This window comes from Gossypium raimondii, chromosome 1 (assembly GCF_025698545.1).
Source record: "Gossypium raimondii isolate GPD5lz chromosome 1, ASM2569854v1, whole genome shotgun sequence".
In the NCBI taxonomy this organism is placed as follows: Eukaryota; Viridiplantae; Streptophyta; class Magnoliopsida; order Malvales; family Malvaceae; genus Gossypium; species Gossypium raimondii.
The window spans coordinates 51,098,533-51,170,142 of NC_068565.1; the positions used below are offsets into that span (position 1 = coordinate 51,098,533).

At 31.6% G+C, this 71,610-nt stretch overlaps 6 protein-coding genes, 1 long non-coding RNA gene and 1 pseudogene across 7 annotated transcripts; 1 reads left to right on the forward strand and 7 right to left on the reverse strand.

Annotated features, from left to right (window-relative positions):
- Positions 1-6,317: 6,317 nt before the first annotated feature.
- On the reverse strand, positions 6,318-8,914 carry LOC105786443 (beta-glucosidase 44). The gene is made up of 9 exons (XM_052626137.1): positions 8,668-8,914; positions 8,519-8,577; positions 8,319-8,394; positions 8,148-8,219; positions 7,904-7,991; positions 7,550-7,802; positions 7,347-7,462; positions 6,933-7,146; positions 6,318-6,323 (listed from the first exon to the last, which is right to left on the reverse strand). The coding sequence occupies exons 1-9, from the start codon at positions 8,885-8,887 to the stop codon at positions 6,318-6,320; spliced, it is 1,104 nt and encodes a 367-aa protein (XP_052482097.1). The 5' UTR covers positions 8,888-8,914.
- Positions 8,915-25,800: 16,886 nt separating this feature from the next.
- LOC128035945 (beta-glucosidase 43-like) lies at positions 25,801-26,845 on the reverse strand. Its single transcript, XM_052626182.1, has 3 exons — positions 26,657-26,845; positions 26,190-26,292; positions 25,801-26,078 (listed from the first exon to the last, which is right to left on the reverse strand). The coding sequence occupies exons 1-3, from the start codon at positions 26,843-26,845 to the stop codon at positions 25,801-25,803; spliced, it is 570 nt and encodes a 189-aa protein (XP_052482142.1).
- A 58-nt stretch (positions 26,846-26,903) lies between these two features.
- On the reverse strand, positions 26,904-28,199 carry LOC105787365 (beta-glucosidase 44). The gene is made up of 5 exons (XM_012613718.2): positions 28,011-28,199; positions 27,808-27,923; positions 27,390-27,607; positions 27,275-27,306; positions 26,904-27,059 (listed from the first exon to the last, which is right to left on the reverse strand). Exons 1-5 carry the CDS (start codon positions 28,197-28,199, stop codon positions 26,925-26,927), a joined length of 690 nt encoding a protein of 229 aa, XP_012469172.2. The 3' UTR covers positions 26,904-26,924.
- Positions 28,200-33,768: 5,569 nt separating this feature from the next.
- Positions 33,769-34,762, reverse strand: LOC105786444 (geranylgeranyl pyrophosphate synthase, chloroplastic). Its single transcript, XM_052626214.1, has 2 exons — positions 34,749-34,762; positions 33,769-34,687 (listed from the first exon to the last, which is right to left on the reverse strand). Exons 1-2 carry the CDS (start codon positions 34,760-34,762, stop codon positions 33,769-33,771), a joined length of 933 nt encoding a protein of 310 aa, XP_052482174.1.
- A 6,351-nt stretch (positions 34,763-41,113) lies between these two features.
- On the forward strand, positions 41,114-43,726 carry LOC128035970 (uncharacterized). Its single transcript, XM_052626238.1, has 3 exons — positions 41,114-41,684; positions 41,799-42,844; positions 43,124-43,726. The coding sequence occupies exons 1-3, from the start codon at positions 41,114-41,116 to the stop codon at positions 43,724-43,726; spliced, it is 2,220 nt and encodes a 739-aa protein (XP_052482198.1).
- Positions 43,727-48,022: 4,296 nt separating this feature from the next.
- On the reverse strand, positions 48,023-49,210 carry LOC105786445 (uncharacterized). Its single transcript, XR_001131374.2, has 3 exons — positions 48,680-49,210; positions 48,485-48,552; positions 48,023-48,334 (listed from the first exon to the last, which is right to left on the reverse strand). It is a non-coding gene; the product is annotated as an uncharacterized LOC105786445 (long non-coding RNA).
- Positions 49,211-51,356: 2,146 nt separating this feature from the next.
- LOC128039787 (geranylgeranyl pyrophosphate synthase, chloroplastic/chromoplastic-like) lies at positions 51,357-52,310 on the reverse strand (annotated as a pseudogene).
- Positions 52,311-62,212: 9,902 nt separating this feature from the next.
- LOC105786446 (APETALA2-like protein 3) lies at positions 62,213-65,356 on the reverse strand. Its single transcript, XM_012612887.2, has 10 exons — positions 64,606-65,356; positions 64,428-64,453; positions 64,275-64,305; positions 64,103-64,190; positions 63,863-64,008; positions 63,411-63,455; positions 63,219-63,322; positions 62,989-63,125; positions 62,790-62,906; positions 62,213-62,682 (listed from the first exon to the last, which is right to left on the reverse strand). The coding sequence occupies exons 1-10, from the start codon at positions 65,103-65,105 to the stop codon at positions 62,431-62,433; spliced, it is 1,446 nt and encodes a 481-aa protein (XP_012468341.1). The 5' UTR covers positions 65,106-65,356; the 3' UTR covers positions 62,213-62,430.
- Between the last annotated feature and the right edge of the window lie 6,254 nt (positions 65,357-71,610).

Sequence of the window (71,610 nt, forward strand, 5' to 3'; positions counted from 1 at the left end):
AATTTCAAATCTTTTTTATTTTTCCGAAAATAAAGGGCTTGGGGAAATTTTCTTTTATAAAATTTAAGATCTCAAATAAAATGATAAAAAAAGTTTTTTTCCCCCCTTTCTTTACCTTTTTCCAAACATAAAGGGGTTAAAGGAAAAAAAAGATTTGCCTTTCTTTGTTTAAGCTTTTAAAATGGGTTTTAAACCCTTTTTTTTGAAATTCCCTAATCCCTTTCCGGTCAAATTTTACTAAAAAATTTTGCCCCAATCAAAACTTGGCCCTTTCGAACAAATTTAAAACTTTTAAAATTCTATTTAAATTAAAAAAAAGTGCAAAAATTTTTTTTTAAAACAATTTTAAAACCTTTATAAAGTTGAAAATTTTTTAAAATAAAACCCGGGAAAATTTTTTTCAAATTAAGGGTTTTTCCTTAAACCCTCCAATAAAACCCCAAAACCTTTAAAAAAAATTTTGGTTTTTCCCCAAATTTAGGTTTCCCTTTTAAAACTTAAAATTTCCCTTTTTTAAAATTGTTTAAATTTTGGTAAAAAAACCCTCTTTGAATTAATTTCCAAAATTAATTTTCCCTTAAAAAAGGGGATAAACCCCTTTTCATCCAAATTAAAGGAAAGTTTAAAATTTTTTCCCTTTTTCATTCCCCTTTTTTTCCCCATTTTAAGAAATTAGACAAAATTTTAAGAAAAAACAAAAAAGGAAAAAATTTTTTTTAAAAGCCTTTAAATTTAAAATTTAAAAATTTTGGGAAACTTTTTAAAAATCCCTAACTTTTAAAAATTAAAACCCAAAACCCATTTTAGACCAATAAAAGGAAAAATTTTACTAAAAAATTTTTTTAAATGCCACCCAAAAAAGGAAAATTTTAAAACCCAAAAAAACCCAAAAAAATTAAAAAAAAAAAAAAAAAAAATTTTTTTAAAAAAAAAAAATTTTTTCCCAAATTTTAAAAGGCTAAATTTCCAAAAAAATTTTAATTTTAAAAATAAAAAAAAAAAATAAAAAATTTTTAAAAAATAATTAAAAAACTTTTTTCCCTTTTTTTTCCTTTAAAAAAACAAATTGGAAAAAATCAAAAAAGGCTGATTAGAACCAAAACAAAATTAAAAAAGATTTATTTAAAATTTAAAATTTAAAAAAATAAATTGCATTCCCTTGTTAACTTTTAAAAAAAGGGAAATGATTTAAAAACCCCTAAACAAAAAGAAATTTGAAAATTTTTTAATAAAAAGGAAAGAACATCAAATTCAAAATTTCTCAAAAAAAACAAATTTCTTTTTTCCCCAAGTTTAAATCCCAAAGGGATCCGTTTAAAATTAAAAAATTTTTCTTTTAAAAATTTTTAAAAATTTAGGTTTAAAAGAGTTTAAAAAAAAATTTTTATTTTATTTAAAAACACCACCCATTTATTCCCAAAATTTTTTTTTTTCCCAAAATTTTAAAATTTTTTTTCCCCCCAAAACTTTCAAAGATTTTAAAATTTTCCCTTGGGTTTTTATTTTAAAGGTTTAGGAAAAAACCCAAAGTTTCACCTAATTTAAACAAAAATTGTTTTCCTTTTTAATCCAAAACCACCCTTTAACCCAAATTTTCTTTGGGGTTTTGTGTAATTTTCCCCAATTTTTTTTTCTAAAACCCTTAAAACCCCTTTTAATATTTTTTCCCCCTTTTAATTAAAAAAAATTTAAAATTTAAATTTTTTTCTTTAAAAGAAAAGGGAAACCTTTTTAAATTTTTCTTTCCAATAAAATAAAATGGAAAAAAAAAAAATTTTTTTGTTTGTTTAAAACCCGGTAAAATATTTAAAGTTTTAAAAAACACCCCCAAAAAAATTTTATCTTTAAACTTTCCCAAAAAAAACCAAGATTTTTGGGAATTTTCAAATAACCCCTTTAAAAGGCTTTAAAGGGCCCAATTTTTTCATTTTTTAAAAAAAACCAAAATTTTCCCTTTTTTTTTTTAATGGGAAAGGTGGCCAAATAAAAAACCCCAAAAAAAATTTAATTTTTTAAAAACCCCTTTTTTAAAAGTTTAAATTTTTTAAAAAGGGTTTTAAAAATCATATTCCAAAAATTTTAAAAGATAAATGAAAAATTTTAAGGGGAAAGGTTTTAAATTTTTTTAATTCAAAAAAAAGGGAAAAAAACCAAAGGGAAAAAAGGAACCAAAAAACCCCCTTCGGCAAAAAAAATTAAAAATTTTTTTCAAAAAAAAAAAGGAAAATTTGAAAATTTTTTAAAAAAAAAAACTTTAAAATAAATAAAAAATAAAAAAAATTTGGAAAAAGGTTTAAAAGGACCCCCTTTTTTCCCTTTTCTAACAAAAATTTTTTCCCAAAAAATATTGAAAAACCCACATTTTTTTTTTAAAATTTTTTTAATTAAAATTTAAAAAAAAATTTAAAAATTTTTTAATTTGCTTTAAAAATTTTCTTTTGGGGAATCAAAAAAATTTTTAAATTTTAAAAATTTAATAAAAATACTTTAAAAGAAAAAATATTTTAAAATTTTCCCAAAAAAAAAAAATTTTTTTTTATCCCAAATTGGGTAAAAAATCAAAAGAAAGGCCCTTTAAAAAAATTATAAAAAAAAATTTTCAAAAAAAATTTTTTAAATTTTAATGTTTTAAAAAATTTTAAATAAAATTTAAAAAATTAACCCAAAAACCAAAAAAATTTTTAAAATTTTTTAAAACAAAATTTTTTCAAAGCCAAAAAAGCCACTTTTTTTTAATCGGAATTAAACCGAAAAAAATTTTTTTTTAAAAAAGGCTCAACCTTTTATTTTAATTCCTTTAAAAGCCCAAATTCAAAAACGGTTTTTTTAACCCATTTTTAAATTTTATTTATAAACTTGAAAAATTTTTAAAAAATTATTTAAAATTAAATTTTTGGGAAAAATTTTGTATAAAATTCTTTTTTTTAAAATCCCGGAAAATTTCTTTTGGGTTTGAATTTCCCTTTTTAAAAACAATTTGGAAAAAGGAATGTTTTAAAATTTTTAAATTAAAATTTTTTTGGGAAACTTGGGGAAAACCTAAAAAACCCCAAAAAAAGGAAAAAAAAAAAATTTAAAAAAACCTTTATTTAAAAGAATTTTAAAAAATTAAAATTTAAATATTTTAAAAAATTTTTTTTAAACATTTTAAAAAAATTTAAAAAATTTGGAATTCAAAGCCAAATTTAAATTAAAATTTTAAAGGCCTTAATAAAATTTTTTTAAAAAACCCAAAAAAAAAGTTAACCAAAAACTTAAAAAATTAAAATTTAAACTTATAAAAAATTTTATTTAAAAGAAAGAAATTGAATCACCTAAATTTTTTAAAAAAAAAAAAAAATTGTTTTTTTTAAAAAAATTTAAAAAAAAATTTTTTAAAAAAAAAAAGAAAAATTTTTTGGAAAAAAAAAAAATAAAATTTAAAAATAATAGGACCCAAAATTAAAATTTTAAAACAATTTTTTCTTTAAAATTTTTCCCAAAATAATAAACCTTATTAAATTTAAAAATTGAAAATCCAAACCAAAAACCATTTTTAAAAAAACAAAAATTTTAAAAAATTTTTAAAATAATAATTTTAAAATAAAAAAAATAAAGTTTTGAAAAGTTAATTTAAAAAAATAATTTACTTTAAAATAAGGGAAAACCTTTTCCACCTTTAAAAAAAAATTTAAATTTTAATAAATAAAAAAAAAAAATAAATAAAAGGGAAAAAAAAAAAATCCAATTTTTGAAAAACAAAGGAAAAAACAAATTTAATTTTAATGGTTCCCAAAAGGGAAAAAAGAAAATTTCAAAATTTATTTTGAATTTTTTAAAAAAACCAAAAAAATTTTAAAAATTTTAAAAATTTTCAAATAAATTAAAACAAAAAACCAAAAAAAAAAAATTTAAAAATAAAAAATTAAAATAAAATATTTTTTAAAAAATTTTTAATTTGGGCAAAAAGGGATTGGGTTTTTGATTGAAAATTAAAATTTTTAACCTATAACATTTTTTAAATTTGAAAAAAGTTAAAACCCTTTTTTCATCCCAAATTTTAAAATTTTTCTTCCTTTAAAAATTCCAAAAACCCTTTTATTTTTAAAAAACCGAAAAAATAAAATCCTTTTTTTGGGGTCTAATTTTAAAAAATTAAACTCCAAATTTTTAAAATTTTTTTTAGCATTATTATTTTCCATTTTATTTCATTTTTAAAATAAAAATTTTAATTAAGAAATTAAAGTTTATAAATTTCATTTTTAAAAATTTTAAATTTAGGAAAATTAAAAATTTAAAAAAAAAAAAAGAAATTTTAAATAAAAAGTTAAAAATTTAAAAAAAAACTTAAATTTAAAAATTTAAAAAATTTCCTTTTAAAACCTAAAATTAAATTTAAAAATATTTTTAAAAATTTTAAATTAGCCCTTTTTTTAAAAAAAAAACCCCAAATTTTCCCAAAATAAAAAATTTTTCCCAAACCCAAAATTTCAATAAATTTTAAAAAACCCTTTATAAATTTTCCCAAATGTAAATTTACCCTTTTCCCAAATTTAAACAAAATAAATTTGCCTTGTTTTTTTATAAAAAAAAATTAATTTTTTGGGACTTTTTAGAATTAAAGTAAACCTTTTTTAGGGTTGTTTGATAAATTTAAACCAACCCGTTTTGAGGGATTTTAAAATTTTAAAAATTAAAATTTCCAACAATTTTCTTTTGGGATAAAAAAAATTTGAAAACAAATTTTTAATTTTTTTAAAATTTAAAGGTTTTAATTTAAAATTTAAAAAAATTTTTTGGGGAAAAACTTTTTTTTTTTTAAATTTTTGATAAAAAAATGGGGAAAGGAAAAAACAAGTTAAATTTGGGAAAAATTAATTTTCCAAATTAAAAAAAAAAAAAAAATTTTTTCCCCACTTTTCCTTTTTAAAATTAAAACCCTTTAAATTTTCATTTTGGTAAAAACAAGGGGAAAACCAAACATAAATAATTTGGGTTAAATAAAAAGGATAAAATTTTAAAAAATTTTTTTATAAAAGCCTTTAAAAATTTAAATTTATTTTCCAAAAATAAACCCAAATAGTTTAAAAATTTTTTATTAAAATTTTAAACCAATTAAAGTTTTTTCAAAAGGAAAATTTTATAATTTTAAAGCCCAAAAAAAAAAACCCCCAAATTTTTTCCCAAAAGGATTAAAAAATTTTAAATAAAATTAATAAAATTGAAAATTAAAAAAAATTTCTTAAGGCTAAAATATTTTAAAATTTTAATTTTATATTAAAACAAAAAAAAAAAAATTAAAAAGGGTTTTTTTTAAAATTTTGTTTTTTTTAAACAAAAAACCCTTTTTTAAAAAATTTTTTAAAAATTTAAAAAAAAAACAAAATTGTTTAAAAAATTTAAATTTTTCTTTAAAAATTTAAGGTTTTTAATTTTGGGGAAAAATTTTTTCCTACACCAAAAATTAAAAAAAAAGAAAAAAGAAAAGGCTTTAAAAAATTTTAAAATTTTTAAAAATTTTTTTTACCCAAAAAATTAAAAATCCTTAAAAAGAAAAAAAAAAAAAAAAAAAAACCAAAAAACTTTAACCCCCAAGGAAAAACCTTCCGGGAAATGCAAAAGGGGAAGGATTCAATTTTTCCTTTCCCATCCCGTTTTAATTTTTTTAAAAAAACAAACAAATTTTTAAAAAAGGGGTTTTTCGTTGCCCTTCTTATTTTTTCAAAAAAAAAATTTTATAAAATTTTTTAAATAAAATTCACAAAATTTCCGAGTTTTCCTTTTCCCATAAAAAATTAAATTTGAATTGGAAAAAGTAAAAATGGGAAAAAAAATTTTTTAAAAGTTAAATTTTAAAATTTTTCCACCATAAAGGAAAATTTTTGTTAATTTTTTCATGAAAATTTGTCCCATTAATTCATTTAAACAATCTTTAATAAAATTTTTTAAATTTTAAATACTTTTCAAGATAAAATTTAAAATTTCCCAAAACTTTTTTTAAAATAAAATCCCCTTTTTTGCCCCCAAAAATTTTTAATTTCTTTAAAAATTTAATTCCCCTTTTTAATTTTTCTTTAAAATTTTCTTAAAAAAATTTAAAAAAAGAAAAATTTAAAGCAAAACCAAAGGGTAAATTCTTAAAATTTTAAAATTCTTTTTAATTGCGACCAATATCCCAGTAATTTTTAAATTATTTAAAACAAAAAAAAACTTTAATATTAAATTTTTTTTCAAAAAAATTTTTTAAAACCAAAAACCAAGAATTTAAAATTCTCCCATGTTTTAATCCCAAGGGGCCTTTTTGCTTTTAAAATTTTTAAACCTAAATTTTCCCATCCCTATTCCTTTAAAATCACAAAAAAAAAAATTTTTTAAAAAAAAAAACAAAAATTTTTAAAAATAAATTTTTTAAACCAAATTTTCCCCAAAAAAATTTCAAAAATTTTAAAATGGCCTAAAAAAATGGTTTTAACCATTGGGAAACATTTTTGAAATTTAAATTAAAATTATTAATTTTTAAAATTATTTCCACTTTTCATTTTAAAAATTTAAATTTTTAAAATTTAAAAAAACCCTTTAATATAATATTTTGTAAATTTAAAAATTGGGAAAAATTTTTCTTTTAAACCCCCCAAAAGAAATTTAAACCCTTGCCCACCCTTTTTCTAAAAAATTTCATTTTAAACAAAGTTAATTTAAGAATTAAAAAGGCCCAAACCAAGATTCAATCAAAAAATCTTTTAAAAGATTATTCAAATTTTAAGTTTTGGTTTTTTAAAAAGTTTAAATATTTTCTTTTTTTAAACATTTGGGAAAAAGGGAAAAACCCTTATTTTTAAAATTTTTTAAATTTTTTCCCATAAATTTTAAAAAAAATTTAAATTCCAAATTTGGTTTTTTTAAACCCCTTTTTTAAAATAAATTTTGGAAAAAATTTTAAGGGTAAAATGGGCAAACCCAGCATTCCAATCTTGTTGATAACCAGTCACATTAGATGGAGGTTGATGCGGTTCGTATATGTAGTACGAAGTATAATGGTTCAGACAAAGAACATCAAATGAGTTTTTCACTTTCTCCACTTCACTTTTGGTGAATTTTGGAAGCCTTTCTCTTACAATTTTCTGCATTGTCCTTGGATATTTTCCATAAACTAGAGGGTGCAAAAACCTACAAAATCAAATTCACAATAATTTGGAGACTATACTTCAATAACAATATGTTTTGGATATGAAATTTTGAAAGAAAATGAAGTCAATGTTGGTATATTTTCGGTCTTTTGGATGAGAAATGTTTCATTCATTATATTTTCTAAAGCATATAAGCATTTCTATAGGATGATTAATTTGTCTATTCATCAGAGATTTTACCATCCAATATGAAAGTCTCTTGCTCGCTGTGCAGCATAATTGTCAGCTTTAGATCTTGTTAGAGGTTCGTACCAAACAAAATCCAAGAAAATTCCTATTCTTCCATTTTGTTTAGCCTGAAAAGAGACCTCATCAAATTCATTCAAATAAGTATATTAAACATCTACGTAAAAATATAAAAACAATAATTTCTAGACAATTACTTGATATTTTTCACGATATCTTTTAACGGCTTCAGCATGACTTAAAATCAAATGATGTGCTGCAATATAAGGCTCGATGGCAGAGTTTCCATCAGTGCAATTTCCAAATTTCTTTGAACATCTATTAGGAGGGTTGATGCCATTGTCAAAACCAAGAGCAGCAACCACTCTCGGTTCATTGAAAGTCATCCAAGTCTTTACTCTATCACCAAATGTCTTGAAACAAAACTCTGCATAATCAGCAAAATCCTGGCTACAAAATTCAAATCATAGTAAAATTATTTTCCAATTTAAGCAAAATTTCTCGAATATTAGCTTTTCTCTTTGAAAAATATTGATTGTTTTTGGACTTACATAACTTGTCTGTCCAGCAAACCTAAATATTTTTCCTGAAGTGCTAGTGGCAAATCGTAGTGATACAAATTCACATGTGGAGTGATTCCTGCGTTCATGCCACATGTTACAAATTTCATGCGTGCATAATTATAATTCTTTTATATATCATTTGTTTGGTCCAATTTCGTATTTTCTTTTATCAAGCCATTGAAAATATTATATTAACTATGCTCAACATATGTATTTATCTGTATATACGTACCTTTTTCTAGCAAATAGTCAATCAATCTATTATAGTAGTCAACTCCTTTCCAGTTTACCTCTCCTGTCCCATCTACAAGTATGATTTTTTAATATTTAGTCTTAAAATGTATATGATAATTATTTCAAATTAGTTGATTATTGATATAATCGAAACAAATAGCTTATATACTTGGAAAAATTCTAGACCACGAGATCGAAAATCGATAGGCGTCAAAATTCAACATCTGCATCAAATCAACATCTTCCTACAAACAAGAAGGAAAGACAATAGGTAGTGATAAAATTGGGAACATGGGGAGCTTCACACAGGAATAAGAAAGTGAATGCTTTTCTTGTAATGTAATGTGAAATAAAAAAGGAAAAGGATACCTTATAGCGATGGTATTGATCAATAGAAACTTCACCAGTCTCATTATTTGCAATATGTCCTGTTTTAAGTCATATCGCATCATTTAGCATTAGAATAAAAAAAATAGCCACAAAGAAGAAAAAGAAAAAGAGAAACCATTTCATTTAACCTGGAGTTTTAACAAATGCATCCCATATGCTAGGCCCTCTACCATCTTCGCTAGCCATTCCTTCCACTTGGTATGCTGATGCTGCTGTTCCAAATAAGAATCCCTCTGGAAAACTTTCTCTACTCAAGCCTCCAGTGTCAAAATGTTGCTGTAAATTGGAATTTGCATATAAAGTTGTGCTAAAAAAAGTGAAAGATAGTAAAATCACTAAAGGGTTCATGGTGGTTAGGGCTTGGTTTTCTTAATGAATTAAAAACCTTGTTATCCATCCCTATTTATAGAGAGGTGAGGCATGAAAATTTTGATGCCAAATGATTTTTTTATAATATAATATTTTGAAATCAAATAAAAAAAATCAAATCTTTTAAACAATATTTTATTAGTTAAGAGAATCTATATGAAATTTGAATCAGATGAAATAGTAAAATAAATTCCAATGAATAATGAAAACAGAAAAAAATTATGGTAACCACTAATAACTGAGGTTTGGGATGTGTCGGCGTACTGCCATGGCAGAAGGGATTCCACCTGAAGTTTTAGCGGTGATGTCCCTGCTGCTCTTGGTGATGGTGTTGAGGGCCATGACTTACGAGCATAGCAGGCAAGGGAGATGATTGATGAAACCTTCTTTGTGGTTGAAGATTTTGGAGTTTCCTTGTATTAGCAGGTTGAGAAAGATTCGTAAGTAGCTTTTTGGGAATTCTTAACAGATTTTTTGGTTTTTGTTGGACGATCCTTTTGACAAAAATCTTCACATCTATGGAAGCTATTTATGCCTTCCCCTCATTAAGAATGTGTCTGCATTGCTCTAATTTTCTTCTTTTCAGCAGACATTCCAGCATTATTGCGTCAGTTTTTGATTCCTCTACTCCTTATTATGGTCATAAAATCCACCTCTGCTCTTGTGATGGATTTTGTATGTCTTCAGTTTGAGGCTTCCTACAGCTAACAGACTAATTTTCCATCATCTCTCTGGATATCTGTTTCAACTCTGTTGACTCTATTCAGCTGAGCTTTTCGACCTTCCATTAGCTTCCTCTACATCAAATTTATCTGTGACATCTTGAACATCTACTGCACGGCATGAACTGTCTTCCGGTTTTCACTAGTCATTGATATTTTCTGCTCCATTAGTAGTGTCAGATTCCAATTTAACTTCTGCCGACCTCCTTGCAATGTCACTATTAGTGACACTCTCAGGAAGCTCTGCAACAAGATCATACCAGCACCGATCTTCTCAATTCAGACATCCTGCTCATTCCTATCAATAATTTTATCAAAAATCACTTAAAGTTTATCAATTACAAAATAATAACTACTGTTGTTGTCTTTTTCTTCTTCTTCTTCTTCTTTTTGCTGAGTTGATGTGCATTTATTAATATTAGAAAGACGTTGGAAGCACCAACCTCATCCCTAGTCAAAATTACAAAACATCCGTCATCTGACCAAACTACTAATAAATAATCAAGAATATATCACCACTAAGCTTTAAATATCGTTGGTCTTCTTACCCCAGCAATAGCCAAAGCTGTAGCCATACCATTACCTTGCATATAAACCAGTGCGAATTTAACACTCACCAGTTGGTTAATATAACGATCATTACCTATAAGAAGATTCCTTAATGACCACAGTTTAGCTTTACCATTCAACAACCATTCCAAAACAACACTTGAACTAAATTCAATAACAAGAGGTGTTTTCACATGCCATCCCAAGCCAATATATATTTCCAAGGCAGTTTTAATAGCCCATACCTCTACTATTTCAGACTCACCAGCGATTATCGGCCCGAAAAATAAAGAATGAGCCACACCTTCCTCGTCTCTTAACACCCCACTGCATTCAGCTTCGTCCTCCTTAACTACACCTGCCACGTTGAATGTCGCCCACCCGGGTGGAGGTGGAGTCCAGTGCATAACAACCTCATGGACTTTATTCCTCGAAGGTCTACATTTTGAATGGCAAAGCCACCATGAACCCTCCTAAATTTGCTAGCTATGTAGGCTTTTCGAATAAGCATTAGTTAGCTTTCCATTAGCTCTCAACATGTTTTAATGATTGATATCATAGGCAGTTACATGTGCAAGCAATTATATATATTTCATTATACCAAAATTTTGATATATGGCATGGAAAATATAATAAAATATTAAGTAATAAAAAGGAATATGGACAATATAAAATAATAAGTGTAATAATGTAACTGTGTAATCTATAATTTTCTTTCATGATTTTGATCGAATTGGTGCCATGAGTTAAATGACACTAACTCAATTTTTGAGTTTACAAAAGTAGATGTAATAAAATTATTTTGGTTGAAGGATTGAAAAAAGCCCTTGGATTTTTTCAAAAAATCAATAGAAGCCATTTGCGAAGTACAAACCTAATTGAGCCCTCAAACTTGAAAATTGCATCAATTAAACACTTTGACTAACAAAAACCGTATTGGACTGTTACTGTGCTGACATGGTCATTAAAAACAATTGATGTAGCCATTATAATGCTGACAATCAAATGTCAGCATTGTGTTTGAATATCGATTTACTCTCCAATCAAATAGCCTTGTGGACAATATTAGTTGAGAATTCAAGCTAAAAACTTTGTGGATAGTGTTGTGATAAAGTGAGACACCGCTCAAGAGCCCCGTGGACAGTGCTGAGTGTATATATAAATCCAACTTTCGAGTGTGTGCGATTAATAATTCCCAACAATCTTCTGGTTGAATGTATCCTATATATATTGTTCTACATTCCATTATATCTTACTAAGGGCTATGATTGAAATAAAGTCTGATACTCAAATCGAATTGGGTTTTAATTAATTAAAAAGCTATAAATGAATATTGCTTTGATAGTGAGCTAAGAGCTTTATATTTTATTTGTATAGAGTCGTGAATTTAGACTATAAACAAATGGATAAGTGATCTTGTTAATTTAACCTACGTTAGTGGGGCATTGCCCAAAAAGATAATCCACTATCTTTCAACTTCCACAACAAGTTATTTAAGTCTTAACACAAACCGATTTAGCAACATCACATTTGCACTTAAAGAATTAGACCATGATCTCCTCCAAATATTCTCAACTTAATTAGGTTGTAAAGTAAGTTGAACACTAGCTTTACACTCCCACGCACTCATAATGAAGGCTATAACTCTAATTACATACTAGATCAATTAAAACCAATCTCTTCTATTAAAATGCAACTAAAACAACTATACAATATAATATTGTCCAAGATAATGTATAGATATTCCAAATCTCGTAATTTTAGAAATCCGATTGTTTGATCTAATACAATCCAATATCCAATATATGTTACTTCAAATAGATGGGTCTTCAAAGATGGAATATCATATGTCCAAGATATCAAAAAGGAATACAACCCAAGCATTTTGTTCCAAAAGATTACTAACAACAAATAAGGTCATGTGGCTTTGCACAGTGCAAAAAGTAATGGGCACTACTTCAGACATTGTGGAAACACATCTCACATTAAGTGCCTCAATAATATTGAATATAAATATATAATTTAATTAATTAACAAATAAAAAATAAAAAATGCAAATAAAATGGGTTGAAGTTTATGCTTTAAAAAATATCTATGATTTTCTTAGGAACTATTATCAAGAAAGTTCATTCTCTTATATAAAACATTATATGTTTATATATAATAATAGGCACTACACTAAAACAGACTTTTAGCGGCATATTTTGTGGCGTTTGGACGGAAAATGCCGCTAAAAATCGAGCATTAGCGGCGCAAAAAATAAAACGCCACTAAATATCTGGCATTAGCGGCGTTTCCATCAAAACACCGTAAAAGAACATCACTAGCGGCGTTTTTGGTTTTACGCCGCAAAATCTCAAGACCAAAACGCATCGTTTTTGTCTTGATGTATACAATAATTAGTGGCGATTATGATAAAACGCCGCTAAAGCAAGTATTAGCGGCGCATTGCGGGAAGCGCCGCAAAAATCTTAACGAAAACGCATCGTTTTGGTATCTATGTATATTAGAATTAGTGGCGTTTACAAAAAAAGCCAGTAAAACAAGTCTTAGCGGCGCTTACGGAAAGCACCGCAAAATATGATAACCAAAACGCAGAGTTTTGATCTTGATGTATATTAGAATTAGTGGCGCTTCATAGTAGCACCGCAAAAAATGTTAACCAAAACGCAGCGGTTTGGTCTCGATGTATAATACAATTAGTGGCGTTAGGGAAAAACGCCGCTAAAGCATAACATTAGCGGCGATTTTCTAGAATCGCCGCAAGATATTCACACCAAAACGTAGAGTTTGGTGTTGAGGTATATTAGGATTAGTGGCGCTTACTGTAAAACGCCGCTAAAGCGTACTATTAGCGGCGCTTCTGGAGAAGCGCCGCTAAATTTCTTAACCAAAACTCAGCGTTTTGGTCTTGATGTATACTATAGTTAGTGGCACTTACGAGAAAACGCCGCTAAATAATAGTATTAGCGGCGATTTGAGTTAACCGCCGCAAGATATGCACACCAAAACGCAGAGTTTGGTCTTGAGGTATATTAGAATTAGTGGCGCTGATTAGAAAACGCCGCTAAAGTATACTATTAGCGGCGCGTTTTTAGATGCTCCGTAGAATATATTAACCGAAACGCTACGTTTAAATCTTGATGTATACTGGAATTAGTGGCGTTCACGATAAATCGCCGCTAAAGCATATTATTAGCGGCGCTTTTTGGTAAGCGCCGCAAAATATCTTAACCAAAACACACAGTTTTGGTCTTAACCATGCATTAATATAATGTAGGTTATTATATATTTAGTTTATCGTATTTGGGTTACGTTTAGGGTATTAGGGATCATTATATAATGCTTATTATTTTGGATTATAGTTTAGGGTTTAGGGTTTACTATGTAGGTATATTGTTTTTGGTTTAGGGTTTGAGAGTTTAGGGATTAAAGTTCAGTGATTATTATAAGTTAAAAAGTTTATCGTATATAGTTTAGGGTTTTAGGGTTAATCATTACATAATGTTTAATATTTTGTGAATATTAGAGTATTGAGTTTAGGGTTTATGATGTGGGTTATGGTGTTTTGGGTTTAGGGTTTAAGAGTTCAGGGTTTAAGATTTGGGGTTTGGGGTTTAGGCTACTTTAGTCATGTTAAGAGGTTAATTACTGTTTTAGGGGTTGATGCTTGTGGTTAACGGTTTGCAGTTTATAATTTAACGTTTACAATGCATGGTTTTGGGGTTTGGGCGATTTGGGGTTTAATGACTTACTTGGTACCAATTTCAAAAAAATGACAAATATGTATTGTTTTTTAATTATTATTATGTTACTATAGTTCTAAGTGACACAAATGACTAGTTTACTAATTAATGACGAATGACATATTTATATGTTATATATAATGAAACAAATTATTTTAATATTGTGTTATTTACATATATATATTAATCATTTATATATTCACTTAAAAATAGAGTATATATAATTTTAAAATTATAATACATTAATTTAATAATATAAATAATTTATAATTTATAATTTTAAATATTCATAATATTTAAATTTTAATGTATGAATTAAAAATGATGTCTACAACAATGTAAATAATTTATAAAAAGCTAAATATTAGCGGCGTTTTTCAATAAAACGCCGCAAAAATATATAAAAATAAAGTAGTACGACACCGTTTCGTTGACGAGTTGCAGGTTAGTGGCGTTTTTTGTGAAAACGCCGCAAAAGTTGTGAAAGTAGTGGCGTTTATTCGTAACCGCCACAAACATTATAATATAAAACGATGCTGTTTTCATAGCAATGATCGATTAACTTTTCGGAATCCGGCGCCGTTTCAGTGTTGGAAAAAATTTTATAGTGGCGTTTTTGAAGGGAAACGCCGCAATAATTAATTAAATTTCTGGATTCGGCGCTATTGACACCATTTTTTGATTGAAAACGGGGTCGACTTGGTTTTGGAAAATGAAAACGAAAATGGGAGTCGCCACCGATCCTTTTTGATGAGGTGTGATCGGATCACCTCAAAAAGTGGTTGTTTTTAATAAACGATTTAATTTTATTAAAACAACGATTTTGGTCCACGAAATTCAGAAAAAGGGGTTCGGGAGTCGGTTACGCATGAGGAAGGATTAGCACCCTCGATACGCCCAAAATTGGTACCTAGTTGATTACTTAATGTCTTAGTGTCGAAAAACTGAAAATTTTAGAGAGATTTAAAATACGATCCGTAAAAAAAAACTCAGATGACATGAATTGAAATTCGAGAGGATATTTGGCTATTTGGTTAAACGAGAAAAATCGACACCCAGCACCTTAGGGCACATTTTCTCAAATTTCCCAAATGCAAAACATTGCCTTATTTCGAAAATTTTTAAAAGGATATTTAGCCATTTGGTTGAACGAGAAAAATCGACACCCAGCACCTTAGGGCACGTTCTCTCGAATTTCCCAAACGCAAAACATTGCCTTATTTGAAAATTTTTAAAAGGATATTTAGCCATTTGGTTGAACGAGAAAAAAATCGAAACCCAGCACATTAGGGCACGTTTTCTCGAATTTCCAAACGCTAAATATTGCCTCAATTAGAAATATTTTTCCTTTTGAAATATGATATTTATATGCATAATGGGATATTAAACATGATAGTGTGAAATAAAAAATGAACAAAAACAAATAATAAAATAAATCAATCATGCATATATCATAGCAAATAAATAAATAAATAAACTAAAGCATAAAATGGACACATAAATAAGTAAATAAATGCACATAAAAAATAATAATAACAATAAAGGAAAATAGATAAAATCATGAAAATATGTTTGTTTATATATGTATATATATACATAAAATTATGAAAATATGAAAAACATATATATATATTAAATTTATAAAAGTTTATGTAAGTGTGTATATACATGTGTATGTATATAAAGTTTATAAAAACATGTAAGTATGTATATATATTCGTAAATGTATATAAATACATATATATAGATATGTATGTAAATTAAAATATATAGAATATATAAGTATGTACGTATACATATATATAAACAAGTTATAAAAATATGTACATGTATAGGTGTATATGTATGTATATATAGAATAAAAATAAAGCTAAAAATAATATATTACTAATTAATATAGTAGTAACAAATAAATAAAAGGAAAATAAAATTAAAATTGTTAATAATAGTAATAATAATGATAATAACACTAATAATAATAATAATAATAAACTAAATAATGAAATTGCTAAATCATGGACTAAATCAAGTAAAAACAAAAATCTTGGCTTAATTTTAACATGGAAAATAAAAGGATCGATTTATAACGCGCACGAAGCCCAGGGGATCGATTTGGAAAATATCCCAGGCCCTACACGCAGCGTTTTGACACGGGCTGAAATGAAACATAAATAAAATTATGCAGCCGAATTAAAGAAGCAAAAAGGGACCATATTGCATTAAAGCGCAAAAGCGGAAGGACCTTACGCGATAATATCCCATTAATATGGAAATACGCGGATCCTGGGTTGCGGGTCGGGTCGGCGCGCGGGTAGGAGGCCCTAAGGCAAAATGGCGCCGTTTCAAAAATGGTTATTTAAATCAAAAGTCTTTTATTTTTTTATTTTTTGTTTTAACTCAAAAGAGAAAAATGAAATCCCCCCTTTTCTCTGTCTCATTCGGGCGTTCCCGAATCCATGAGAAATCGCTGTCGGTTCCATCCATGGCGGTGGTCGGGTACCAAAAGTCGGGTTTTTAGAACCCCGATCTTGATCCCCTCTAAAATATACCCTTTTAGTCCCGAAAAGTCAAAAAAGGAGGGGTTTTTCGTACCCCCTTTTAGTCCGATTCCAACGCCGAAGGTGGTCTCCGGCGACGGGCTTTCGAGACCGGTAGGTATCCCCTTCTTTTCTTTTTCGTTTTGTTTTTAGTTTTTAAGAGTAGTAAAAAAGGGCAAACAACAGAAAATAGAAGAATATAAAAAAAATTAAGAACAGAGAAAGAAGAAGAACATTTGAGTCAACCTTTTCAATTTTTCTTTTTTGATCTGCTTTTCATTCGGGGTTCTTTTTTTTTTGAATACAGATTTTGGTGGCTTTTATAGCCAAATAAACAGATAATCCAAAAAAATCTATTCTATTCCCTATTTTATTTTTATCATTTCTGTCCAATATTGCTACTGTTGCTGCTGTTGTTCTCCTTTTTTGCTTTGTTTGCAGGTACTGGTGAAGTCAACGGAGGCGAAGGTTTCGGCTTTTTGCCGTTTTGGTGCAAGGTGGCCAGGTAGGCCTTGGGACGAGGCGTGGACATTGCGCCCGAGGAGGAGCGGCATGGAGGATGGGACTAGGGTTTGATTTTTTGCTGAAATCGTTTTAAGTTTGGGCCATGGTTGGATCTGTAATTGGGCTTAGGGATTTTGTTTTAAATTTGTTTATGTTTTGTGTTCTGTGTTTGGTGTTTGGTATCTAAGGCCCGGGTAAAATTGGGCCTGTACAGGCTCCGTTTCTGTACTGGAAAATAATTTAATAGTGGCGTTTTGTTATAAAGCGTCGTAATTATATATAAACTTCGCCAATGCGGCGCCGTTTGTGAGCTTCAAAATTCCAATTGTGCGTTTATTATAAAAACGCCGGAAAACGAAGCAAAACGCGTTGCGTTTCGCCATCGAAAACAATTTTGTGGTATACCCAAGGCGTCTTCCCAAATTTCAAATTCGCCGCCCCAAATCCCTAAATCGCCTTCTCTTTGAAATTCTTGCGTCCTTCTTACCCAATTTCTTGAATTCCCAAATCCGTAAATCGCCTCCTTGCCGAATTTCTTGAAATCCCAAATCCCTAAATCGCATCATTCCTCCTTCCAGAGAAGACGAACGTCGCACAATAGGCCTTCAAAGGTTCGATTTTGTTCCGATTCTGCGTATGTAATCTTTGGGTTTTCTAGTTTTTATTAATTTTATTTTGTTTTTTATTTGTGAATTTTATTTTGATGTTTCTTACTTTAAAAAATTTCTCTTCTCTGATCTGTATAGGGTTTTCGTTCGTTTCAGTTCATCGTCCTACAGGTACTGTACTTGTTTGTTTTTACTTCTATTTGGGAATGGTTTCATTATTGGGTATGCAACTGATGTTATGTTGTTTCAGTGATAGTTTTTAGGTTTACTTCATTTTGCCGTTGAAAGTGGTTTTCCTCATCGTCCTGCAGGTACACTGTTTTTCTTTCTGTCTGAAATTGTTTTTCTCGAAATGGTTTCAGTGGGTGGCTTCATTTCATTTCATTTAACTGGTTTTAGGCAACGTTTCACAGACCATTGTTGTTGTCTTTCGATGTGTTACTGTTTTTCTGCATTTCTTAGGCATACTGGTCTGTTACTGTTTTCTATCGATGTGTAAACTGTAGAAATCTTAAAGTATGCAGAAACATGAAGTATCTAGCAACAGAGCCTAGATTTAATCTATTTTATTTTTATTAAATTATTACATGTACTTAGGTTAAATAAATTTTTAGTATAATGTGTGATAAGTTACAGAAATTGAAGCTAAAATTGGTAATTTAGAATTGTCAAAATTAACAGATCATGAAATTGAGTATGTCATAATTTACCTAATTGCTTGAAAATGTTGTCATGTTAAGATTTGTTTGAGTATTTATATGCTAAATGTTGTGAATGGATTACTATGAAATGAGCCTCTGTATTGAATGGTAATGATGTATGGTATTTGTACAGTTATGAATAAAGTAGTATTGCTTACAATTGAATTTGTTAAGAACATATTTGGCCAGAAATGTGGTATAAAAATGTGAATGGGCTGATTATGTATTTGCAGGTTGGTATCGAAAATTTGGTCTTTTGGGGCCCCGATTTTGTATACATTTTTTTGCTGGTTTTCCTTTCAAATATTGGATGATTTTACTTACTTAAAATTGCCATCTAGTTTTCTGCCTTATATTTTCTGCTTTAATCTGGCATCCAGTTTGCCATGTTTTGGTATTAAATTATTTTGGTCCTTCACAAATCAAAGACGGTATATTAATGTTTAGGGACTAATTGATGATACTTTGACTAAAGGAATCTAAATATGTTCTCATGTGTCCTGCCATCACCATTGCCGTTAATTACAGCATAAGTTACTGCATAGGATTCTAAGGACCCAAATATTATACAGCTCGTAAATTACATAATTAGATAAAATTGAAAGTATCCTTTTTCAATCTACTTTCTTCTCACATTTAACTTTCATTAATAAATAATTAAATCTTCTTCCATTTCTCAAGTAATTCATTTCCAAAATCCCATTTGAAATGTGTAAATAATATTAACATGGATAAATAAATTGGTCCAAACTATACAAATATTTATATGTTTTCCTTTTCATTATCTTTTATTTTAATTTTATGCTATTTTAATCACGAAAAATATATTTTGTTTTATTCTGCTTTTATTTTTAATTTACCTAATTAAATAAATTGTATTTAAAGTTATATTTTAAATATTTTATTTTATTTTAATCACAATTTTTTAAATATTTTATTTTATTTTAATCACAATTTTTTTAAATATTTTATTTTATTTTAATCACTAATTTTTTAAATATTTAATTTTTTAAAGTTCAAATTTCACAACTTACGTAATTTACATAACTTACATAATTCATAACTTACATAATTTAAATTTATAATACATAACTTACATAACTTATTAATATTTATATATAGTTTTAATATATATATTTAAAATTTATATATATTTTAAAATTGATACATTACATAACTTACATAACCTACATACATAAGCTTACATATAATACATAACTTATATAACTTAAATTTAGCAATCATATCATAACTTACATACATAATTAGTAATCATATCACAACTTACATTACTTACATAATAATACATACCGTACATAAATTAAATAAGTTACAGAATACACAAAAACAAAAACAAAAACTTACATAACTTACATAATATCTTACATAATAACTTACATAATAATGCGTACCCTACATAAATTAAATAAGTTACATAATACACAAAAACAAAAACGTAGTGTACCTCATGAAGAGCCGAATGGAGAAGCGGCGAAGTTCTACGCCCTACTTAACGACATGAACGAAGAATTGTATGAGGGATCAAAGTTTTCAAAAATGTCATTCTGTGTTTGTCTCTTCCAGTTAAAATGTTTGGGAGGGTTGACCGGAAACTCGTTGACAATGTTGTTAGAGTTTTTGAGAGAAATGTTTCCGTTTGCAAAAATCCCTCAGTCATGCAAAGATATGAAGAAAATGATAAAATATTTAGGCCTTGGGTACAACAAAATCCATAGTTGCCCAAATGACTGCATGTTTTATTGGGGCGATCGAAAAAACCAACAATGCTGTCATGTATGCGGCCAATCCCATTGGATTAGTAGAAACGCAGAAGATGGGAACGACGATGAAAATGATGCACATAGGAGAAAGAAGTCAGTCAAGATTTTGCGGTATTTTCCCCTGATACCAAGGCTTCAAAGGCTTTTCATGTCGTCGAAGACAGCAGAGTCAATGACATGGCACCATGATGGACGAACCGATGATGGATTACTAAGGCATCCGTTAGATTCTTTAGCTTGGAAATCATTTGACAATAAATTTCCAGGCTTTGCAAGCGATCCTAGGAGTGTGAGGCTTGGGCTAGCATCTGATGGATTTAATCCCTTCAAGATCATGAGCACTGCATACAAGATTTTGGCCGATGAGTGCTTGTTCCTTACAATCGCCTCGTGGATTTGCATGAAGCAATCTTCCCTTATCTTATCTATGATTATCCCTGGAGAGAAAGGGCCCGGGAATGATATCGACATTTATTTATAGCCACTTATTGAAGAGTTAAAATAATTATGGGCTGGTGTCGAGACATATGATGTTCTGAGAAAGGAGAACTTTAATTTACGTGCAGCTTTGATGTGGACCATTAATGACTTTCCCGCTTATGCCAATTTATCCGGTTGGAGTACCAAGGGTCGTTACACATGTCCTTGCTGTGCTGTACAAACATGTTCGCAATGGTTGTACAATGGGAAGAAGTTTTCTTACATGGGGCATCGTCGGTGGTTACCGAAAAATCATAGATTTAGATTTCAGAGTTCTGTATTTGACGGCACTGAAGAGTTCAGAGAAGCTCCTTCGCAGACCAGTGGCTCTGAAATCTTGTTCATGTTGGAAGGTATGAATTTCATTTATGGGAAGATGAACCAACCGCCAAACACGTAAAGAAACAGAAGATCAAATGATGAAGCTGATGATGACTCCGACGAAGAGGAAGATCCTAATGAGGCGGACTTGTGGAAAAAAAAGAAGTATTTTTTTGAGTTGCCTTATTGGGAGCATCACCTTTTACGACACAATCTTGATGTTATGCACATTGAGAAAAATGTCTGCGAGAACATTGTGGGTAGAATTTTGAATGTCGACGGAAAATCAAAAGACAATCTTCAGAGTCGACTTGATTTAGTCCAAATGGGAATTCGGCCTGATCTTCATCCCAATCCACTTCCGAACGGGAAATATCGGTTGCCGCCTTTTATTTTCTCAATGTCTAAGACGGAGAAAGAACTGTTCTGTATGGTGCTAAAGGATATGAAGGTTCCAGATGCGTATGCATCAAATATATCTCGATGTGTTAGTGTTAAAGATCGAAGATTATATTCGCTGAAATCACATGACTAGCACATCTTGATGCAAGATTTACTGCCAGTTGCTCTACGATGTTGTATGTCGAAGAAGGTGACGTCTTGTATAATTGAACTATCCAACATAATGAAAGCCATTTGTGGCAAAGTTTTGGATGTTCAAGAACTTCAGAAGGTACAGGATCAAGCCGCTTTGACTTTATTCAACATGGAGAAAATCTTCCCACCTTCCTTCTTTACCATTATGGTTCACTTGATAATTCATCTCCCACATGAAGCAATTCTTGGCGGACCCGTTTTCTATCGATGGATGTATCCCATAGAAAGGTGTTAGTTAAAATTTTTAAAATTTTCCTTCATTCACCTCTATGCTTTTAGTTACAACTTTTGATAATGTTGTATATTGTGTTTAGGTTCCTATCCAAATTAAAGTCTTACTGCCGCAACAAGTGATATCCAGAAGGATCGATTGCTGAAAGCTACTTGGCAGAGGAATGTATGACCTTCTGCTCAAGATATTCTTGGCGGACCATAACTTAGCCGATACTTATTTGTTCCAAAGTTTTGGAGAACCAATCGGCAAAGTTGAAATTGCAGAATTAGATCATTTATCGTGGGTACAAGCACATCGATATGTTCTGTTTCACCACGAATCATTGGAACCTTTACGGAAGTAAGTTCTACAAATTTGATAAATATTTATCAAACTAATAATTGTTTATCTTCTAACAAAGTGAACATTTTTTAACACAGTGAGTACAAACAAATATTAAGATCTCGTTCGCGCTCCCGAAGAACACAACATCGAGATATCAATAAGTTTTTTGAGAATCTTTTTATGAATGGTTAAGCCAAACGGTATGCGCTTGAGCTTCCGCCACAAATAATAATGTTTTTCATAACATTTTAATTACTCGGTTTACTTTCCATTCAATAGGTTTGGAATGGGAAGAACGTAGACGACGAAGTTAAATGGCTCTCCCAAGGTCCAAATCGAGTGGTTAAAAGATATAGTGCGTTCCTCATCAACGGATTCAGATTTCATACAAAATATTGCGAGAGGTTGAGGAGAACGCAAAATTGTGGAATAGTTGTTAATTCGCAATTACAAGTTATGCTAGTGCTAGGGACAATAATCTGCCGAGGGAAATGTGGAATATTTCGGACATCTTATCGACATAATTGAGTTGGATTACTACGGCAAATGGAAAGTTGTCTTATTTTGAGGTGATTGGGCGATGTTAATACATTTCGTGGAATCAAGCAAGATCAATTTGGTTTTACAATGGTGAACTTTGACCGATTGATTCACACAGACAACAACGATAGATGAGCCGTATGTATTCTCATCTCAAGTCAAACAAGTTTTTACTCAAAAGATCCAACGATGAGGGTTGGTACGTTGTACTCGTAACATCCCTAGAGACTTGTTTGACATGGGCAGTGGAAGTAGAGATAACATCGACGACAGATCAGAAACTTTGCCATTTCCAGAACAAAACTTAAACGATAATATCCTAGTACTAGTGCACAATTTCAATGGGTTTGTCAGGATACGGATGAAGATATTTACGAATAATGATGTAGTAAGATTTTACGATTGTTTAATTATATGTAACTTACATTAATATTAAATCTTGGTCTTATTATATATTTCAACTATTTTATATGTGCTGTTATTGTTGTAATTAGTTATTAAGTTTAATTACATTTTATTTGTATTGCAGATAAAATGCCTAGAAGAAAAATTATAAGGGAAAGCATTGTTCAAAACGATCCAAACTGAACAACAGACAGCAATTGGATCTTCGAATGTTCCGATTACACCTGAGGATCCTACGGAAGTTCAAAGTAATTTTACATTTAATTTACATGCGTGTTGACTTATAATTGATTTATTTTTCAAATTCTTGTATTATAATATACCATTTGTAGCTGAAAATGGTGGGACGCGCAAAGGTCGAGGACGTACGCTACTTAGAGAGTTATACGAGTTAGATCCAGTCGAGCATGTCAAGGTATGCAAAAACAGTTTTGGTCAGCCTGTTGGATCAGAAGCTCGACTTTTAGTAGGATACATGGGCATTTTAGCACGAAATGCGAATATGTTGCCTATCAACTACGAGTCATGGCGTCAAATGCCCGATAGCAACAAAAACCAAGCCCTCGATAATATTAAGGTAACAAAATGTTAATGTCATCTGTGATGCTTGGGAAATAGTTTCATTTATATTTACTTTATTAACTTGTGTTTTTTGTAGGCGAGGTTTGCTTTAGAGGTCTCGGATGCTTATGTAAAGAAGGCATTGGGAAAAAGATGGAGAGACAATAAAAGCACTTTGAAGAAAAATTATTATAAGACAAAAACAACCCTCGATGAGAAATTGCAAAATGTCCCGCCGGGTATGTTGAGGTAACAATGGGAAGATGCGGTTAGATTTTGGCATTCTCAGAAAGGCGAGGTACGACGTACTTCCAAACTATTGTAATTATTTTGGTTTATAGTATTTAATATTTACGTACTAAAAATTTTATAACGTAGGATCGTGAACGAGTTGGAAAAAGTAGTCAAGAAGAACAAAATTCACTCACAGTACCGGTCGAGAAGTTTTGCATGTGTAGCTGAGGCGGAGGTATTTTTAATTTTTTAATATTCTCAAATATGTATAACTTTATATTAAATAATATTTTTACTACTATATTGTAGGAACGGTCGTCCGATCAAAAAGTTGGACGCCTTCAACTTTTTGAAATTACACATAAGAAGAAAGATGGATCTGCTATGACACCTGAAGCTGGTGAAATTATGGTACGTTTACTTAATACGATTTGACTTGTTTTAGTTATTTATAATGTTTATTTCATTACTTGTAATGCGACTATTGTTATATTGCATTTGTTTTTTTAATATATATTGCGTTCCTAACTATGTGATTTATTTATTAGGAAAAACTAAAGGAAAAAAAGAAGGAGTACGAAGCGTTTGCTTCTAGTGATAGTTCTATTCATCTTGAAGACATTGATAACCGGATTATTACTGAAGTTTTGGGTCCTGAAAAGTATGGTCAGGTTCGATTTCAAGGATCTTTTATCAGCCCAACCCAATATTTTGGATCCAGCTCGCACCAATACATGGCTTCGGGGAGTCAATCTCAAACTGAAGTTCAGAGGTTAAAAGACCAGATGGCTCAGATGCAAGCGACCACATTTGAGTTTTAAAGGAAATATGAAGAACTTCAGCAACACCTTAAAGCAGAGGCGGCAGCGAGGGAAGCAGAGGCTACAGCAAGAGAAGTAGAGGCCGGAGCGAGAGAAGCAGCGAGAGAAGCAGCGATAGAAGCAGAGGTTCAAAAGAAATATGAAGAACTACAGCTACGACTTCAAAAAGATGCGGCATCGAGAGAAGCAGAGCAGAGCAAAAAGTACGACGAACTTCAACATCGACAGATTATGATGAAGATGTTTCAAGATGATGCAACTTCGCCGTCATAGTGTATATTGCATAAATATTTTATCATTTTAACTTTTAACGTTTTGTAAAGAAAAGTATGAATTCACTTTTATTTATATCAATTAATATTATTTTAGACATTTAATTTGAAATATTATATAAATTTATTGTTTTTGGTTGCTTTAGATTTGGTTGCTTTTGATTTGTTGTTGCAGGAGGGCTAAAAAAAACAGAAAAAATTATTTTAAAAAAATCCCAAAATTAGTGGCATTTTTTAAAAGAGCGCCGCTAAAAGTCATATCAAATAGTGGCGTTTGTGAAATAAGCGCCGCTAAAGAACACTACTTTTAGCGGCGTTTTCTTTTACCGCTAAAGAACATGATCTTTAGCGTTTTTTCCCAAGCGCCGCTAAAGAACATGATCTTTAGCGGCGTTTTCTTCCTAAGTGCCGTAAAGAACATGATATTTAGCAGCGTTTTTTCCTAAGCGCCACTAAAGAACATGATCTTTAGCGGCGTTTATTTTCTTAGCGCCGCAAAAGTTAGCGACGTTCTCGTTAGCGGCATTTTTTGTGGTGCTTCTTAAAGCACCGCAAATGCCTTTAGTGGCGTTAAAAAGCGCCGCTAAAGGCCTAAAAAAAGACACTAAAAGCCTGTTCTGGTGTAGTGAGGATAAGAAAGTATAAAACAAAATTGTTAGAATTTTTAAATTGTTTCAATATGAATTAATCGGGATGAACATTTTGATTCACTATTTAGTTTTAGTACAAATTTTTATGCGTTCTAACACGAAGAACGTGTAAAACGAAAAAGAAAGAGAAGCTAGAGTATAAAATAGTATAGCTAAAGAACATTTTTCATAACAAAATGTATAATTAAAAGTTTTTCACAAAATAGTTTATTACAAAATCTCTAAATAACAATCTAGAAAGAGATTATCACGATAAAAAAACCTAAAACAACATTAAAATCCTAAAAAATATTCTTAATCAGTCCTAAGAATCCTTTCTTTCGAGCATTTGCTTGAACCAATATGCCGAGAGCTTGGGATATCTTTTGAGATCATTGCAATCAACATACACCAGACCAAATCTTGAGGTATATCCTAATAACCATTCAAAATTGTCTAGAATTGACCAAGCAAAGTAGCCGGTAACATTAGCTCCATCATTTATAGCTCTTTTCAATTCCTTCAAATAGCTTCTATAAAAGTTTACTCTATTAATATCATATAACGATTCAGGAAATGTGAGATTACCGAGATCATCCATTCCTGTCGTTAATTAAGAAAAGTATATAGTAATTAGATACACTTGCTTTAAAGAAATAAAAGATGGACAAACAAAAAAAAATTATATTAGAGTTGAAATATTTGTTGTCTCACCATTTTCGGAGAGAATTATATTAGGGCTTCCATAATGTTTTTTTACATACGTTACTGCTTTGTACATAGCCCATGGAACTTCATATAACCATTCGGAGTGGGCCTGCATTTCTTGTAAATTAGACACTTGAGCTAGAATTGACATGATTAAGAATATTAAAGATTGAAAATGCCATCAAACTTTCATTTTTGAGATAAACATCTTAAATTTGCCACCAAAGTGAAAATTGAGCATAATACTTTTTAAATATTAATTTATTACAAAATCTCTAAATGATAAATCTAGAAAGAGATTATTCTAAATAGAAAAGTTAAAAAAAATCACGATAAAAAGAAATCTAAAACGACATTAAGATCCTAAAAAGTATTCTTAATCAACCCTAGGAATTCTTTCTTTCGAGCATTTGCTTGAACCAATATGCCGAGAGTTTGGGATATCTCTTGAGATCATTGTGATCAACATATACCAGACCAAATCTTGAGGTATATCCTAATAACCATTCAAAATTGTCTAGAATTGACCAAGCAAAGTAGCCAGTAACATTAGCTCCATCATCCATAGCTCTTTTCAATTCCTTCAAGTAGCTTCTATAAAAGCTTACTCTATTAATATCATATAACGATTCAGGAAATGTGAGATTGCCGGGATCGTCCATTCCTGTCATTAATTAATGACACAAAATAATAATTAGATACACTTGCTTTAAAGAAATAAAAACTGGACAAACAAAAAAATTATATTAGAGTTGAAATATTTGTGGTCTCACCATTTTCGGAGAGAATTATATTAGGGCTTCCATAACGTTTTTTTACATATGTTACCGCTTTGTACATACCCCATGGAACTTCATATAACCATTCGGAGTGGGCCTGCATTTCTTGAAAATTAGGCACTTGAGCTAGAATTGACATGATTAAGAATATTATAGATTGAAAATGCCGTCTATTTTTCATTTTTAAGATAAACATCTTAAATATGCCACCAAAGTCAAAATTGAGCATAATACTTTTTATATATTAATTTATGTTTTGTAAAAAGCATTAATAGATTGAAAAAGTTGATGATATAATTTCACAATAATTACCCGGCGACCGATTGGCACACCATTGCGTTCATCTGTTAAATTAAAACATAAATTAATTAGTTCATAGTATGGAAACAAAAAAAGAATGGATGGAAAAATGAGATGACGAAATTACAAGCAAACCCAGCATTCCAATCTTGTTGATAACCAGTCACATTAGATGGAGGTTGATGCGGTTCGTATATGTAGTACGAAGTATAATGGTTCAGACAAAGAACATCAAATGAGTTTTTCACTTTCTCCACTTCACTTTTGGTGAATTTTGGAAGCCTTTCTCTTACAATTTTCTGCATTGTCCTTGGATATTTTCCATAAACTAGAGGGTGCAAAAACCTACAAAATCAAATTCACAATAATTTGGAGACTATACTTCAATAACAATATGTTTTGGATATGAATTTTTGAAAGAAAATGAAGTTAGTGTTGGTATATTTTCGGTCTTTTGGTTGAGAAATGTTTCATTTATTATATTTTCTAAAACATATAAGCATTTCTATAGGATGATTAATTTGTCTATTCATCAGAGATTTTACCATCCAATATGAAAGTCTCTTGCTCGTTGTGCAGCATAATTGTCAGCTTTAGATCTTGTTAGAGGTTCGTACCAAACAAAATCCAAGAAAATACCTATTCTTCCATTTTGTTTAGCCTGAAAAGAGATCTCATCAAATTCATTCAAATAAGTATATTAAACATCTACGTAAAAATATAAAAACAATAATTTCTAGACAATTACTTGATATTTTTCATGATATCTCTTAACGGCTTCAGCATGACTTAAAATCAAATGATGTGCTGCAATATAAGGCTCGGTGGCAGAGTTTCCATCAGTGCAATTTCCAAATTTCTTTGAACATCTATTAGGAGGGTTGATGCCATTGTCAAAACCAAGAGCAGCAACCACTCTCGGTTCATTGAAAGTCATCCAAGTCTTTACTCTATCACCAAATGTCTTGAAACAAAACTCTGCATAATCAGCAAAATCCTGGCTACAAAATTCAAATTATAGAAAAATTATTTTCCAATTTAAGCAAAATTTCTCGAATATTAGCTTTTCTCTTTGAAAAATATTGATTGTTTTTGGACTTACATAACTTGTCTGTCCAGCAAGCCTAAATATTTTTCCTGAAGTGCTAGTGGCAAATCGTAGTGATACAAATTCGCGTGTGGAGTGATTCCTGCGTTCATGCCACATGTTACAAATTTCACACGTGCATAATTATAATTCTTTTATATATCATTTGTTTGGTCCAAATTCGTATTTTCTTTTATCAAGCCATTGAAAATATTATATTAACTATGCTCAACTTGTGTATGTATTTGTAAATGTACGTACCTTTTTCTAGCAAATAGTCAATCAATCTATTATAGTAGTCAACTCCTTTCCAGTTTACCTCTCCTGTCCCATCTACAAGTATGATTTTTTAATAATTAGTCTTAAAATGTATATGATAATTATTTCAAATTAGTTGATTAATTATTGATATAATCGAAACAAATAGCTTATATACTTGGAAAAATTCTCGACCACGAGATCGAAAATCGATAGGCGTCAAAATTCAACATCTGCATCAAATCAACATCTTCCTACAAACAAGAAGGAAGACAATAGGTAGTGATGAAATTGGGAACATGGGGATCTTCACACAGGAATAAGAAAGTGAATGCTTTTCTTGTAATGTAATGTGAAATAAAAAAGGAAAAAAGATACCTTATAGCGATGGTATTGATCAATAGAAACTTCACCAGTCTCATTATTTGCAATATGTCCTGTTTCAAGTCATATCACATCATTTAGCATCAGAATTAAAAAAATAGCCACAAAGAAGAAAAAGAAAAAAGAGAAACCATTTCATTTAACCTGGAGTTTTAACAAATGCATCCCATATGCTAGGTCCTCTACCATCTTCACTAGCCATTCCTTCCACTTGGTACGCTGATGCTGCTGTTCCAAATAAGAATCCTTCTGGAAAACTTTCTCTACTCAAGCCTCCAGTGTCAAAATGTTGCTGTAAATTGGAATTTGCATATAAAGTTGTGCTAAAAAAAGTGAAAGATAGTAAAATCACTAAAGGCTTCATGGTGGTTAAGGCTTGGTTTTCTTAATGAATTAAAAACCTTGTTATCCATCCCTATTTATAGAGTGGTGAGGGATGAAAATTTTGATGCCAAATGAATTTTTTTATAATATAATATTTTGAAACCAAATAAAAAAAATCAAATCTTTTATTCAATATTTTATTGATTTAGAGAATCTATAACTAATTACATGTATAATGAAAACAGAAAAAATTATGGTAACCACTAATTAAAATTTTTATTAGGACTTTATTCTCTCATATTCACTTTTTCCCTTAATTTATATTTCTAATTTTATAAAGAAAATAGTTCTCTTTACAAGTTTAACAAAAGTAAAATAAATTAGAAATCATCGTAATTTTATCTCAAATAAATTTGAATAAAACGAAATTTGATCAAATCTATAAATCTCTAACTGAAGGAGATTGCCTCCGACGTTATATTAGTTTTAATTTTGAATAGTTTGACATATTCACAAGTTTTTATGCATTATTAGAAAATTATGCGAAAAATATATCATTCGAATAATATATTATTTGGTTCATTCTTCCAATCTTTTATTTGTTACGATACTATGATAAACTCGATGAAACTGAACAAAATTTTATCAAAATTGCCTAAAGTTTATCATTATAAAATAATAATTAATGTTGTCTTTACTAGCTATGTAGGCTTTTGAATAAGCTTTACTTAGCTTTCCATTAGCTCTCAACATAAGGATCACAATCAATTACATGTATGAGCTTTTATATATATAATATTCCATTATATCAAAATTTAATTTTAATAAAATATGAGGATAAATCCGAGAAGATTGTCTTTGGATTCTATGTCGTAGGATTCACTTCCAAGCCTTTTAAATATCTATTTTTTGTTGTGCTTTTTGAACTTTTGTTATAAGTTGGCATGTATCTAGACTAAAGTATGATACCGTTTGATTTTGTCTACTGATACTAAGTTAAATTGTTTAATTTTAACTCTTTGCTAAAGACTTAGTATGATTGAGATTGAAGTATCGATTGAAATGTCTAGAAATTTGAGTAGGAGGTTGGAAGTTGCTTTCGAGCATCAAATGTAGTGCCACCTATCTAGGGTCGTCAACAATCCGGGTAAGGGATATTACATCGATGTTACACTTATCTAAGAGTAACAAGCTAACATAACATTACACATATAATAATATGTTGACATATCAGATTCTGAAAATAGCATAATATAATAAATTTAATAATTATCGTTTAGTGAATACTGTAATTTAAGAATTTTAAAAATAAAAAGCTAAAAATAGTTAAATTAAAATACAATACTAAATCCACAATTTTTATAAAATGCAAAGACTAATAGTAAAATTCCGTAGCCTACGCTGCCCTTCACCAACTTTACTATTACAATATAGTAATAATTATTGGTCCTTTTACATAGCAACTGTATATGAATGACACAAACACTGTTGCGACATATCCAACAGACATCAACAAAAACAGGGTTTTGAAACTTTTATATATACGAGGTAGGGTTTTCACCTAGAGCTGGCATGCAGAGTATGATGATGATGATGATGGTGTTTCTCATAATGGTTAGTCAGATAAGGGATAGGGTTCATTGGTTTCGCATACATATAATGAATCATACAGGAACTTCGATGAGTACGAGGCAGGACTTTTTCTTTTTAATCAGGCTATTTTAGTGCTCGCTAATTTTTTCATTGCGAGTGTATAAATGATTGGTCATAAAATATATTTAGAGGCGATTTTAATAGTTGGTATTGGTCCGGCTCCTCTAAAATAAAAAATTATTATTTAGTCACTCTAATTTTTTTAAAAATTTTAAATTAATAAAGGTAAAATTGTACTTTGGTCCTCTAAAATTATAAAAATTTAATTTAATCCTTTAAAAATTATAAAGATATAGACTATAAAAAATTAAAATTTCATTCGCCCCTAAAAATTGTTCTGCCTTTGCCCTTAAATATGCTATATTTTTATGGGTAGGGATTGAACTCTTAAACACATATTTAAGTAATGAAGTGAACAATCATCATAACACATCTCACACTTGAGACATGGATATTTATTTACACTTGTTTCCGTACATTGAATATATATATATGTGTATCAAAATTTAACAAGTGTTAAGTATAGTGGTAAGACATATTACATTCTGAAAATGATGATTCAAGTTCAAATTAAACTTTGGAGCTGATGTTATTGGAAAAAATGGTTTCTACGAGCAAGAAAACGAAAATGAAGGATATCTTGATTATAAAGAAAACACATGTATAGAAATATTTCCATTTTCCCATCTAGAGCTAGACCTCTAGGATGAAGATAAAATGTCGATTGAATTATAAGCGAAGTACCAAATGACTTGTATTCAACTTTCAAATTTATACTAATTTGGGATGTAATCTTTATAGGTAAAAGTATCATGGATGTTCCTGTATTAGGAGTCAGGTTGTATTTTACCCCATTTACTCAAAAATTGGTAATTTAGTACCTATACATTAGATTATAAAGAGCAAATTCATCTTTTGTGTTAAAAATTTCATCCATTTTTACAGTTAAAAATTGGTGTGACTAACAAAATAACTAAACAGTTACGCATGAAATGTCACGTGTACTGCATTTAGACGTACAAAGACCAATTTTTAACAATAGATATGGATGAAATATTTAACAAAAATGACCAATTTACTCTTTAATCCAACATATAAAGACTATTTTGTCTATTTTTAGTATTTAGGGCAAAATGCAATCTATTTATTAATACAAGGGCTTCTATAATACTTTTACCAATCTTTATACTATCCTATTGACATATAAGGGTTGTGTCTAAGAACAAAGGTGGAAAATGCCCAAAAGAGTACGACATATCTTACTAAAAAACCATTGGAAAATAGAAATACCCTATATAACAATACTCAAGGGTAAGACCTAGAAAAAACACTTGACATAGAGCCCAACAACAATATGAACAAAACAAGACGATGGTATAGTGAGTCAGGGACTCAGCTGTGAACCCAAACCAGCAGAGGCATCACTGCATCAGCCAAGTGGAGCATTAATGCATGCATGCATGACCGAGAGATTAAAGAAACAAAAGCCTTGAAGTTTGAGACGCAGCTGCTGCCTGGCTATGCAATTACAAATACTATGTTATGGGGAGAAGCTTTGAAAGGCACTTATGGAATAATCAAAGCCTTCAACTCGTGCAAGTGTTCTTTACAAGAAAGGTACACCAGGCTTTTCATGGCAGCTCAGTACTCTTAATTCAGATTTTTTTTTTTTTTTGCGGGCTAAGAACCGCAGACTTTCTTTCTTGTTTATTTATGGGTTGATGTCATGTTTAGCACTTGAAGTTTGATCAAATATACAATGTGATACGTATATTTAAAAAATGTTTGAAGGTTAACATAATCCGGAACTAGTGGTAGTTATTAAAACATTGTATGCAATATTTTAAGATTGTATCACGTTATCACCTGAAAATTTATAAAAAATTTTAAATTTTAAGTGATGATGCGACACAATATTAAAGATTGAACTTTTGTATTGTTAAATTTTAGGGACTAAAATGAATCTAATTACCAAATTCAAACATTAAAATAAATAAAAAGGTACATGTAGCAAAGTGGAATCAATTGTCAAGTCTAGGGACTAAAATTATATTGTCCTTACATAAAATATTCAAGATATTGATATTGTGTAAATCAAAACTTAATATTGCATGAATAATAATTTTAGGATATTTAAATTAATTATATATTGTTCACAAATAATAAAATTACACAAAATTGGAATCGATGAAGAAAATTATGACAACAAACTTGAGAACTAAAACTGCTAGAGTTTTTAGTATTTATTTATAATAGTTATAATTAATTATGTTTAAATAAAATTATTAGTATTTATTTATAAGTCTTCCACTATTTTTTATTTTATTTAATGATAAGATGTCATACTATTATTCACTAATAGTACATAAAACGGTAAAAGTATCATGGAGGCCCTTGTACTAGGGGTTGGATTGCATTTTGCCCCCTCTACTAAAAAAAGAGTAAATTAGTCCTTTTATGTTAGATTAAAGAGCAAACCGGCCATTTCTACTATTAAAAACTAGTCTATATACGTCGGCATGATGTGCACGTGGCTCGTCATGTGTCACTGTCTAGTTATTCCGTCAACCAAGTTAGTTTTTAACAATACAAACAGATGAATTTTTTAATATAAAGGACCAATTTACTTTTTGATCTAATGTACGGGAACTAATTTGCTCGTTTTTATAATAGATGGGACAAAATACAATTTGACTCCTAATATAAAGATATGCACGATACTTTTACCTACATAAAACTCATACTCAAAGGTTACATCAACAAAGTTTTATTCCAATTACATATCAATAAGTACAAGTAATTAGTTCTGTCGATTAGCAATACAATATGCCAAATGATACAATGGAGCAGCCTTTGCAGTATCAAAACAAGCAAGCTGTTGAACAACTTGATTCATCAAATGGTAAGCAAAATTTTTAGCCTCGTCAATACCCATCACCTTTGGATAAGCTGCCTTATTACTAACCAAGCCCTTGCCTGCTGTCTTCCCCAACTCCACTGATGACTTAGTCACATCCAAAATATCATCCACCACTTGAAATAACAACCCTATAAACCTTGCATATATTCTAACCTTTTCAATATCATTATCATTTCCACCCCCTATTATTACACCACAAACAACACAAGCTTCTAATAGCTTAGCTGTTTTATGAACATGAATGTACTCTAATTCTTTCAAGCTCACTACTTTTCCTTCACTCTCAATATCCACAAATTGACCTGCCACAATCCCTTTTGATCCTATCGCTGAACTCAACTCGGCAAAAATTCGAACCAAACGATCTGGTGAAACGTTATTTGTGTTACAAGCAATGTGTTCGAAAGCAAAGGAAAGAAATGCATCACCAGCAAGAACGGCGGTTGATTCACCGAAAACTTTGTGGTTTCTTGGTTTACCTCTTCGAAGATCATCGTTGTCCATACAAGGAAGGTCATCATGGATTAATGATGCTGTACGTATCATTTCTATAGCACAAGCTATTGGCATTGCTAATGATTCATCACCTGCTTCTAGTTCACATGAAGCAATACAAAGAATGGGACGTACACGTTTGCCACCAGCTAGAAGAGAGTACCTCATTGCTTCATTAAGTTTTAATGGATGTCGCAATGGTATTGCTTCATCAAGCATTTTGTTAATCTTTTTGGCCTTCATGGCCATGTATGCTTCAAATTCGAATGAAGCTTTTGAATTGGTATGTAGTGCCATTGTCGAACTGAGTGTTATTTATATGGATGGCAAAACACGAATCGCTCGATAGATTCCGTATAATCGACCTGTTCCGCTCCATTATCATCCCTAATTATTTATAGTTAAATTATTAAACTATTAATAAACTATTAAAAATATAAGGGTTAAATTGATGGAAAAGAACAAATTGCTTCTAACCTTATAATAAATTGGCATTCTAGGTATCTATTCTATTAATTGAAAACATTCTCATTAAACTAAATATTTATTTATAATAATTAATAATTGTATAAGAATTAAAATTAATAGTTTAATAGTTGTATATTATTATAAATAGACATTTAGTTTAATGAAAATATTTTCAATTAATAGGATAACTATTTTAATTAATAACCTATAAGATAACGAGCAATTTAATCCATGTGAAAATAATGAGGTAATTTAATCTTTATAATATTTAAAATTGAGTAGATAAGTACAATTAAAGTGACGCTAACACTTTTCACTAATAAAAATTAATAAAATTGAGCAAATAATTACAATTTTTTTTGAACAATTTTTTTATATGTTTTAATCATATCTGTTCTTTTTGACACAATGTATAGAATTATCTTGTAACACCCCAAACCTAACCTAGACGTTATGACCAGATCTGGAGTTGTTATCTAAATTCGTTCGAAAATCCAGAAACCATTTTGAAACAGTAAAATAATTAAAGCCAACATGGAGTGAATAAAACTCCAGTTTGATTGAGGAAAACTTCCCTTTAGATAATGTATTAGTTTTGCTGATGATCACTTGTAAAATCACTTAGTTTTGCAGTGGAATTTCTTAATTAAATAAAATTTTGGAAAACACGATTTGATTTTGAAGTCCATCATTTGCAGAAAGATTTGATATCATCTAAAACGTTTTAATGGTTCTAAATGAAAAATTAAAATAAAACTGGATTTAAAAGCAGTCCCAAAAATCCGAAACAGTCCCAAATTTCGAAATAGTCCAACGGAACGAAATTAGATTAAGTAGGACAAAAGTTAAGGAAATGCAAAGCAAATATGTAAAACCGAGCTCTCGTCACACCGATCCGTCTTATGTGTGAGGGTTACCTGAGAATCAAACAATCAGAGAGTGAGCTTACGAGCTCAGTGTATAACTCAATACACACAATAAATCAGATACACATGCTTAAACAGATTACGGAACTGATATAGACATCAATGCATAGCAGATACAGATTCAAATGCATAACATATATAGATTCAAATCCTACCCCTATCCACTACACATCATCTCCGACCATCCCTAAACACTAATTAGGGTATTAAATACCTATCTAGCCTCACACACCGCTAAGTGATCATATGTCACTGTAATCATTGAATTTTGTCCGGCTCGATTTTGTGTTTTTTTAAAAAATCAAAAAATACAAAAAAAATAAAAAATTGCATTTTGACCCCTAAACTTTTTGAAACTACATTTTGACCCATAAACTTTTTGAAATTACATTTTAACCCCTAAACTTTCTAAAAATTACATTTTGACCTCTAAACTTTCTCAAAATTATGTTTCGGCCCCAAGACTTTTCCTGCGTTTGCAGTTTAGTCCTTATGGCAGCAACTTGCACACCTACCCCCGTGATTTCCGGCCACCGGCCTAGGGCATGGCCTCCCTCTCCCCTAGCCACCTACCACCTGCAAAATGAAGCAAAAATCATCTATAAAAGGGGCTTTTAACCCCAAAATTTGGGGGCCGAATGATCAAAAAAATTCAAAAAAGAGAGAGAAAAAGCTTCGAGAAAAAGAAAAGAAGAGAGAAAGAAAAGAGGAAGGAGAAGAAGGAGGAGTCGGCGGCGGCACCGTGGCGTCGCCGGCAGCAGTCGACGGCGGAGCAAGCAACGGTGGAGGCTAGACTTTGAAGAAGAAGAAGGTAGAAGAAGGAAGAAGAAAGAAAAAAAAAAGAAAAATCCTTTTTTTAAAATCGGGTTGACCCGACCCGAACCGGTCGACCCGACTGATGACCCGACCCAGCAGCCCAAGAAAAAAACAACAAAAACAAAAACAAAAAGCAAAAACAAAAAAAAAGAAACAAGCCCAAAAAAAAAAAGAAGAGAAGGCCATTTCTTAGCAGACCAGCAGCAGCCCAAGCCCAGGCCCAGCGCAGCCTAGCAGGCCAGCACCAGCAGGCCAGGCCCGCAAAAACCAGCACAGCAGAAGCAGGTCCAACGGGTTGGCCCAGCAGAGAAAAAAAAAAGAAAAGAAAACGAAGAAAAAGAGAAGGAAAAAAGAAGGAAAAAAAGAAAAAAGATGTTCAATTCGTGTAACCCGTTCGACGAAGCTCGTGTTTCGGGAGCTTTTCGGTAATTTCGTTTATTTCATTTTTAATTTAATGCTCGCATTTTTATGTTATTTCGTTTTAATATTATTAGCATTTTATGCATTTTATGCATTTTTATATTTATATTTTTAATTTAATTTGATTTTTATTTTATTTTATTTTAAATAATTTTAATAAATAAGGCAACGAATCGATTTAACATAAAATCGTTGATTTCATCGCTATGTTGGGTGAATATCACCGGTTTGCGTTAAACTCGATACGCCCTTTTAAAAATAAAAAAATATTCAAAAAAATTGTATTTTCAAAAAAAATCATCGGGTTTCGAAATTTTCGTGTCTTCAAAAAAATTTCTCGTGTTTTCAAAAATAAGGTAACAAATCGATTTGACACTAATTCGTTTATTTCATTGCTATGTTGAGTGAATATCATCGATTAGTGTTAAATACGATACGTGCTTAATAAAAAAATCGGAAAATTTTCGTGTTTTCAAAAATTCCGTGTTGCAAAAATTTTCATGTTTTCAAAAATTCTCGTGTTTTCAAAAAATTCCAATTTTCAAAATTTTTCGTGTTTTCTAAAACTTCGTGTTTCAAAATTTTCGTGTTTCTAAAATTTTCAGATTTCAAAAATTTTCTTGTTTTCAAATTTTCGTATTTAAAAATCCTCGTGTTTTCAAAAATTTCGATGTTTTGAAAATTTTCGTGTTTTCAAAAAATCTCGTGTTTCATAAATTTTCGTTTTTTAAAAAATTGTGTCCAAAATTTCGTGTTTTAAAAAAATTTCGTGTTTTAATCGGATCACGATTAAATATTAAATCGAACTCGTATTTTTGAAAGTGAAGACAATGCGCATTTAACGAGATACCAATTTTGGGCGTCGCGAGGTGCTAATACCTTCCTCGCAGAATCGACTCCAACCCTAATTTTCTCTGGATTTTCACGCAGACCTAAAATTACCTCTTTTTTAGGAAAATTTAAAAATAATTTTTTCTTCTAAAAAGAGAATTTATTAGGTGTCCGATCACACCTAGAAAAAAAAAGATCGGTGGCGACTCCTTTTCAAATAAAATCGAGACACTGTTTTTAAATTTTCAATAATCACTTCGACTAGCGCCCTACGCCAAAATTTTTAGGTCGCTACAGCTGGCGACTCCACTGGGGACCTTTTGTGAGAGTCGAGTCTGATGTTAAACGCGTGTTGTCAAAATTTTCAAATTTTCTTGTTCAAATTAATTTTTAATCGTGATCCTTGAATTTTGTTTTAAAAAGTCATGCATTTGCATTCGGTTTTTAAATTAATATTTTTCTAACGTGTTTTATTTTTCTGTTTTTGTCAGCTCTAAGTTTTACGTTTTTTGTTTTAGTAAATAAAAAATAAAAGGTTTGTGAGTTTCTCCCCACACACCGTGCACTTGCATTCTTACATAACATGAGCTCTCTACCCGAGCTTCGTCCGTTTAAGTGGAAGTAAACGCTACGCCTTCGTGAGTTAACTTGTCCCTCCGCACAGGCTAGTGAAATACTTCCGGGTTACGTAAGACTTATGCTTTCGTGAGTTAACTTGTCCCTCCGCATAGGTATAAGTAAACGTAACCCCTCGAATTGAGCTCGCGAGCCCATGACGGGTGATAACCGAGGCTCTGTACTAACCTTAGTAGGTGACAGTATGGATTATTCAAGTACCTTTCTAGAACCGAAGCCACATATAGTGAACCGTACGAGCCACCCAATTAGAGCCATGCCGAACCTTCGTCCGTTGAATAGTCACCAAAATAAGTACACGGGAGAAACGCCTCTTACCTTTTGTTTCTTTTACATTTAAACTTCTTTGCAAATGAATTGAGTCTGTTTAATAAATTGGGTTGGATAGATTGTCTGATGGTATGTGGGGTAGGTTTTTCTAAAGCATGTTGGGGCAAAAAAAAAATGTGGGTCTGTTCCACCAAATTGCATGACTGAATAGCTTAATTTGTTAAATTTTTCATAGTCTTTATTTTTCTTTTTTTTCTTCTATTTATATTTGTTGTGATCTCTAACCAAGGTTATTTGTTCTTCGTTTTATTTTTCATCATGCATCGTAGACATCGTTAGGAAGGTGTTGATTAGAGATTGGTTGCCAAAAACGGGTTTCTGATAGAGGAGTCAATTACACGAGTAACCGAGAAAAATACTGTAGTCCGAGATTGGTCTTTGAGAACTCAAAAAGTGAAAGGGGGACAGTTTGAAGGATACACCTCTGATCTTCCCGAGCGTGTGACTTGGAATACTCGTCAGAATAATCTCAAGACTTGATGAGATTTGGAGGCGATGGGACTCGACATCTGGAGGCATCTTCTTTGAAAAGTTCGGAGATATAGCTCACTTGATAGCAATCGATGTGAACAAGCGGTTGATCCAAGCCATGGTTCGATTCTGGGACCTAGCCTATCAGTTTTTCACTTTCAATCAGGAAGATATGACTCCGACCATAGAAGAGTATGCTGCCCTACTTCGCATCGACAATGTGCAACTCAATAAGATATATGTGAATGAGTCTAAACCGATGACCTTCAAAAAAAACCTAATGAAGTTGACAGGGATGACTGATACATGGGCTGAAGTTTAGTGAATGAAATTCGCTAGGCGGCTATGCAAATTGTGCAATTATCAGATGAGGCCGAAGCTCTCAGTTGCCAATTATCTCTAAGCCAAAGATCAAGTATGTCAAAGTTCCTAGAACGAGTGAAGAAACAAGGCGACATGGCTAGGAAATTTGTGTAACTGTTAAATCTGAAATGGCAAAACATTTTGTAATTGGCTCTTTTGATTAATGAAACGCCAAAATATGGGGCTATCTTGAAATCAACACCATTTTTTGCATATTTATCCATGACTGACATTCATTCATTCATTGCATGTGCATATCACCCTAACCATTCACTAAGGCTAGAACCGCATAATCCACAGTTGTGACACTACAAGTCTGGAATCACGCCATTCTTATAGAACGCATTTAAGAGCTAGAACTATGGATGCTGAGCTCAACGAAAATGATACAATTGAGGATGTTTCAATGATACACCCCTGTCTTCCATGATATGTTTTGAACAATTGGACTGCTGTGGACCTTCTTGTAGTTTTTAAGTCCTCTCCAGAGTAATGCCCAATGTTACTTCTCCATTTATTTTGTGTGCCCCTAAATAGAGGGATTCCTTTTGTAAGAGCTTTTGTTTTCTCTTTATCATTTCAATGAACATTAATGAAGATGCATTTTGTCATGATCTTTTCATTTCTATCAGTTTCATGATTACCCCCATCGCTTCATATCCTTTCTCTCCATGTATCTCATTCCATAACATTGTGTGTGTTGATTCCAATACTTTGATGCTCCTCTATAGTTTTCTTTCTCATTCACCTTTCAGGTGCTCAGATATCCATGGCATGAACAATCCCGTTACGAGTCCTGAAATCGATTTCGAGAAGACTGTTTGTTTAGGAGAATTTGAAGCTGACAAAAATGTTGAAGATTGTGTCTCGTCTCCTGACTTACTGAGAATGGTAGAACAAAAAGAGAAATAGATCCTATCCCATCAAGAATCTGTTGAAGTAGTGAACTTGGGGAGTGAAGAAAAGAAACAAGAAGTAAAGATTGGGACTTCTATTGCAGAAAATACCAAGCAGGACTTGATCGCTTTGCTCCATGAGTACAATGATGTGTTTGCCTGGTCTTATCAGGATATGCCAGGGTTGAACACAGATATTGTGGTCCATAAGCTCCCACTGAAACCAAAATGGAAACCTGTTCAACAGAAGCTAAGAAGGATGAGACATGAAATGTTGTTGAAGATAAATGAAGAAGTCAAGAAACAATTTGACGTTGGCTTTCTACAAGTCTCCAAATATCCAGAGTGGGTGGCTAACATAGTCCCGGTACCGAAGAAAGAAGGCAAGGTTATAATTAGATAAAGATAGCTCCCGAAGATATGGAGAAAACTACATTCATAACAATGTGGGAAACCTTCTGCTATAAGGTAATGCCATTCGGATTAAAGAATGCTGGGGCAACGTATCAGAGAGCCATGGTGACGTTATTCCATGATATGATGCACAGAGAAATAGAAGTTTATGTCGATGATATGATTGCCAAATCTCGGGAAGAAAGAGAGCATGTTGGGACTCTTAGGAAGCTGTTTGAAAGATTAAGAAAGTTCCAGTTGAAGCTTAACCCGGCCAAATGTACGTTTGCGGCTACCTCAGGAAAACTGCTAGGTTTCATTGTTAGTGAAAGAGGTATCGAGGTTGATCCAGATAAGATAAAAGCTATACAAGAATTGCCTCCCCCGCGCACACAAAAAGAAGTCAGAGGATTTTTAGGAAGGTTGAATTACATTGCTCGATTCATTGCCCAACTTACGAATCAGTGTGATCCAATTTTTCGACTCCTTCGAAAGTATAACCTGGGAGAATGGAACGAGAAGTGCCAAGTGGCCTTCGATAAAATAAAATGGTATTTGTCTAATCCTCCTGTGCTAGTACCACCGACCCTTGGAAAACCCTTAATATTGTACCTAACCGTGTTTGAGAACTCAATGGGTTGTGTATTGGGGCAACATGATGAGTCAGGGAGAAGAGAAAAAGCAATTTACTACCTCAGCAAGAAGTTCACAGAATATGAGGCAAAGTACCCTTTAATTGAGAAGTTTTGTTGTGCATTGATTTGGACGGTTCGAAGGCTCAGGCAATACATGTTGTATCACACGACATGGTTAATTTCAAAATTGGACCCAATAAAGTACATGATGGAGTCACCTGCACTCTCAGGGAGGATGGCCCGATGGCAGATCCTATTGACTGAGTATGACATTGTATATGTGAGCCAAAAGTCGATAAAGGGAAGCGCAATAGCTGACTTCTTGGCAAGCCGAACAATGGAGGAATACGAGCATTTGAGATTTGAGTTCCCAGATGAAGATTTGATGTGCATTTCAAAAAAAGAAGGCGAGTCATCAAAAGAGAAGTCATGGAAGATGAGCTTTGATGGTGCATCAAACGCATTGGGGCATGGGATCGGAGCAGTCTTAGTGTCGCCTGAAGGGAACCATTACCCGCTTACTGCCAGATTAAATTTCTTCTGTACAAATAATATAGCGGAATATGAAGCTTGCATCATGGGACTTCGTGTAGCTATCGAGAGGAAAATTAAAATTTTAGAGGTACACGGGGACTCAGCATTAGTCATTTACCAAATTCGTGGAGATTGGGAAGTGAGAGATTCGAAATTAGTCAAATATCACGATCTCGTTGTAGAGCTAATCAAGGAATTTTATGAAGTGACTTTTAACTACTTTCCACGGGAAGAGAATCAATTGGCTGATGCTCTGGCCACCTTGGCTTCGATGTTCAAAGCAAACAGAGAAACAGATATAATGCCCATCCAAATGAGTATATATGAGACCCCTGCACACTGTTGTAGTATTGAGGAGGAGTCAGATGGACGACCATGGTTCCATGATATCTTGGAGTATATCAAGAATCAAAGGTACCCCGAGCAAGCAAATGAGAATGACAAAAGAACAATCAGGAGAATATCGATTAGATTTGTTCTTGATGGGGATATTCTATACAAAAGAGGAAAAGATCAAGTGCTCTTGAGATGCGTGGACGCTGTTGAAGCCAGAAAGATACTTGAGGAGGTTCATGAAGGAATTTGTGGAACACATGCCAGTGGTTTCACTATGGCCAGGCAGATTATGAGACTTGGTTATTATTGGCTGACGATGGAAAGCGATTGCATTGGCTACGCACGAAAGTGCCACAAATGTCAAATTTATGGCGATAAAATTCATGCAGCTCCATCGCCCCTTCATGTCATGACTTCTCCATGGCCTTTTTCTATGTGGGGCATGGATGTTATAGGGCCAATTTCCTCGAAAGCTTCCAATGGACATCGATTCATCTTTGTGGTTATAGACTACTTTACCAAATGGGTAGAAGCCACTTCGTTTGCTAATGTGACAAAGGCTACAGTCTGTAGGTTCTTAAAAAGGGAGATCATATATCGATATGGTTTGCCTGAAAGAATCATTTCAGACAATGCTTTAAATTTGAACAACAAGATGATGAAAGAAGTATGTGAGCAATTTCAGATAAAACATCATAATTCTTCGCCCTATCGCCCGAAGATGAACGGAGCAGTAGAAGCGGATAATAAGAACATTAAGAAGATTCTTGGGAAGATGACTGAGACATATAAAGACTGGCACGAGAAGCTACCATTCGCTTTGTACGCATATCGCACCTCTGTATGGACTTCTACAGGGGCAACTCCTTTTTCTCTTGTATACGGAATGGAGGCCGTTCTGCCTATCGAAGTAGAGATCCCATCCCTGCGCGTCTTGATGGAGACAAAGTTAGAAGAATCAGAGTGGGTTCGAGCTCGATATGATCAGCTAAACCTTATTGAAGGGAAACGCTTGAAGGCAATTTGTCATGTACAGATGTACCAAAAGAGAATGATCACGGCCCATGATAAAAAGGTACGGCCAAGAGAATTTCGTGAAGGAGAGCTCGTTTTAAGAAAGATCCTCCCGATACAAAAGGACTTTCGAGGAAAATGGTCACCAAATTGGGAAGGGCCATACGTTGTAAAAAATGCATTCTCAAGAGGGGCTCTGATTCTCACTGAGATGGACGGGAAAGAATTACCTAATCCAGTGAACTCAGATGCTGTGAAGAAATATTATGCCTAAAAAAACAAAAACAAAAAAAACAAAAAAAAACAAAAAAAAACAACAAACAAAAAACAAAACAAAAAAAACAAGGAAAAAAATCAAGATGAAAACCCGAAAAGGGCGTCCTGATAAACAAAAAAGGATTAGGATGAAAACCCAAAAGGGCGTCCTAATAAGGTGGGCTTGGGCTTAAAGGAGCAAAGTGACTTGAATGAGAAGTTGAATGACGAAGTCGCAATACTTGAAGCATTCTCAGAAGCTCGAAATCTTCTACACAAGAAGCCGTGCTCGAAAAGATCCAGGATAAAGAAACGCGGAGAAGTTCATGCATTGGATATCTAGAGCATTTGTGGCCATTGAATTCGCTTTCCTGTCTTTATGATGCTGTTATTATTATTATTATTTGAACCATTCATTGTCAATTTTCTTTGCTTGCTTCATTTGAAAAAATGAATGTGAGCTATTTCTTTCATGCCTACTTTGTCATTTTTCATGCATCTCGTGTTTGATTCATTTAAATGATAAATAGTAAGATGACATACTCTAAACAAAAGGAATGTTGAGCATTACCTGGATGAGAATTTGATAAATACAAGGACCCTGAAGCAAGAACAAAGTTCAATAAGGGGGCAGGAAAGTGGTATATGAAGATGTGGATTACTCACAGAACTTGAGAATGAGTACAAAACTAGAGAGAAAAGTCAAGAATTGAGGAGATGAATGCGGACCCTCACGAAAATCAAAAGTGGGGCATGTGACAAACAGCCCAGGGTGCATGGCATGATCATGTAGACACGAAAGCATTTAGGACAAACATGTGCATATCATAATAATATCATACATGACATATACAGGTATACCAGTAGAGGAAGAAATACTGGGAGAACACTGCACAGAATCAATGAAGAAGAAGGCTTTTAGTTTCACCTAATGTTTTTTGAAACCTTATTTCTTTCAAGAAATATTTTCCAGTTTCTGTTTTTTAAAATCAACTCATATTGCGAGAGGTGAGTTGAGCCTCGGGTCACGCTGAGGAATTTTCAATTTTTTTTCTTTTTAAATCAACTCATATTGCGAGAGGTGAGTTGAGCCTCGGTCACATGCCGAGGTATTTCTTTTATACTTCTGTTTTTCAAAAATCAACTCATATTGCGAGAGGTGAGTTGAGCCTCGGGTCATGCTGAGGTATTTCTTTTAAATTTCTGTTTTTCAAAAATCAACTCATATTGCGAGAAGTGAGTTGAGCCTCGGGTCACGCTGAGGAATTTTCAATCTCTGTTATTTTAAATCAACTCATATCGCGAGAGGTGAGTTGAGCCTCGGACACATGCCGAGGTATTTCTTTTAAATTTCTGTTTTTCAAAAAACCAACTCATATTGCGAGAGGTGAGTTGAGCCTTGAGTCACGTCGAGGTATTTCTTTTATATTTCTGTTTTTCAAAAATCAACTCATATTGCGAGAGGTGAGTTGAGCCTCGGTCACATGCCGAGGTATTTCTTTTATATTTCTGTTTTTCAAAAATCAACTCATATTGCGAGAGGTGAGTTGAGCCTCGGACACATGCCGAGGTATTTCGTTTAAATTTCTGTTCTTTTTAAATCAACTCATATTGCGAGAGGTGAGTTGAGCCTCGGACACATGCCGAAGTATTTTTCAATTCCTGTTTTTCAAAAATCAACTCATACTGCAAGGGGTGAGTTGAGCCTCGGGTCTCATGCCAAGGTATTCTTTTCAAATTCTGTTTTTCAAAAATCAACTCATATTGCGAGAGGTGAGTTGAGCATCGGGTCGCACGTCGAGCTATTCTCGATTTCTACTTTTCAAATAAAAAGAAACTTTTGGATAGTCGAACAAAATTCAGTGTTTTTAAGTCTTTGCTCTATCCCTGTTTCACAACGATGAGCAAAGAGGGGCAGCTGTAATCACTGAATTTTGTCCGGCTCGATTTTGTGTTTTTTTAAAAAATCAAAAAAGACAAAAAAAAATAAAAAATTGCATTTTGACCCCTAAACTTTTTGAAATTACATTTTGACCCATAAACTTTTTGAAATTACATTTTAACCCCTAAACTTTCTAAAAATTACATTTTGACCTCTAAACTTTCTCAAAATTATGTTTCGCCCCAAGACTTTTCTGCGTTTGCAGTTTAGTCCTTATAAAGAACTTGCACACCTACCCCGTGATTTCCGGCCACCGCCTAGGGCATGGCCTCCTCTCCCTAGCCACCTACCACCGCAAAATGAAGCAAAAATCATCTATAAAGGGCTTTTAACCCCAAAATTTTGAAGTAGAATGATCAAAAAATTCAAAAAGAGAGAGAAAAGCTTGAGAAAAAGAAAAGAAGAGAGAAAGAAAAGAGGAAGGAGAAGAAGGAGGAGTCATGGCGGCTGTGGCGTCGCGGCAGCAATCGACCATGAGCAAGCAAGTGGAGGCTAGACTTTGAAGAAGAAGAAGGTAGAAGAAGGAAGAAGAAAAAAAAAAGAAAAATCCTTTTTAAAATCGGGTTGACCCGACCCGAACCGGTCGACCCGACTGATGACCCGACCCAGCAGCCCAAGAAAAAAACAACAAAAACAAAAACAAAAAGCAAAAACAAAAAAAAAGAAACAAGCCCAAAAAAAAAAGAAGAGAAGGCCATTTCTTAGCAGACCAGCAGCAGCCCAAGCCCAGGCCCAGCGCAGCCTAGCAGGCCAGCACCAGCAGGCCAGGCCCGCACGCACCAGCCCAGCAGAAGCAGGTCCAACGGGTTGGCCCAGCAGAGAAAAAAAAAAGAAAAGAAAAAGAAGAAAAAGAGAAGGAAAAAAGAAGGAAAAAAAAGAAAAAAGAAAAAAGAGAAAAAAGAGGTTCAATTCGTGTAACCCGTTCGACGAAGCTCGTGTTTCGGGAGCTTTTCGGTAATTTCGTTTATTTCATTTTTAATTTAATGCTCGTATTTTTATGTTATTTCGTTTTAATATTATTAGCATTTTATGCATTTTTATATTTTTATATTTATATTTTTAATTTAATTTGATTTTTATTTTATTTTATTTTAAATAATTTTAATAAATAAGGCAACGAATCGATTTAACATAAAATCGTTGATTTCATCGCTATGTTGGGTGAATATCACTGGTTTGCGTTAAACTCGATACGCCCTTTTAAAAATAAAAAAATATTCAAAAAAATTGTATTTTCAAAAAAAATCCTCGGGTTTCGAAATTTTCGTGTCTTCAAAAAAATTTCTCGTGTTTTCAAAAATAAGGTAACAAATCGATTTGACACTAATTCGTTTATTTCATTGCTATGTTGAGTGAATATCATCGATTAGTGTTAAATACGATACGTGCTTAATAAAAAAATCGGAAAATTTTTCGTGTTTTCAAAAATTCCCGTGTTGCAAAAATTTTCATGTTTTTCAAAAATTCTTGTGTTTTCAAAAAAATTCCAATTTTCAAAATTTTTCGTTTTTTCTAAAAACTTCTGTGTTTCAAAAATTTTCGTGTTTCTAAAATTTTCGTATTTCAAAAATTTTCTTGTTTTCAAATTTTTCGTATTTAAAAAATCCTCGTGTTTTCAAAAATTTCGATGTTTTGAAAATTTTCGTGTTTTCAAAAAAATCTCGTGTTTCATAAATTTTCGTTTGTTAAAAAAATTTGTGTCCAAAATTCTCGTGTTTTTAAAAAAAATTCTCGTGTTTTAATCGGATCACGATTAAATATTAAATCGAACTCGTATTTTTGAAAGTGAAGACAATGCGCATTTAACGAGATACCAATTTTGGGCGTCGCGAGGGTGCTAATACCTTCCTCGCGCGTAACTGACTCCCGACCCCTAATTTTCTCTGGATTTTCACGCAGACCTAAAATTACCTCTTTTTTAGGAAAATTTAAAAATAATTTTTTCTTCTAAAAAGAGAATTTATTAGGTGTCCGATCACACCTAGAAAAAAAAAGATCGGTGGCGACTCCTTTTCAAATAAAATCGAGACACTGTTTTTAAATTTTCAATAATCACTTCGACTAGCGCCCTACGCCAAAATTTTTAGGTCGCTACAGTCACTTTATAGAATATATGCAGACTAACCCCCTGATCAAAATGTCGTAACCCACCTGAAACAGATATATGTGGCTGAGCCACCAAATACGGTAGATAAATTAAACTGCTCACACTTCCTCCATAATTATAATCCCACCCCAATGCATATGTAGAACTAAACAAATATCATATATGTGTATTACATACATGCTTTACACATCAGATTCAGATAATATTAACATATAACAGATCATGCTATCACATATAACATACTACTCATGCATTCATAAATCATATTTAACACTAACAGAGCATCAAAAATCATGATTTATAGACCAATTTGTACCATATGGACCCTATGGAAGGGCTATATTCGATTCATACGATGATTACAACCTTAGGGATAAATTTCAAAATTTGGGCTCACACGCCTGTGTGGCCCACATGCCTACTTGGCCAGCTTGTGTGGCCCACACGGCCCAATTGACCTAGACCATGTGGCATCGATAGTCCAATTTTTCAGCTTTTAGTTGTTTACTATTTTTCGAGTTTTCGTTACACATCTGGAAGTTTTCCGATGTAGGTTCCAAAAACGAGTATATCGGCACCTAAAAACATAATACACTTAACGAATTAGCCAACAATAGTGAATCGATTTGAGAGGATAAACTCCTCGATTTTCCAAAAATATCAATCCAACCCACAAAACGATTAACCCAAATAGCCACAACAGTTCCAAATTGGCATAAATCCCTTACCCCTGGACGTACAAAACACCTTCACAAGCCTTAATCCTCCAGTGGATTAATCGTTCCGTGACCTTCACCTAGATATCCCAAAAGATTAATAATAGAAAACGCAATACTTAAACCCCAACTTAGCAAAAATAAAAAAAACAAATAACGAAAGGAAAATTTTTAGTAATAGAATAAACAAATATCGACAGTACTTACTCAAGAATCGAGTTACAAACAATTCAATCAACACCCACCACCGAAATTGAGTGCCACAAGAACAACAAGTCAAGAACACAAAGAAAATTTTGGGAAACAAAATCAAGAAAGGAAGAAAGAAAATTCGAAGACCTTCCTTTCCTAGAATCCACATGAAAAGGAAAGAGAAACAAAGTGAACAGAAAAGGGAGAAAAGAAGGAATGTGCGAAGTGGGGAAAGTTTTTGAGAAATCCTCTTTTTTTTTAATTTCAAAACAAAATAAAGATAATAAAATAAAATCCAACTCAAAACCCTAATATAAGCGGACTCCTTACCACTAAGCTAGCTGGATCATTCTTAGCGCAAATTTTGTAAAAATAAAATCTAAGCCCAATAAACAGAGATAGGGATAGAAACAAAAATAGCAAAAATTTCAAAAAGCGAGATTTGAACATATGACTTCAAACACATATCTAAAGCACTTAACCATTAAAGCAAATCACTTGACAAAATTTAACAAACCAAAGCTCAATTTTTTGTGGCGTTTCAACGCGCTCGAACTCACGTCCTCCTACATTGACAACAACGCTAATACAATCAAGCTAAGACTCAATCATCAAAAATAATAAATCACTTTTTTTTTTAGAAAAATATAGATTTTACTTAAATTACATATACCTAACCCATGCTTGATGTGACATATAATAAATCACATATTTTCAACCGTTGGTTTTATAGGTTGGGTGTTAGATTTTATCTACTTTTCTTTAACATTTAATTGAATTAAATTAGGTATCAGCCATGTTTGGTTTCTAATTAATAAGAAACAGTAAATGAACTGGATTTATTTTTTATTGGAAATTAATTTTATAATTTAATTAGTATAGTTGTTATCAGATTTAGGTTGAGTTAATTTTTGGGGTTAAATTATAGAGTAAATTTAAAGTGTTTTTGAAATTTAATCTTTGTATTTTTACTTTTAGGAATTTAGTCTTTCTATTTTTCGAATTTAAAATTCAAATTTAATTATTAATACCATTAAATTTAAAAAAATGGATGGAAAAAGAGATGATGAAATTACAAGCAAACCCAGCATTCCAATCTTGTATAATTTTTAATAATACAAGTATGATTTTTCAAATTAGTTGATTATTGATATAATAGAAACAAATAGTTTATATGCTTGGAAAAATTCTTGACCACAGATCAAAGATTCAACATCTACATCAAGTCAACATCTTCCTGCAAACAAGAAGAAAGACAATGGGTAGTGATAAAATTGAAAACATGGGAAGCTTCAAACAGGAATAAGAAAGTGAATGCTTTTCTTGTAATGTAATGGGAAATAAAAAAGGAAAAAGATGCCTTATTGTAGCCTCCCTAACCAAGCCTAGACGTTATAGCCAGATCGTGAAGACTACACTAACTATCGAAATGACTAAGTAAACCTTCAGACCATAAAAACACTAATTCAACTCATTTTGGAAAACTGCGGTTGCACTTGAATTAGTTTGAAAAATGTTCATCTATTGAGCCATCTATTCTTTAAGTCTCATTTTTATTATTTATAGTGGTGTTTTTAGAAACTCGTTGTTTGTCACTTTGTTTAACAAAATTTCTTTATCTTTCAAAACAGTTAAAAAATACTATTTATGTTAGATTTTAATTAGGTCGAGTAACATGCATTTTCCGGTTAACATATATAATCAATGTGTTTGAATACTGCATGCATAAAACCCAAGTCCAAAAACCACAAGCCACGGTCCAAAATTTTAATATTGTATAAAATTTTCAAGTGATGATGTGGCACAATATTAGAGACTAAACTTTTATATTGTTAAAGTTTAGGGACCAAAATGAATCTAGTTACCAAATTCAGACATCAAAGTGGATAAAAAAGTACATGTAGCAAAGCGATTCAGTTGTCAAGTTCAGGAGCCAAAAATTATATTATCCTTACATGAAATATTCAAGATATTGATATTCTGTAAAATTGGAATCGATGAAGAGAATTATCACCATAAACTTGAGACCTAAAACTTCTAGAGTAATTGGAATCGATGAAGAATATTATCACAATAAACTTGAGAACTAAATCTGCTAGAGTTTTTAGTATTTATTTATAATAGTTATAATTAATTATGTAAAAATAAAATTATTAGTATTTATTTATAAATATTCCACCATTTTTTATTTTATTTAATGATAAGATGTTATACTATTATTTACTAATAGTACATAAAACACTAAAAGTAAAATGAAGGCTCTTGTACTAGGGGTCGGATTGCGTTTTGCCCCCTTTACTAAAAAAAAAGAGCAAATTAGTCATTGTTTGTTAGATAAAAGAGTAAACCGGTCCCTCTTTTAAAAATTCCATCCATTTCTATTATTAAAAATTAGTCCTTATATGTCAACATGAAGTACACGTGACTCGTCTTGTGTCACTCTAGTTAATCTATTAGCCACATTAGTTTTTAACAATACAAATAGATGGATTTTATAATAAAAATGACCAATTTGCTCTTTGATCTAATGTACGAGAACTAATTTTCTCGTTTTATTAATAGATGAGGCAAAATACAATTTGAACAAGAACTAATTTGCTCGTTTTATTAATAGAGGGAGCAAAATACAATTTAAGTCATAATATAAAGATATGCATGATGCTTTTACCTACATAAAACTCATACTCAAAGGTTACATCAACAAACTTTTATTCCAATTACATATTAATAAATACAAGTAATTAGTTCTGTCGATTAGCAATATAATATGCCAAATGATACAATGGAGCAGCCTTTGCAGTATCAAAACAAGCAAGCTGTTGAGCAGCTTGATTCATCAAATGGTAAGCAAAATTTTTAGCCTCATCAATACCCATCACCTTTGGATAAGTTGCCTTATTACTAACCAAGTCCTTGCCTGCTGTCTTCCCCAACTCCATTGATGACTTAGTCACATCCAAAATATCATCCGCCACTTAAAATAACAACCCTATACACCTTGCATATATCCTAACCTTTTCAATATCATTATCATTTCCACCCCCTATTATTACACCACAAACAACACAAGCTTCTAATAGCTTAGCTGTTTTATGAACATGAATGTACTCTAATTCTTTCAAGCTCACTGTTTTTCCTTCACTCTCAATATCCATAATTTGACCCGCCCCAAGCCCTTTTGACCCTATTGCTGAACTTAACTCGGAAAAAACTCAAACCAAACGATCTGGTGAAACGTTATTTGTGTTACAAGCAATGTATTCGAAAGCAAGGGAAAGAAGTGCATCGCCAGCAAGAACGGCGGTTGATTCACCGAAAACTTTGTGGTTTGTTGGTTTACCTCTTCGAAGATCATCGTTGTCCATACAAGGAAGGTCATCATGGATTAATGATGCTGTACGTATCATTTCTATAGCACAAGCTATTGGCATTGCTAAAGATTCATCACCTCCCACTAGTTCACATGAAGCAATACAAAGAATGGGACGTACACGTTTGCCACCAGCTAGAAGAGAGTACCTCATTGCTTCATTAATTTTTAATGGATGTCGCAATGGTATTGCTACATCAAGCATTTTGTTAATATTTTTGGCCTTCATGGCCATGTATGCTTCAAATTCGAATCCTTGAAATGGACTGCCTTGCATAATGAAGCTTTTGAATTGGTATGTAATGCCATTGTTGAACTAAGTGTTATTTATAAAGATGGAAAAACCTGAATCGCCCATAAATTCCACATCAACCCGTCCCGTTTTATCATCATTAAATTTCATATTTCAACATGAAATTAAACAAATTTGAATATGGCTAGCCATGCTTGCTGGTTAAGGACCTTATTGTAAGGGAATAATTAACATGCTCGCCAGCCTAAAGTTCTTTTTAGTAATAAAAATAATTTAATTGATGTCATCTAATTTAATATGTTTAATTTGTCCCAAAATCTGATCTCTTAAAATGGGTCGACCATAAGTAGAAGTTTGGTTTTATTTTCGAGATAAGATTCCGATAAAAACTTTGTTTAATTTATCATTGAAACGTAGCCCTAAACGCAAGTTATAAGATTGAGATAAGATTCCGATCAAAATCTGTTATTGTTTTGCTTAGCTTAATCATAAATTTAGTTAATCCGTTATTGTTTATCTTATCCTTTAATTATGAAATGGGAGATTCGATCTCTGCCCATGAGAATAGAGCATATTTCATTACCAGACGTTTACCTCTTTAAAGAGCACCCGCAACAAAGAAACTAGCAGGATGACATAAAAAAAACCCGAAACAAACAAGTTTCGATCCGACCTAATAGAATCAGATTTTTTTCTTGACATCAGGTTTCGTGGCAGGTTCGGGTCAGGTTTAGCCAGAAATCACCCTGACTATTAATTAAGTTAAAAAATCTTTAAAATTTATCACTACCAACATCATTTTACCACATTTACTCCCATTTCACGCTAGTTTCTTTTCCCCTCTCATTTCAATTTATTTTTCCTAGTATACCTCTAATTTTCGTTCCTTATTTTTTTCTTCTATGGTGCAATATTTTTTTTACTTAGTCAACTAGGCATGTTTTTATAAATATCTTTTTAATTTAATTAATCACAATTTTAAATAAAAAATTTGAATTCAGGTTAAGTCAAATCAGGGTTGGGTATACAATTAATTTTCGGGTTTGGGTTCGGATTTAGGGTGAGTTAAATTATTTTAAGTTCTAAGTCAAGTCATGGTCCGGACATGTCGGTAGAATATCTGATCGGGGTTAAAGTGATCGGTGATCATTGCTACTAGTAATAGATACCTTGATTTTGACAAAAAGAAATTGTCCATACACAAATGGCTAATGTAAAGTGTGATTAACTCTAAAGCAACAACAATCACGTCAACAAGTCCTGTATGGGAACATATAATGATTGCTCACGATTTGAAAGCTGGAATTACAGCATGAAACTTGCAATGTCTTCATACCGAGGTTGCCACGATTTTTGACTAACTTACTCTTGTTGCAAGCTTTCGTGCTTATGGATTTCAAGACCCAAGCTGATAAATTTTGAAGCAGATGAAGGCAGGTGATGTATCTCAGTTATGAAACAGGAGATATTTCGATGTTGAAGATAGATGAGATATCTTGATGTTGCTTGTTATATAGCATTACAACAAATGAAAAAATAGGAGTTGTTTGTGACTAGTGCGTAGCTAAAGAGGCAGGTAGGGGTCTTGACATCTTTAGGTTCAATGAGAAAATTATTTTATACCTCCTCTCAAAAATTAAAAGAATTAATTTAGTCTTTTTTTAACTTTTGATTAAATGAAAAAAAAATATACGATTCTAGCTCTTTCAAAAATTTATAATTTAATTTAAGTATTTTTAATATAAATTTTTTAGCTTTGGCCACTCAAATTTTATAATCTTATCTCGGTCCGACTTAAACAAAATTTCTGACTTCATCCCTATTTGTAATGGTAATTTGCACCATGAGAGTATAGAGAGATGATGGGATGAAGACAATTCACACTATGAATAGTTTAGGAAGCCATTATACAAAGAGTTTGTGGGGAGGGATTTTCTTAAGTAATCAAGTTTCTTACCTTTTCTTTACCTTATGGGAAGTATTTATAGAGAATAAGTGTTGGTCATGGATCCCATCTATCGAGTTGCCTTTTTCATTAGGTGCAGTGGTAAGACGACGTATGGAATCAATTTTGATGAGACCAAACGGAATATCTGCCGAATGTGATAAATTAATAGAGCTTGTGAATAGCTCTTCCCATCTCTTATAAAGATACAAACTAGTTCCATCATACTTTTCAATTTCTAAAGGAACGACAACATCAAGAGCCAAGCACAGACCTTCTGCCTCTATAGACCCATAGAAATGCATGCTTTCAATTGCCTTTAACCTTTCCTCATTCACATTCATTTTATGGGCTTCCTCTATGTCAGAAATATTAGGCTTTTCTAATCCTTTGGGTTCTTCTTCTTTCCAATGTAACTTGGCCCCATAACCATGAATGGCAAGTCCTTGCAAAGGTGTTAAAGCTTTATCATAGACTATCCATGAATGCATGACGCATAAAATAAATAATGTGATGTTCCTATATACATGTGTAAAAGAGTCTATCCTACATGCCTTAAGAGAATGGATGTGTTATAACAAGCGTCGATAATGGCAATAGAATAATCGCAAAGCGATAAGAAAAGAAAAAATAAGAAAACACATGTAATATCCAATTTTAGCCCGGACTCACATATGGAAACATAATCTTCGAGGATATGCAATCTTAGATATGATATGCAATCTTAGATATGATATATGTAATCTTAGATATGATATGTAATCTTAGAAGATATGATTTTGTAATCTTAGAGATTTAATTTGTAAATACCTTTTAATCTTCGCCGTAGATGTAATTGATCTGTACCGTTGGATTTGGGGAGGCTCAGCTATAAATAGAGGCCTCTCCCTTCATTGTAAAAAAAAAATCAATAAAAAAGAGAGAACGATTGGCAGTTTTTTAAATGTGGCTTACTGTTTTCTTTTTTTTTTCTTTTTCGATTATTTTTACTTATTTACGATTTTAAAAAAGGGAGAAGGTGATACCACTGCGAATTTTATTTATTTATTTTATTTAGCCTAATAAAGTGACGCGTTTCAAAGGATGGAGATATTTTCCCATTCGAGCCCTATGAGTTATTCGCGCCTTTTAATTGGGCCCTTCATTTTTTTTTTAATTATGTTGATTTTTAATTTAATCCTTAATCTTTCATTTTAGGTTTTTAGTCTATTTTATTAATTTTGTTATTATTATTTTTATTATATATTATTATTATACCTACATATATATGCGCATATGCATGTTAATATATATACATATATATTTTAAACTTTTTAATATATATACATACTTTATTATTTTATTTTCATAGTTTTTTATACATATATATATATATGCACATTTATATTTCATAATATTTATACGTTTGCCCATATTCTATGATTTTTATATGTTTATACATTTTGTAATATATACTCATATATTTATACTCCATTCAAAGCTTATTATAAATATTTTCCACGTTTTATATTATACTTATATATTTCATTTTTTGTAAATGCATGAATATATTTTATATGTATATATTTATATTTTCCTTGTTTTCATAAATGCATTATGTATTTTATATATATATAAGTTTTATAACCCAAAATTTTATGAGTAAATTATCTTTATGTCTTTTATTCTTCATAGTTTCAAATGTATATGTATTTTGTACCTTTTCTCTTTATATTTTTTGTTTATTTCCTTCATTTGCTTATTGATTTATGTTTTCATTTATATTCATTTGATATTTTACATGTCGTTGTTTATGTACATTAATTTCGTTTATTTCTATGCCATTGTTGTATTTATTATTACATTTTATATTTAATGTAGCAACACATCATTTTTTTTCGATTTTAAAATTTTCAAAATTGAGATAACACTCGTATTTAGGATTTTCAAGGAAATTGAGCCCTAACGTATTGGGTTCCGATTTTCTTCGTTAAATCCAACGATCGAGGGTTGCTCATTAATAAAAAATATATAAAATAAAAAGCTTGTTGTTGGGGAGTTAAATATGTTGTACCCTAACGTATTAGATGTGACGTATTGATTTCTCGAGACAAAGATTTTTTGAAAAAAATAATAATAAAGGAAATATTTCAAGTTTGGGATTTTGAGGAATTGTGCCGTAACGTATTGGGCCGCAATTTCTTAAATCTTAAACAAATGAATATTCTTTTAAATTTTTATTACACGAGTTTCAGACTAATTCATTTTTGAGGAAATTAGAATGTTATGCCCTAACGCATTGGGTGTGACATTTTCTTTCTCCGAAATAATTTGGGTATTAATAAGTAACGTTTTTAAGTTTTTGCTAAGGATTATATTTTTCAAATTTTCAACATTAAGACACTAATTAATTAACTAAGTACCAATTTTGGGCGTTACGAGGGTGCTAATCCTTCCTCGTACGTAACCGACTCCCGGATCCATTTTTCTAAAACTCGTAGACCAAAGCCGTTTTTTTTAGGTGATCCAATCACACCTCAATAAAAGATTGGTGGCGACTCCAATTTTCATTTTTTAAAGTCGACAACCTAAAATTTTTGTTTTTCAAAAAAATGGTTTCGACAGCAGATTTTACGTGGAAGCCCTTTCGGGAAAAAACCATGGGCAGAGCAGGAGGAGTTTCGACTAAGTCTTTTTAAGGGTTGAAAAACCTTATTCTAATCAAAGTCAAATAGAAGAAGAATAGTTCTATACAGATTCAATTTGTGCCTGCCTCTCGCCCCACAGATCCCCTTATTTTGCCACTGTATTTATTTCTTCAACAAGTGACAGGATTCGGGTCACACAATCTCTAACTGGTTGCATGAACATATGAACAATACTTATAGAGAAAAAAAAAACAAAAACAAAAAGTCTTTTATAAAACTCTTTACATTATATACAAGGTTTATGGTGATCGTGATAAACTTATAGGCAACACAAAATATAATCATAGAGATTTAATGGCCATCAAAAGACACGCATAGGCTTACACTAAAGCAAAGATGGTAACAAAGCACATCTTATCAATATATATTGTATGGCAAAGTAATTCTTATGACGATCTATTATATGCACGAAATACACAGACAAATAATAAAAGACTAACATATGGGATGACAAAGATTCAACATGAGTACAAAATACTACGTATGATGCATGAGGAGACAAAGAAAAATCAAGTCAGTACCATAAACACATGCAACAAAAATTATGTATGCAGCTTACAAGGTTTTTATTTCTACGAAGGTTTGGGCATGGTTCTATCCTACGTTCAGTCAACTAAAAGGGCTATTATATGTGGGCTTAATGTTAATTCTAATGCAAAAAGGAACCCAAATTAGTTTACCAATAGCCATGGAGGATAATGTTCCCTTTTCCTCACCCTCTACAAGCTTCAAAAGGAAGGGTTTGATTTTTGGTGGTCCAATTTTCGATACAATGTCGAGTCTTTGATTTTTTATACAATGTCTAGAACTGCTCATAACCCCTCCTCAACCTTTAAATAAAACGATAATGCGCTTCAGTGCACTCAATGTTAATACTAACTGAACTAAGACTCAATCTACAATCATATATATTTACAAACACCCTAAATGTCAAAAGTTAAGTTCATGGTTCGACTTTCTATGTCCTTAATGGAGTCGTCAAGCTATCATAATGTGCTAGAGAATTTTGACAAACTATCAAAAGCATGGAGGTCCTTATTTGTAAATCCTCAAGTTTAAATTTCAAAGTTTGAAAGCAATTGAAACCCTAGGGACTTAAAGTTGTAATTTAAGAATGCAAAACCCCCTTAAAAACAAATTAAATACACGAAACCCCTTTTTCCAAATTTTCCATTTATTTTTCCTACAAATAATATCCCCCAAAGCTTATCACTTTACATATTACAATATGTTAGTTTTCTTTGAATTTTACATGTAATTTATTTAATGCAAAAAATAAATATATAATATTATAATGTAAATATTAAAATATTTTACAATTATTTATATTTAACATTTTGATGAAAGATAAATATTAAATAAATATATATGGGTTGGCCAATTGCAAATGCCCATGGAGTCTAGTTCTAGACTTGTGGTCTATATCGTAGTGCATGTGCGTCACTAGGAGATTGCTAAAGCAAATAATGGCTCGGCCATATCACAGGCTTACGACACTCGATCTTGTCGTATGGTCACCCAAATATATTCCACTGAATTGCATATTCACAAGTAAAGCATCCTAGACAAGTGGCGTCACGGGGAGCAAACTGGAAGCACCCACGATTCACGAACGACCCTCAAACTTGCACCATCCAGTTAGTACGAATGACTCTCCAACTTGCACCATCCAGCTGGTCACTGGGTGGCCAACCACCCACATGTTTTATCTCCCATTAGGTCGATTACTAAATAGTGGAATCATTAGGCCATGCACTTATTTTCTAGAGGAGACCATTAAAAGATCACTAGGATTAACAATCTCATATTATCTTAACAAAGAGAATGCTGTACTACACTTGACAACAACCAAAGTGTAACAGCCTTGCCACCTAGTCAACCACACGTTCGCCATATTTCGAAGTTGATAACGACGTGACGCTACCAAACAAATGGATCCTACTCCTATACATAACCCAACACACGATGATAATGGGATCTTCTCTCCCTTCCAACAACCTTAAGCATTCAACCCAGTACACAATCTCCCTTACCTACCTTAAGCTCCCTTCTCATTACTTCTCCCAATCGACCTCCTTATCGCTACTACCATCTCTTTCTATCTTCTTCTTTATTGAACACTTGTACCAACAAGTATACATTGATTAATTATCAAATACAAACCCTACATTACAAATAATTTTTAACACTATAAATAGATGAATTTTTTAATAAAAATAATTAATTTACTTTTTAATTTAACATAAAAATATTATTTTACTCATTTTTTTAAGAAGAACTGACAAAATACAATTTAACTACTACGGTCCATCGTACTTTCACTCTTCCAACAAGTTCCAAAATGAATCAGCAAAAGAGACAAAAAAAAACCATGCCCTAAAACCAGGAATTCCCCTGTTTCCATACAGCTTTAATGTTGTAGTAAGAAGTAACAGTAGAGCCCCTAGCAGACGATGCCCTTCACCAGTACTTATATAGTATTACTTATTGGTCCTTTTTCATGGAACTGTATATGAATAATTGATGAAAGAAAAATAGTTCACAAAAAGTTTGGCAGAAATAACACTGTTGTTGTTGCTGCCAAAACCGGGTCGACCACGTGGGTCTTTGTCGGTGAACAGATAATGGCTCACACCTATCTGCATAGAGACAAATTAAATGAAAATTCTAGCATTCGCCCCTCTATTATATTTTTATATAATTTTTAGTTTTTTAATAAAAAAATTCATTGTCAAAATATTAATGAGACCAGTTGAGGGGGTAAGCAATTTGGATTAAATAATATTTATATAGAATATAAATATTGACATAATGTGTAAAGTTTTGGAACAATTCGACAAAACGTGTAAATTTTGAAGATTAAAGTTGTGATTAATTTACTATAAAAAAATTTAAGAGGGATCAAAGTGGTATATTAACCAACTTTTATATCAATGTTTATCACGTTTGGTGATGAAGTGGAAATGAAAAGAAGAACCAAACCTATGATTAATCTTGGTTTCCAAAAATGCAATGATACTCCATAAATGATTTGTTTGCCTATGCAAAACCAGATGCCAACATATAGAGCTGGCATGTTGAATGTGGTGGGTCATTTTGACTGCATCTTGTTCCCTATTTGTCCACTACTTTTTATTCAGAGCTATCAATTTGTTAAACATGAGTATATTCGACTAATCTTTTTGGTTTCTTGATTTGTTATACGAAAAAAGGGGATATGATTATGAAGATGAGGAAATATTTCTAGGGAAGTGAGATTATTTACTCAATCAGTACTCACTCATTATACTTGAATGAGGCCAGGATTACTACGAATATCTCTACTCCACAAACATTCGCAATCGTAGAGGTTGGTTATATTCATAATTACTTCGGCTTCCTATGGATCCCTGTTTAGCATCAGGACAGTGCGTTTTTTACTGATTTCTGTGCAACCGCAGCACAAAACTTTCTTTGGATGACCAACTTCCAGTGTAGTGAAAGGGAGTAGATCGCGCCACACCCCAAAATTTCCATTGCTCCATTTATGCCCTTCGTATTGTTTCATCCTATTTTTTCAATGTTAATATTATAAAAATATAGACTTATAATTTATTGGGTTTTGACATTGGTTTTGTGTATGAACCAAGATGAAAATATTCAAAAACTTGATAATGATACACTAAAAAGAATTCCATGGATAAAAGAGAAACCCCCATAGCTGTAGAACCATTGAATCAGTACAATACCCAAGGGTAAGACCTAAAACGAAACACTTAGACATAGAGCCCAACAAAAAATGAAGATGCAACAGTTGTTTTCAAGTCAGGGACTACTGAGTCACTGTGGGAAGCAGTATTTCATGCATGAATTATTATGACTGAGAAACAAAAAGGAGTTAATATATAATTTGCCCCCTAATCGTGTTCATTTGTATCTAGTTGCTCCCTTAATTTGTATTCTGCCAATTAAGTTAGTCCCTCTGCACTAACTCCATAACCCTTGAGATAGTTGTTCCCTTTAACATATTGGTTAGGAATAGGGATGTTCACAGTTCGATTAAAATTAAATTAACCGACCGAATCAATCTAATTCAGTTAATTGGTCGGTGGCTGAATTTAGTTCGGTCGAAGGTCAGTTAATGGTTTTTTGGAATTTTCAGTTATCAATTAATTCGGTTCAAAACCGGGTAATTAATGGAATTAACTAATTAACCGAAATATTTGTTATTTTCAAGACTTATGTGGTGTTTCTAATGTCTTATTTGTTGTTTTCACCTCCATTTAAAAAATTTTGAACTATTAAATAAAAGAAAATGAAAATCAGCAATTATGTTTTATACTTATTTTAACCAAAAGATAAAAACATATAAATTTCGATTAATTTGGTTAACTGACTGAATTAATCGAAATATTTTGATTCGGTTAATGGTTAGATTTACATTTGAACGCCCCCAGCTAAAAACGCCACGTCAATACATTACAAACTAACAGTGTTAACGCAGAGAGACCAACATAGTCAACAAAATACAAGTTCAGGGACCATGTATTGTATATTATCCGAACAAAAAAACAAAGATCCCTTGAAGTTTGAGAAGCAGCTGTCAAATACACACACTATTACAACAACAATACTATGTTGATGCACTTGTGGTTACAATGAAAGGTACACCAGCCTTTTCATGGCTGCTCTGCTCTTACCCTCCCCTCTCACTACTCATCTTTATTTTTGCATTTGCAGGGTGTACTACTATTCCTTGAACAAAGCCGACGCACTGCCAATACTGCACACATTTTTCTCTCTTTTTTTCACCTCTTCTTTTTAAATTATTATTCTTAAAATGAAGTACCTGTGAATAGTTTCAGTTTACCGGCTTGACTTATGGAAGTAGAGTCCCTCTATCTAAAAGGAAAAAACAGGCGTTTCTGTCTCATCCTATAATCACAAATTTCACTACTAACCTTTATGTTTTCTTTTTTTTCAATTTCATCCTTATTTTTGAGGGGCTAAATTTGATTATTAACTTTTAAAAAAGAGTTGGAAAATACTGACTAAAATATTGACAATATTGATTTTTTAAACTAAAATATTGATTAAATAAAGAATTCTAAAGAATATAAAACCATAATTTAGGGATGACAAAAGCACTCAAAACAAACGGTTACGACCAAATCCAATGAACTCAATTCTCTATTATGCCTAACATTTTGCTTTCCCTATCTGCCAGTCATTCAAGTCTCAAGAGGCTAAACGTATTTGCTAGCAGCACGTAACATAAAACAAAGATTTCAAAAACCATAAAACAACAAGTCACTTTCAAACCAAGTCTAATTAATTGACCAAATGTTGTTCATTTCAACCACATATAATACATCAGCTTAGTAGCTTTGATGAGCTTTACAACAATAAATATGATCAATCAAGTAGCCTAGCCTAACCTTCTTATATACCGGCATTTCGGTACACCCTCGAATTCTTTTTTTCATCGATTTGCCTACCGATAATATAAGATGGGGGTGGCATGGTAATAAGCTACCTTTCGGTTCTGCAGTAGAAATGGGGGGTGTTCGAGTTCATGATCACCGGGGGGAAATGGTGTTGGAGGAAAGTTGCGTTGGGAACTCGGAGTTGGCCAGCAGCAGCTGATGGTGAAGTAATTATTGAAGATGAGAATCCTGATGATGCTGCACTAGGGAAGAGTGGCATTTCTTTTGTTCCACCATAAGGACCTTGGATTTGCCATGGTGGGGAATCTACTTCTATCCTCTTCTCTATTGCTCTTTCCTGTAAATAAATAAACAAAAACCGTAAACCGACACCGTTGTTTCGAACTACGGGTAGGAAATAGTTTTGCAAATTAGGGGTTAACCAAAGAGATGTGGAGCTTATACCCTATAAACCGGAAAGAAACTGGGGTTTGCAACATTCCAATTCGGAACGTGCTTGAATGCTGTTGCTTGGCCAAGACTAGGTTGAACCCTCATTGTTGCCGGAGCAGAGTTCTCGAACTGAAACGGGCGAATATAAGCAACCAAATGCATCCTTCAATCAATGAACTGAAATAAATTTTAAGGATGTAATCAACATTACCCTTGCTCCACTCGCAACAGGCAAGCCATCATAGCCGCGCTGGAAAGGAAAGTTGCTTGAATTTTCATTCTCCTTTTGGAGATTGGACGTACAAGGGGGTGCTATGCCCAAGTTCAAGTCAAGAACTCGATTCTGGTCTGTAACAAGAGGACCAACAATTTAGAGGACACTAAAAAATTGTTTAAAATATATGCAGATTGAAGATGACAACTCTCAAAACAAAAAAGTACCTCCATTTTCAGATTCGGAGATTAGTTCCCCCTCGTAGGTGCTTGGCTCAAAGTTGGTGACCGCTTCTCTTCCATTACATTTTATAGCAGCCTTATCATAAGCCCTGATATTCAAACAAGAACAACATAGATCGAGCTGGTTGAGAAATCAAAAAATTGGTACCATTACAAGAAAATTTATGATCTACACACCTTGCAGCTTCTATTTCACTATCAAATAGCCCAAGATATATGTACCTGCAAGAAAAGAATTATGATAAACCAATCAAAACCAAGTTTCCAACAGTTACCAATTCATAATTCAACTTCTTAGTTTAATGTCACCACTTAAAACAACATATAGACCAAAACACTAATACCATTTTAGACTGTTTAGGTTAAACCGACCGATTCTAATAACGAACGTCTGATATGCCTATGCATGCAACACGGGTACACTCAACTTTTTTCAAGTTTCTCTCGCATATTCAGAGGATCATGCTCGATACAATACACCATATTCATATTCTACCATAGATTTTATATATAACAAAAGTTTGAGTACTCGGACTTTATATATACCAAAGTTATATATAATAAACATAATTAAAGATCAACACTAACTAAATGAAATTAAGGTCATAAATTAGCAAAAGGAAGCTTACTTCTTGCCAAGAAGTTGCCCCATTCGAGCCTCCCATCGGCCGCATTTGTGCAACGTAACGCCCCTGTATTTAGAACTTCCTCTTGAAAAACCGGTGCTCTGCCTACGCAGGATATGCACAAATTCTTCTTTTGTGAAATTACTCATCTACAAAAACAAAAATGAATCATTCAATTGAATTTAAAAGTATTATTTCGGAAGGCATAAATTAAGTTCATTTAATCACATTTAAATCCCTAACCTGTTTAATATCATCATCATAATCACTAACGTTAAAATTAATATCTGCATCGGTTCCTCGAAACTTGATTGCTGCTCGATCATATGCTCTGTTAAAAATCAAAATATTTTTTTTTTTTTTAAAACCCAAAATTTCAAAAATATATGACCAAAACATGAGAAGAAAAATTTACCTTGCCGCAGCATGTGCTGTATCAAACCCACCTGTAGAAATAAACAACAACCCAGATTTTTTAAAGATTTAAAATTTAAAACCCATCATTTTTAAAGCTTCAAAAAAAGCAAAAAAAAAAAAATTTGAGAATAATGGATCGAATTCTCCTCACCCAAGTACACTTGTTTCCCACAATCCCTACATTTTTAGAAGGACAAAAAAAACCCAATGAGAAAAAAAAAGTTTAAACAGTATAATTAAGCAAAATGAGCTAATAATACTGCACATATGTATGAATGTATGTATGCATGTATGTATGTATGTATACACACATGTATATATAAATTTACCAAATATGAGATTCCCATCGTCCAGTTCTACGATAAAACGTGACGCCACGATATTGAGAGCTTCTAGAACGGGGACCACGTCGACTCTTCTTTACTTGTTGCCTTAGCTGAACTTGCTGTTGATGCTGATGGGGTACGACCCTCTGCTCCGCGGCTACTTCGCCGGAGCCGGCGAGATCCAGCCATCCCGTTGACTTCCAGCCATTTCCTTCAACGTCGACCGGGAAAAGCGGGATGGTTGTCCGGTTGTTGTATTTATCCTGTTCTTCTTCTCGGCTGGCTTTGAGGATGTCGAAGGAGTAACCGAAAGTGTCGGTGGCAGCCGCGTTGGAAGAGGAGTCATCGTCGCCGGCGGTTGTCGCTGTGTCGGCGTTGACGACGGAGGAACCAAAGCTCCCGCCGGAACTATCCATTTGGTTGTTATTATAACCGGAAAAACCTCCGGCCATTGAATTGTCATCACCATCGGAAATAACAGTCAAGTTAAGATCCAGCACCATAACTAAAGCTTTAAATAAATGGGGAAAACAAAGAAAGGATTCAAAAGGGTCAAAAACAATGGAAAATATGAAGTGTAAAGAAGAAATGAAGTGTGGGTTTGAAGAAGGAGGAGGAGGATGTATCAAAGGAAAGCTATGGAAGGATTCATTTTAGGCTCTCTCTTTTTTTTAACAAATGGTTTGTGATTTGTGAAGGAAGGTGAAAGATGAAGCAAGCAACAAAGAGAAAAAGGAGAAGGGACGCCAGAGGGGTCCCTCAAAAGGGAACGATGGGACGTAAGAGGGAACAAATAGCTACCTATTTTGCCATTTTGATCATCCTTTTCTTTTTTCTAAATTATATTACAAAATCAAAAATCAAAATCCCACTCCATTGTTGCTTTTTCTTTTGAAATTCGTTATAAGCCAAATGTTTTTTTTTAGACTTTAAAATATTATTAAATTATAATTAAATTATTCAAAAAAAATTATTTAAATTATCAAGTTGTTAATTGTTTTCAAATTTTGACCCTATAACTTTAAATGTTGATTCAACGATTGATACAATAGATTAGTACCCATCAATGAGTAAAAGCTTAAATTCATCTATCTGATAGTTAGTGTCGGAGAAAAAACTAAATTGTGAAAAAGGAAGAGAATGATAGATTTTGATTGGTGCAGGCAATTCGAACAGAGAAATCCGTACAACTTAAATAAAAACTTTTAAATAGTTCAATAAATTTTTGAAGTTGAGTGATCAAGACGTAAACATTCTAATAGTTTAGTGAACTTAGGTGTAGTTTAACTCTCTCTTTTTTAGAGTTCTTCAAATTTGTGTCAATATCTATTTATATTTGAATCCATGTTACCCTAATTATTGTAATAGCAATGTTGTCAACTAAACTAAGACTCAGTCGATAAAGTGTTAAATGTTAGGTTTAACACATGTGTAAATCATATTTTAGACCGATACTAAATAGCTTAATTTCCATTTTGATTAAATTTTTGGCTTGTTTTATTTGTTTCGGCCCTTTTCAGTCAATGATGTGTCTTCGATTTATACGGATTGATATAAAATTTTATTATTTTAAAATAAATTTTAATATTTTTTATTTAATTATTTTAAATTTTATACAATTAAATTTTAAAAATAAAATATAGTCATTTTCATTAAGTAATGAACATAATTAATAATAATAAAATATATATTTGAATATAAATATATTGGATGCATGTAATTGAGGTAAATATGAAAATATTGATAAATTCAAAATAACATAACAAAATATATCAATATTAATATCAAAATTAAAATGATACATTTATCAATACAACAGTAATTATCTTAAAATTTGATTATGCTTTTACTTACAGCCTAAATCGACAGTTAAAATGATCAAATGGTTAATTGATATGAGTAATGTGGAATTAAATATTTTAAAATTTAATCACGAGAGTTAGATGAGATGATAAGAGTCTCTCGTACATTAATAAGTGGTCGAGGGTTTGATCTTTATCCTGGACATGGAGCAGTTTTAAAACTTATGGCTAACATTTACCCCTCAATGGGCCTGCAAAATTCGGATGATTAATTATTAGGCTTGATTCGGAAAATACATTAAAAATTAAAAAAAAACATTTTAAAATTTGAAACTAATTTTTATTGTAAAAAATAAAAGTAATGATTATTTATTTTTCACTTGGATTGCATTAATATCGAAATGCAAGTATTGTCAGGAAGAAAGAAAGATATTTAAGAAAAAAATATTTAAAAAAAAAGGAAATAAAAGAAGGAAATCGAGTGTGACTAGACAATCACTAGGCCTAGGCTAAGCCACTATTGCTAGAGAAACCGTCCCCCACGGCCCCACACTCCACCGCCTGCCCCTTATTCGACAAGTGTCCTTCATCCACTTCGTTTCCTCTTAGGTTTTCAACGGCCATGATTCAACCTTCCATATATTATTATTTTTGTTGGATAAATTGATATTAAATTAATTTTATTTAATTATGAAAAGTTATAATATAAATTGTAAGGACAAGTACAACTACATGTCTGATAAACTACAATATTATGTAGAATCAACAAATACGATACACAACATGCGGAGAATTGGACAAAATCCAAAAAAAAAAAAAAACCCAAACATAACTCATATAAGACAAAGGCATGGTGAGAAATAAATCCACATGTCACAAATATAGATAGTGGGATTCAAACTTGAGCATTCTAGATCTCGGACTTCAGCTCTTGCCAACAATGCTTTAGGTTGAAATTTGAGTTTGAATATTGTAAATAAATAAAAAATTTAATGATAATAAAGAGTGTGGGTTCAAATAAAATACCCATGAGTTCAAAATATATGTGAATATTAATGGTATTTTTTTTGTAAATAATAGGTTCAAATTTAAATATTGAATTTATTATATGTCATGATTTTTTCTTAAATTTTCAAATTTATATTATTTACAACATTTTACGAATTCGAATAATATATCAATTTTAATTTTAAATTATATTTATTTTTCATTTAAGTATATTTATTGTCTAAGCCTAACCTCATTAAAACATAGATGTTAGCATTTATTATAGTTTTACATGTTATTTTATATATATAATCGAGGGTAGGGGCGTAGATATTAAGGATTTAATTTAAACATTTATACCACCTAATATAATAAATGTTTATATGAGTAGGTTTTTGTAAGTTTGAGATATTTCGTGTATATAATTAAATTATTGCTGATACTGGTGTTCAATAAGGAGAAGATAAGAAGATGATGATGGTAGTGACTGTGAAATTAGTTTGTTTGTGACAAACGGAGAGATGGAAGAACCGAGTGAGGAAAAGTAGGAGGAGGAGGAGACATGAGAGGGGTAAGTAAGTAGGTGAAAGACTTAAGTGATGAGAAGAGAGAGATCCTTCATACATCATGTGCTGAGGTATATATAAGGAAGGTCCCCTTGTGTGATAGTGTCCATTATATGACCGTTGTTGCCAAACATAGTACTATGTGGTCTCGTTCTGATATTCTCCTTGCTAATGTAGTATGAGATTGTTATGCCTCGATGGTTTTCATGAACAATTTGTAGCGAGTGGCTCCCCTGCAAATGGTGTGAGACACGTAAATGGTGAGTCATAAATTATCAACTAGATGGTCACAATTGATGGTACAAGATGGAGGGCCATCATCGAATGTCACTTCTCGTGCATCACGTGTCTAAGCTGGAGTAAAGGTATAACAATTATATATAGTATTTTATATTTAAATATTGATGATTTGATAAATTTTATTACTTGATATTTATACATTTCACATAATTTTTTAGATATATACAAATTGTTAATTAATATCAGTCAATATAAATTAAAACTATATATATAAAGAATAGAAATTATAATTATAATTAAATAAATTATCTTGCCATTATCTTTTTCTTTTCTAGTATGGTTTGCATTTATAAAATAAATTCTCAAATATAAGGTGGTTGACAATTATGATTATGTTTAAATTACAAGTAGAAGGGTGTTTTTAAAAAAGAAATAATATTTGATACATTGTCGATAAATAATATTTGATACATTGTCGATAAAGGTGCTCATGGGCCGGGCCGGGCTGGGTTTGGGCCAGGCCCAGAAAAAATTTCGACCCGCATCCTAGGCCCGGCCCAAAATATGGGCCTGGGATTTTGTCCATGCCCTGCCCGGGAAAATTCCTAAGCCCGAGCCTGGCCCGGCCCATTTTTTAATAAAACACTAAAAATTTATTTTAAAAATAAAAAAATTAAAAAAAGTATTTTAAAAATAAAAAATAAAAATATATATTTTTATTATATTCGGGCCAGGCCAAAAAAGTGGTGCCCAAGACCCAACCCGTTTTCTACACGGGCCTAATTTTTTGCCCAAGCCCATATTTCGGGCCTATATTTTTACCCAAACCCTCCCATATTTCGGGCGGGTCGTCGGGCCGAGCCCGGCCCCCGGCCCATGAGCACCTCTAATTGTTGATAAATTTAGGGTATTGGGTTTAAGTGGTTAGGATATTGAGTTTAGGGATTAGGGTTTTAGCATTTATTTATAAGTAATTATTATTTAATCATGTTTAAATAAAGTTATTAGTGTTTATTTATAAGTTCTTCACTATTATTTATTTTATTTAATGAATATATGTCATGTTATTATTCACTGATGATGCATCAAATATTCTCCCTTTTAATAGATCATCTCTTTTCTTTTCATAAAAAAATTTCTAACCGCTCAATTTTTTAAAACTAAAACTTTGCTTCGATGACAATGTCGCGAGCCTTTGGGCTGGTTGGTAGTCGCAGTTTCTTCAAAAAAAAAAATTTCTTCACAGTTTTATTCTGTTTTTAATTTCAATCCACATTATCGTGGTTTGTCCACAGTTTCGTGATTTTATTTTGTTCACATTTTTCGTGGTTTTTTTTTAATTTGTTTTATTTGAAAGCAATTTGACTTTATTTATACTTTTAATTTTTAGTCATGTTCTCGTTTATATACGCGATTTGCCAATATAAAGGTTCGTCGTATTTATTAGGAACCATTCTCGAAGGGTTTTATAATAATACACCATAGTGACGATGTCAATGATAATTTGAGATGACGAGGACGAAGATAAACTACATGAGACTTGTCTTTTTGTACATCATTGACGCGATAGGTCTCTTGAGGCTTTTGACATTTTTTTTAGATTAGTGTTCATTATCAAGTTGTGTTGATGATGGTAATGCTAGGATGCAAATTTCAGCGATTTAATCAAGTTGGTACATCTCTGATTAGTTTCTGAATTTATTTCAGTGTCGCAGTTACCTTTAAGTTATCTTTCTCTTTTTCTTTTTAGATTATTTTACAGACATGACATTTGTACATTAGTTTGTAATGATTTATTTATCGTTTGTATTATATGTCATGTCTTTGTATTAATGATGTTCATGACTCCTATTAATAATAGTATTTTTAATATATATATATAATAATTTATGTAATTGAAATTGATAGAAATCTTATTTTAAAAATTCCAAAAATAAAAGCTTATTATTTAGAATTATTTAAATTTAAATTATATCTCATTTATTTTTTAATAATTAATTTTGTTTAAAATTATTCCAATCATTTTATTAAAAATTTCAGAAAAAATCACAAGATGTTTTACTATTTTTCGAAATTAACAAAATTTCTGTCTCTTGTTTAAATGAATAAAATGAAAAAAAATCAAAATAAGAAAGTAAATTTTATTTTATTTTTATTCCAAAAAGGGTAATGATGATCTAAAGAGGATCTTATATTAAATTAAGAAAAAAAAAAGAAAATAATAACAACAATAATAACAATAATAGAAATAGTTGGCCATTGTCTTAGGTTTGAAAGGGCAGCATCCGTACACGTCGCCCACATTTTAAAATGGCTCCACCTGTCCCATACATTGTGGGTTTAACCCGAGACCTAATGGGTCCACCCGAATCTATCAACAATTTATATAAATACTTAAAATAAATTTATTTTACTTAAATTGAAAAATAAATATTGTTATTTGGGGAATTTCCTAAAAGTTTAATATATTATTTAGTATCGGAGTTCGATATTTTTTATAATGTTATATTTTTTATTTTTGGTTTAATTTAATATATATATTTAACTTTTAATGTTTAATTTAGATTTTAAGGTTGATTTGATGAAAATTAATTATTAATATTATTTAGTTTAATTTTTTCATGATTTTTTAGAATAAATTTATTGTTAATTAAGAATTTAGTTTGTCATGTATAGTTTGATGAATGTGATTTAATTGAATTCTAAGGTTAATTTTATGAAAATTAATTGTTAATATTATTAGCTAATTATGATTTTTTATCAAATCAATTCTAAAATATGAATTAAGCACTAAAATTAACATTATTATCTTCAAGCACCAAAATGTATAAATTTTGTTAAATATAAGTATTCTATTGGATTAAAAAATAATACAAATATTACATTAAAAAAACGTGTCAAACTTATATACCAAATAATACGGTAAGTCTTTCTCGAATAAGCCTCTAACAATGGTTATTTACCAATGGTAAAGAGAATTACTTGTAGTCTCTTTCAAACTCTTAAATAAGAGGATAATATGTTTCAATACACTCGAATCCACGACCTATTGTGCTGACAACAATAATAATACCATTTGAATTAATACTCAATCAACTACGTGTGTGTATATATATATATATATATTTAAATTAAAAAGGAAAAAAATTGTCATTTTCAAGACGTAAAAATAAAATGCGACGTGTCCTCGGCAGATGCGAAAGAAAGAGGGTGCCAATAGCAGCATGTGCCTTTTTCCTACATACCCCACTCCATGTGCTTTCATAACCACATTCCTTAATTTTATTAATTTTTAATTAATTAATTTTAGGGTGAGTTTAGATGAGCAGTGAAATGCAGTATTGTGTGTTTACTTTTTGTTTTACATTACAGTATAATTATAGCATCTAATCTCACAATTACTGCTGTTTTTT

What these genes read in the sequence shown, in the direction of transcription:
- LOC105786443 (XM_052626137.1), bottom strand. Translation starts at nt 8,887, where the DNA reads ATGAACCCTTTAGTGATTTTACTATCTTTCACTTTTTTTAGCACAACT. An exon ending in TGCATTTGTTAAAACTCCAG is followed by an intron (nt 8,578 to 8,667) that starts GTTAAATGAAAT and finishes GACTTAAAACAG; the next exon opens with GACATATTGCAAATAATGAG. An exon ending in AGAGACTTTCATATTGGATG is followed by an intron (nt 7,147 to 7,346) that starts GTAAAATCTCTG and finishes TTGATTTTGTAG; the next exon opens with GTTTTTGCACCCTCTAGTTT.
- LOC128035970 (XM_052626238.1), top strand. Translation starts at nt 41,114, where the DNA reads ATGATTGCCAAATCTCGGGAAGAAAGAGAGCATGTTGGGACTCTTAGG. An exon ending in TTTAATTGAGAAGTTTTGTT is followed by an intron (nt 41,685 to 41,798) that starts GTGCATTGATTT and finishes CTGCACTCTCAG; the next exon opens with GGAGGATGGCCCGATGGCAG. An exon ending in CAGCTCCATCGCCCCTTCAT is followed by an intron (nt 42,845 to 43,123) that starts GTCATGACTTCT and finishes GAGCAATTTCAG; the next exon opens with ATAAAACATCATAATTCTTC.
- LOC128035945 (XM_052626182.1), bottom strand. Translation starts at nt 26,845, where the DNA reads ATGGACGATCCCGGCAATCTCACATTTCCTGAATCGTTATATGATATT. An exon ending in ATACCTCAAGATTTGGTCTG is followed by an intron (nt 26,293 to 26,656) that starts GTATATGTTGAT and finishes CAAGAAATGCAG; the next exon opens with GCCCACTCCGAATGGTTATA. An exon ending in TATAATTCTCTCCGAAAATG is followed by an intron (nt 26,079 to 26,189) that starts GTGAGACAACAA and finishes AATTAACGACAG; the next exon opens with GAATGGATGATCTCGGTAAT.
- LOC105786446 (XM_012612887.2), bottom strand. Translation starts at nt 65,105, where the DNA reads ATGGTGCTGGATCTTAACTTGACTGTTATTTCCGATGGTGATGACAAT. An exon ending in ATGATGATGATATTAAACAG is followed by an intron (nt 64,009 to 64,102) that starts GTTAGGGATTTA and finishes TTGTTTTTGTAG; the next exon opens with ATGAGTAATTTCACAAAAGA. An exon ending in GGGCAACTTCTTGGCAAGAA is followed by an intron (nt 63,456 to 63,862) that starts GTAAGCTTCCTT and finishes CTTTTCTTGCAG; the next exon opens with GTACATATATCTTGGGCTAT.
- LOC105787365 (XM_012613718.2), bottom strand. Translation starts at nt 28,199, where the DNA reads ATGACTTTCAATGAACCGAGAGTGGTTGCTGCTCTTGGTTTTGACAAT. An exon ending in AGAGACTTTCATATTGGATG is followed by an intron (nt 27,608 to 27,807) that starts GTAAAATCTCTG and finishes TTGATTTTGTAG; the next exon opens with GTTTTTGCACCCTCTAGTTT. An exon ending in GTGTGCCAATCGGTCGCCGG is followed by an intron (nt 27,060 to 27,274) that starts GTAATTATTGTG and finishes CAAGAAATGCAG; the next exon opens with GCCCACTCCGAATGGTTATA.